At 40.9% G+C, this 64322-nt stretch overlaps 1 protein-coding gene across 3 annotated transcripts; it reads right to left on the reverse strand.

The window, feature by feature from the left end:
- Positions 1-5125: 5125 nt before the first annotated feature.
- On the reverse strand, positions 5126-59461 carry SCP2 (sterol carrier protein 2). Of its 3 annotated transcripts, none has more exons than XM_043520320.1 (16): positions 56763-59461; positions 49282-49339; positions 47869-47940; positions 45663-45794; positions 43550-43614; positions 42508-42634; positions 41453-41516; positions 41081-41167; positions 40301-40451; positions 38949-39096; positions 33116-33223; positions 23063-23216; positions 16667-16760; positions 12205-12334; positions 9241-9320; positions 5126-6030 (listed from the first exon to the last, which is right to left on the reverse strand). In XM_043520320.1, the coding sequence occupies exons 1-16, from the start codon at positions 56766-56768 to the stop codon at positions 5935-5937; spliced, it is 1572 nt and encodes a 523-aa protein (XP_043376255.1). In that variant the 5' UTR covers positions 56769-59461; the 3' UTR covers positions 5126-5934. The 3 variants fall into 3 exon arrangements, with proteins under 3 accessions (XP_043376255.1, XP_038268976.1, XP_038268978.1); XM_038413048.2 differs by having other exon boundaries at positions 59091-59414; XM_038413050.2 differs by having other exon boundaries at positions 58916-59048.
- Positions 59462-64322: the final 4861 nt, after the last annotated feature.

A 64322-nucleotide genomic window follows, 5' to 3' on the forward strand; every position in this document is an offset into this window, starting at 1 on the left:
AAAGAGAACGAGGAGTACTTGTGGCACCTTAGAGACTAACAAATTTATTTGGGCATAAGCTTTCGTGATCTAAAACCCATTTCATCAGATGCATGGAGTGGAAAATACAGAAGGAAGATATATATACACACAGAGAACATGAAAAGATGGGGGTTGCCATACCAACTCTAAGGAGACAAATCAATTAAGGTAGGCTATCATCATGAGGAAAAAAAACCTTTTGTAGTGATAATCAGGATGGCCCACTTCTAACAGTTGACAAGAAGGTGTGAGTAACAGTAGGGGGGAAATTAGCATGAGGAAATAGTTTTCAGTTTGTGTAATGACCCATCCACTCCCAGTCTTGATTCAACCCTAATTTGATAGAGGCTCTGACAGTGTTTCTTTATCAATATGATAAATGATCAACAACCTAATTTCAGTTGATAAGAATAGTGACATACTTCAAAAAGAAAAAGATTATTCACTGAAGCCCACAAACAAAGGGGAAAACTTGTAATAAAGGTTTAACTGCTGACGCTGAAATTTTTGCTCATATGAACTGGGATCCTGAAACTACTAAGCCTACTGCCTGAAGTAGAAGTGTTGTTTTTTTAAGGCCTTTGATACCAAAAAAAGTTATTTTCACTATATAGAAGAGGCTAGTAGTCAAACATTTCCTGTGCAATATTTCACTGCCTGCAAGGGAGAATCAGAGAGATGGGGGAAAAGGAATCAGGTTAACACAAAAAAATAAGGTACTTGAAATAGCAGCCTGCTAGAGTTCCACCACTTCACCCAGTTTGGAGCACTCTGTCAATATAGAGATGCATATATTCTGAAGGTCAGGAAAACAGATGATCTAAAGGTATGGAGGATCTTAGTTATGAGATAGTGAAGAGCTTAAGTCTATGTTACTTGGAGAAGTCAAGGTTATGAAGGCAAACAGGGAATCGTCTTGTATGTACAGGTTCTTAAAGAGGTGACAAAGGCTTCGGTAATGATCTATTTACTTTATGCAACATATGAGAAACACATGGCCAGTCTGGAAATGAAAGACACATGCAAACCAAGTTTAGGTTACATCAAAGAAGGACTTTGCCCCCATTCCCCATCACTAGTGGATGAAGCAAGTGATTCTTGTGCACAAGCAGAGCTTAAACCACCACCAAATTTGGGGTCATGAAGGAATTTCATTCTGCCACACATGGGCAGGGAACTTAGTGGTTTTCATCAATCACTAACTCTTGAACAGATTCTTCTCTATTAGGACAAGATGGGGCGTAAACATCCCATGTGATCAGCTTGTTGTGGCTATAAAAGGTAAGATTATACAATGGGGGAATCCTGATTGTGTTTGTCTGTTTCCAATATAGTACACAAAAACCACTGTTGAGAGAAAAAAGAAAAGGAGTACCGGTGGCACCTTAGAGACTAACAAATTTATTAGAGCATAAGCTTTCGTGAGCTACAGCTCACTTCAAAATGCATCCGATGAAGTGAGCTGTAGCTCACGAAAGCTTATGCTCTAATAAATTTGTTAGTCTCTAAGGTGCCACCGGTACTCCTTTTCTTTTTGCGAATACAGACTAACACGGCTGCTACTCTGAAAACTGTTGAGAGAGTGTTAAGGTTGCTCTATACACAACACACTTAACACAAAACCAAGAAAACAAAAAGTTAAATCATCCAGCACAATATGCCTTTTATTCCTCAACCCAAAGACACAAACCTCACTACTAGAATGACCTTTATAACAATGCCAAGATGGCATCCTAATGGGCAGAGTTAAGGTTGTGCCAGCTTGTCAATATCGCCTTCCCAAGACCACCACAAACATTAAGAGCCAAACTTCCCCCCAGCAGTCACTCCTACTCTCTGTTCTGGAAAAACTCTCATTCATATTTGGGGAAGAAGTTAACTGATTTTCTTGAAATTGTTCAGAAAATTCAAGCTATACTCAAGAGTTTATATGCCAAAAGTTTGGGGCAGATGCACTGTTTTTCATACAAAACAAGCCTGAACTTCCATTTTAACTGCAAAACACACAGCCTTAACTATGACTGTACAGTGGTGCTGGCATACGATGTCCTGCTAAGGGTATAGCTTGGTCTACTTAATTTCTCCACGCCTGAGGGTTTTTAGAAGCCCAATAAAAGAGACATTAAGAAAATGTGTATCTTGTATGCATTACATCCAGTAGTATAGTAGTGGAGAAAGAGTGAAGGATTTTCCTCCTTTAATACAAGTTCTGACAAGGAGATGAGGACAGGGAGAATAGCAGAAGGACTGAGACAGTAGTGTGAGATCTCTAAGGTATTTCTGCCCTTTGGCTACTGTTCTGAAGCACTGCAGAAAAATCAACACTCCAACTGAAAGACCAGGGCCTTGTGTAAAACCTGGGATTTCTCTGCAAATTCAGGTCTTAGATCTGGATGCTCTTCAACTTGGTGGCAAACATTTCTTCCCCTGCATCCTTTTCCAGCTTACTTGATAAAAGTGAGCCAAACTCCGTGCAAATTTGTTTTGCATGTCAAGCAGGCTTTCCTTTTATATTCATGTTATGCTATTTACAAGTTATGCTATTTACACTTACATTTGCAAGTGAGTGTTTCTGTCCCAATTCTTAATTGTTAACAATTGCTGTGATCCATATCAATTCATGACCTACCTTGTTTATACGAGGAAGTTTACCCACTGGTTGAAGGGGCAGCTGAACCAGCTCTGGAAACCAAGGTTAACTGCAAATGTAGCCAGGACCAAATCATTTTAATCGCTGTTTCAGAAACCATTACACTGAGCATACCGTAAAATGTAACTCTTTTTATTTATTGTATTCAGAAGTACAGTGGTGACATAAAGTACTATTATAACAGGACAATGCATACACCAATGGAAGAAACTGGCAGTATCACAACACATGGCAAGATCCCCAATGTTGTGATTTTATTTCACTGGATCATATTGTGGCTTCAGTTTTCAGCAGAGTAATGATTTAACTTTTTGTTTTCTTGGTTTTGTGTTAAGTGTGTTGTGTATAGAGCAACCTTAACTCTCTCACAACAGTGTTTTTGTGTACTATATTGGAAACAGAAACACAATCAGGACTCCCCCATTGTATAATCTTACCTTTTATAGCCACAACAAGCTGATCACATGGGATGTTTACTCTGAGGATTCTAGAGTGGAGTTCTGTTTACGTTTATGCAACAATATATCTGCATTATTTTAATTTAGGTACAATTAGAATGTCATTATTACAATTTACTATATCTTGTGTATATACCAATTACATCTATTTCCTTTATCATTCTAAAGGGTTCAGTAAATACTCTGTATGCAGTTCCTATATATCAGGAGCAAACATTATGTGGCAGATAGAGGCCTATATATGAAAACTGGAGTATCAAATTGAAATTTTAAAAGATTTTTTGCTCTGAAACAGTTGAAATCTAATCTTTCACTGAAACTTTGTGTAAAAAATGCTGTTCAGAGTTCATCTGCTGAGTACCAAAATGCAAAAGGAAAGTTTTGCAGAACGGGAACAGTCACTTAGCCTTAAGAATAAGTGCATGATTAAATGCAAGAGATTGCTTTCTCTGACTTCAGTTCCAGTTTTTGCTGATTTGGATTATTTTCAAGTAAGGACTGTTGTAGGATGATTGAGATATCGTCAGCTGATGGACCCATGACTGTCAAATGTGTCAAAATACCTATGAACCTGCTGACTGGATATGATTTTGATCTATAAACTTTCTGAGCTTGAAATTAGTAGCATTGGGCAGTTATTTGTTTGCATAAAGGAGATCTATCCAAACCCCATTGTATAATGGCAGTGTTTTCTGAAGGGAAGTCGCTCATTTGGATTTGCCAAGAAATTCTTGAGTAGCTCCAATGGGTAGGAACCAGTCAGACCACAATCTTCAAAAAATGAAGGTAAAGAAGAAACCATTGCTTCTGGCTTTCGCTGCTGGCCTCTTGCCATATGCTGCCACAATGACTGACAAAAAGGCCCAGGGGCAGGACGACAGCAATGTGCAATGTCTGAGATACAACAGCTACAATCAAGTGGCCTCTAGCCAGTCAACAATTCTGTTCACATTTAAAAGCTGAGCTAACCCACTGGCTAATCTTTTCAACCACATACTATCCTCATGAAGCTGAATGAAAACCACCCTGAGTATCAGCCTTTTGGGTTTTGTATTCTCTTCCAATTTTTTACTAGTAGAGGGATACCTCTATCTTAACATGCTTGTACTTGGGTGTTTTTTTTTTTTTTAAACTCCAGAAGATGGCTGGTAGTGGACATGTGGATAGAATCCACAGAATTTGAGAACTTGTCCATAGAATATTTCCTTAAACACCTAAAACTGCCCCAGGTTAGCGTTGCTATCTAAAGAATCACACATATTTCAGGGTTTCGGGGTCATATGCTTAAATCCTGAAACTTATTTTCATCTAAACTTTTGTAAGTGCAATAAGCTGTGTCATCTTGAATTATATTGGAATCTTTCATGTAACTCTGTTTTAGAGATGATGGGAAAGATTGTTGCCTAACCATCTGTAATTTGGGCAGGGGATGCCACACTGGGCATCAGAAAGCTTCAACCTGTGAGTGATCTGATCCTCCCTGTTGCTATGACAAATATATCAGTTATTTTGGAGCTGATAGCTAAGACTGTCTTCCAAATTATTAGGTAAAGCTTTTTAAGAATTATAGGTTCATTTGGTATGGTTTAATCAATCTGATACTTTGATGTTAATCCATTTTATTTTAAATTTCATAGAATCATAGCATCATAGAAGATTAGGGTTGGAAGAGACCTCAGGAGGTCATCTAGTCCTACCCCCTGCTCAAAGCAGAGCCAACCCCAATTAAATCATCCCAGCCAGGTCTTTGCTTCGTTTATATGGATTTTATGCTTTTTGATTGTTTAGTTTAGCCAACAAATATATAAAATCAGAACCTTATGTGAGATATTTCTTCCCGAGACACTGGGTTCTCTACAATGAATCCTGCAGTAGATAACAGACTACTCTGTCACCCACTTGGTGGTGGTCCATAAAAAAACTGGCCCCAATAGTCGTCACAATATGCACCGTGAAAATCAATTTGTATAATAAAATCTGACAAAAAAGCCACACAGAACAGGAAAAGCATATTTAATTTTCTATTAAACATTTGACCAGAATACATTATTTCTCCAAAACCAAATACAAAGGAATAAGAATTTTTTACAGTATTAGGTAAGAACTTAAAGAGAATTATCAACTCTAGGAAAGTATTTAAACAAAGCAGACTTTAATATGTTATCTGATTTTCCCCATTATCTTATTTCAAGGTGATGAGGCATTACAATTAATGCTGTGAATCTCAAAGCAAGTTTTGGTCTAACCACTAATTTTGAATGTTTTTTATTTACTTACAGAGGTCTTTTTTTTTTTTTTTTTTTTAATTTCCAAGGTAGTAGTATGGAAAATATTTTAAAAGCAGATTCCTAAGAGTTTAAAAAGAGTTATGTAGCTGTAGTGATCCCTCTCAAAAATAATTTTAGTTAAAGAAGCAATTTGTTAAAGTTCAATGACAGCAAAGTGACCTTTCTCATTAATAATATGGGAGGCTTTTAAAAATTTCAGACTGGTTAACACCAATTTTTGTTCATATAATTCCTTGCATTATACTGTTTATAACCATTATGAGTGCCTCAGTGTAATCTAAAGTCACAATTACTACATTCACTTTGCACTAGACAGATATATGGAGTTCAGCAAAACAGTACTGAAATTTCTATTAACACTATGACACTTAGGAAAGATGAATGCGATTACCCAAATTTAGAAAAACCTGTACTACTGTTACTTTCAATGTCTAGTTCCACTCTAAATTTTGACAAATATATATATATATATATATATGTATATATCAAGTCGTGTGTGAAGTGCAGTCAAATGAATTCAAAGTTTAGCTTTGCCTGGCTGAAGCTGTAGGCTCTGAAGCTTCATAGCCATGCCCATGTTCCCAGAAACCTTCAATTTACCTTGAAAGAAAGCCTGCAAAGATGAAATGAAGAATGTTATTTTGTCCTTTGGATGCTTCTAATCCTTTCAGGTGACAATGTCTTGTCCTTATTGCACCACTTCATCCAAGGTTTATACTAATATTCTGAGGCTTTAAAATAGTATGGCAACACAGAATATGAAAAGACTTTGTAGCATAGACTGTAATTTCTTTAAAGACCAAACACATCACCTTTGTGGCACTTACATGTAGACTCAGTTAAAGAATCAAGGAAAGAAAAAAAAAAAGAAATCATATGGCTGTTTCTCTACAGCTATTCCCCATATCAAAATACTGCATTATAAACTGCTTTACATTTTTTACCTTTTAAATACTGAATCCAAAATGGGATTATAAAGGAAACCGCCAACCCCAACCGTCTGTGAAGAAGGTGAGAAGAGAATATCTAGGGCATTTGAGATAGGTCCCAATCCTGCAGAGATTTATGCATGTGAGCAGTCCCAAAGAAGTCAATGAGATGATTTACATAAGTAAAGTTAAGCACATATGTAAATCTTTTCAGGACCAGGGCCTGATTGAACTACGTGAAGTTTATATATAGTGCTACGCAATTGTGGTATCTAAGCAGTGAAGTATATTAAATGTCAGAAGTCTCCTTCACTACTTCAGGAACGACTTGGACCCCACAAAAGCATGTCAGAACCCCTGAAATTTCAATCACAGACCACAAAACAGAGGTAATGGTTACTTCAGACAATTATATAAAAATATTGGAAAGCAAAAGTGTATTTGGAAAAATTAGGACTTCAGTATTCTATCTAAATATCTTACCAGGCTTGGCAAAAAAGTTTTGGGATTGGTTTTTTTGTTATATTCTCAGCTTTGCAAAGCAAGTGTACAATGCAAAGAGAGAAGTTAATTTTCATAAATTTCATTAAGCCACCATCATATATGTTGGAGGGGGCTGGTGATGAGGATAGCCAGACATTCCCAAATTGAATGGGATGGCTAACTACTTCTTTCTTTCACTTCAGATTGCTTCCTTTCTGTATGCCATGAAGCCTCCTCATAAAAGTGATTCATAGGCTACACACTGGAGTTCAGAGTGGAATATGCTTAACATCAGCTGAAAAGCATTCCAAGATTGAGCATTATTGGCACTACTGTCCCCAAACAACATTAACTGCTCTGTAGTGACACCATGCAGTAACTATACGATTCTGATAAAGGCACTTTAGGGTTTAGGGTTATGTGGATTAAATGGATTTTTAGAGAGAGATTTTTTGTTCTCATCCCCATATTGTGTCAGTACAGGACAGTTATGGTTGTTTGGATTTCCATACTTTCACGTATTTGGATATTTAAGTTTAAGGTTAAATCTGAATTCCTGGGTTTGCAACATTTGTTATTTGGGATAATTAGAAAATCCCTATAATTTATTTTACCCTAAATTAGTGGCGGGTAAATTCAACCTCAACTCCATTTTATCACACTGTTAGCCTGGGAATTTCCTTGAGTACTTTTAATAATAAAACTCAAGGGAATTCCCAGACAAAAAGCGTTATATATGAACCGCAAGCAAGAATACCAAAGAGAATGTTACCCCAAGATATTTCTGATGGTTTGAAAATATAAAGTAGCCACTTAAAATGAAAAATAATTTAAACTTTTAGTCCAGATTCACCTGTATGTTCTAATGGTTTTATGCCACTCTGAAGCAGAGCAAATCAGCAGGAGCATACTGGCCAATTCACCTGGGGGTTTTTTGGTTTGGTTTTTTTACAGCTGTTTTGCATCACCAGAGCAGCACAAAACAGCCACAGCATGTACCTCTGTTTCCTTCTTTCCCAAATTCTCCCTGCTGCTTGTGCCTGCCTATATCTCCCTGTAAACAACACCAGTTTCTCCCTCCTTTGTGAGCCCTACAATCCCCTGCATACGGATAGTAATTTCCCCCTCTTCCTCTCCTGCAACCTTCATACGTCAAATTTCCCCTCCTGGCCTACCTGGTGAGTACATCTAGTATAATATGTAGCTTTTCAAAACAAATTTTGAGAAATAAATTAGGATTAACGGTCTTTCTTGCCTTTATTTCAAAAATGAAAGTTTGTGTGTCACAGAAGCTAGTTAATAAAAATCAGAGAAACTCAAGAATCGCCCTCTCTCTCAATGGCCATCCTCTCCCATTGTTCTCAATGGGACAGAGCATTAGCTGCCACCCTCAGTCAAACTGACCACTGCCACCACTTGTTTCCAATAAATGAAGCCCCCTATACTATCAGAAAGCAGAGAGGAACACTATGAGAAACAATCCCTTATAAAAATGACCATCTGAGAACAGCCAGTGTCTTCAGTCCCATTGAGAATAACGGGAGATGACAGCCATTTTGAAAGAGACCAGTTCTATGTGAAATTCTATACAGAAGAACAAAATTTTTCATCTCCATACTAAAGGAGAAACTTTCACTTATGAAGAACAGGGAAAAAATGACCATTAATCCTAAAATTACCCAAAGGACTCATTTTAAAGTAATAAAATTTGCTTGTAAACTAATTAATATATTTGCTCGTAAAGTCTTACAAAATTGTAGTCTGTATTCAAAGAGTGAATGCTGTGATTTTGGTGAGGATATGCTGTATTCTTTGTACACAACAAACTGGTTGAATCTCTGGTTTAAGTGCAAAAATGCTCAATTAATCTTCAACTATGGAACTGTGAGTGGCACTTTCGTAATTTCTAAATGTCCCAGTAGTGCAGTTACAAAACAGCAGGAATTTAATAAACAGAGTTTCAAGAATGACAGAGTAACATTTCTAGAAGCAATATATGACTCATGTACCTACGGAATCTTAGAATTGTGGCATAGTAAACTGCCTTGTTTTAGACTGTTCAGTACTTGGGTGTTCTGTGACTAGTGTACTTTCTACTATTCATTTCTTCAGCATGTAGCCTTGTTATAATCAGGCTGAATCATGAAGCAACTCCAAACAGGAAATTTATTCATTGCACTTACTTATTGCCAGGTAAACATTCTGCCAAGTACACTGTAAGTACATTAGTATAAAAACCTATATTTGTTATCCTTTAGATCTAACAGGTGTTCAAAAATACTCTTGCATAAAAAAATATTGATCACTTAGCCAAAAAAATCTGGAAAAAATAAAGGTGTTGCTTCATAGCCTATGTAAAATAAAAACAATTACAGATATTCATCTTTTCATTTAATCTTCATTTTACTTACTGTCTGTGGATTTATTTTGCCAGTCATTAAAGCCAACAAGTCAGAATCAGCCATTGTAATTGTACAGTCAGCTTTCTTATCTGTAACACATAACAGAGACAGAGTTTCATTGTTTAACTTCAAGTTGAGAGAGACCGAGAACTCTCAGGCATGAGTCACATTAAAGCTCCTAAGAATGTAGGGTAGTGGAATGATTTGATCTATAGGGTCACATGCTGCTTATTAACAGAGCTCAGCAGAAGGTGGAAGGAAGGGATAAAATATAAGCAAGCCTCATCAGCAGGTATAGCAGCATAGGTACAGCATAATCACTAACAATTATTTGTCGGGTGTCAAAGGGAACTTGATTGATAAACCCTGTTACATAAGGATCAGCAAGAGTCTGACAGGGTTTTACAATATAGCCTATATAGTCAGACAGTACTTAGATTTAAGTATTACAGCATTTATTTATTGCAAAATAAATCCATTAATAATAAAAGGGCACTGGGGTTAGATGGGCTGGATATAGCAATAAGATTTAAAATCTTTCTCTAGACTGCTAGTTGAAATCAGAGCCAGGTCACTGGCAACTGGAAGTTGCTAATATCTGAGGACTGTTTGGGGCTTGTAAAGTGAGTCTGTGATCACAATCCAGTTCCAAAAGTATTAGAGTCCACAGCAATAATCCACCACAATTGTTAATCTCAACTGAGATGAGGGAGAGATCCTCAAACACACTTTAGCCCCTTTATGCTGGGGAAAGGATCAGACATAAATGGCCTCTAGAAGTCCTGGCTGGTTGGGATTTCCCTAATACTGGCACTGTAGAAAAACAACTGTAAAACTGTCTTACAAGGACCTCTTCACAAGCCCAACTGCAGGGGTTGTGCCAAGTGTAGGAGGGAAACATCAGATGTGGGATCCAGCACACAGTGTGACAATGATCTTAGGGGCCACCAGAGCCCCCAGAGCAGCTAGGATCAGGAGGAATCAGGGGCCTCTTAAAGCCTCCTCTTTTCCTGATTTGTGAGTTTTGTGTTTATACTTCTGAGGGTATGTCTACACTGGAATCAAAGACCTGCAGCTGGCTCAGGTCAGCTGACTTGGACTTACAGGGCATGGGCTGCAGGGCTATAAAATTGCAGTATAGACATTTGGGCTCTGGCTGGAGCCAGACTTTGGAACGCTGCAAGGGAGGAGGGTCCCAGAGCCCAGGCTCTAGCCAGAGTATCAACACAGCAGTTTTATAGTCCTGCAGCTCAAGCCCGAGTCAGCTGACCCGAGCCAGCTGTGGCAGTGCCACAGGTCTTTTATCACAGTGTAGATGTACCCTTGGAAATGCAGCACAGAACATCACCTTCAATGGGCATGACATTATCTACTCTACATAGTCCCCCCCAGAACCAGCTTGATGCTCATTTGCAGAGAAGGGAAATGTCACTTCCTATTCTGCTCCTGGGACTACGAAGGGGATTTTAATATTTGTGAAAGGTGCTGAAAATCAAGCAGTATTATTTCATATTAGGTTTGGGAAATGTATTTAATTCCCCCTTCACGGAGAAACAGATCCTTATGTGATTAGTTAAAAGTTAACTCCAGGAGTTAGATTCATATTTTTTCACCCTTTTGATATGTATTGCGAACTTAATTTCTAAGTAGAAATAAAAACTTGGATTAGATGTTTATTTTCTCCTGAGACAGTTCCTGGAGATATGTATCACTACACAAACTCCAAGTTCAGGCATTTCCTGCCCAGAGCTTTTCAAAAGGAGGCATGCATATTCTGTTTTCCTTTGTACATTTCTTAACAAAAAGCTCACAGCCACAGCTGCTGAATTAGTGCAACCCCAGGAGATTTCAAGATCTTCTTAACCATAAGCCAGCTGAAAATGTTATTGTCTATTTCATCTGTATCTGTAACCACAATGAGTTTTCACTGACTCTCTTGAATGGATTTTAATTATGACAAAAGATAGATCAGTATCTATATATAGCATTATTCTTTAATGCATTCATAACAGAAAGAATAATGACTGAAAACATCTTCTCCTTAAACTAACAATTCCTTACTTAAATTCTGCTACCTCAGTTGCAGATTTATGTCCAAGGACAAAATTATAAAAGACATGAACCATCCAATTCTCTGAAGTATATTCAGTGAATAAGTTTGAGGTATGTTTACTCCACAGCAGTGTAAAAGAGAACGTCAAATACCATTTTCCCCACCAAGTTTTGTACCCTTACCCATGCAGCCAATGATGATTTATCTTCCCTTAATCCTGGTGATTGTAAATGGGGCTTGAAATTAACATGGCTTTGTTAGCTGACTGCTAGCAGAGTATCCAGATAAATGGGATAAATCTGGCCTATATGGGTGTTCTTGGAGGGCGGGGGGAGGAGAAAAAAAAAAAAAAAAAAGAAGAATCCATGATTGGCAACACTGGCCTGTCAATATCACCAGCAGCCAATGACAAGGGTAAGTGAAAACAAGGGTAATCTGTGGGTGCAGCAATTCTGGACATGGGCCATGCACGCTCCAATTTTCAGCTGCAATTAAGCCTGCCCCCCAGATTTCAAGAACAATCTTCTATCTGTCCATTCAGGCATTTCTAGGATATCCATTGGTGTAGTAGCTACCCAATTTTGTTTATTCTGGCATTGGTCCCTCCAAGAGTCATACGTTTGTTATAATCTCCTCAAATACTGCTTATCTAACTGGGAAGTGTTAAAGTGTCCTAGGAAACATGAGGACAGAAGGAGAAGAAGAGGAACAGCACTTAATCTTAGCTATATCCAAACAATGAGGATTAAAACTTAACTTCATTTGTTAATGATGAAGTGGGGATTTTAAAAATAATGTAGTTCTTGTTTAATTAAAGAAGTTCGTATTTTGTACCTAACCTTCAAGGAACTGATGGTTCCCTTTCATTCTGATAGTATAGGTTATACCAAAAGACATACTGGAGAGAGAACATCACTGACCTGAATTAGTATCTACAGAGCCTTTACCATTTTTCACATCTACTATCCAAGTTGCTTCTTTACCACCAGGACCATCTTTTACTTTGAAGGCAAAGATACCACCAATTTTCTTGACAAATTGTTCTCCTTCCTGTAATGATTATGCACAAGTTACATTTGATGGACAAGTGAATCACTTCATTCCATTGGCTTTGGCACAATTAAAATAATTTGTTTTAATAGATGTTTACACCAAGTAGCAATAGATGAATCTTTCAACTTGTTACTAAAGATCTATTCAATTCATTTTGCTAAGCTTAATTTAACACACGCACACTATAGATATTGTACATAAATACATACTCTTTAGAAGTTGAATATCTGTTAATTTTTAGACCAATGGTAATACATAATTGCTTTAATTAAATGTAATCATTCCCCATTTTTCGGAGTTACCACATCCCACCATACTGATAAGTCTACTAAAAACAAAAAACAAATAATTCCAAGGTCTCAAATAACTATGACATTTACAAATACAAGTTTGAAAGTAAAGATGCAAATATAGTATTATAAAACAGGTAAATATTAATACTTGCTTGAAAATTACAGGCTTGCCCTATTATAATTTTTGCTTTAAGCTTGGAAGAAGGCCATGTTACCATTCTTTCATTATATCAAGATAGCAAGCAGCAAACACCAAATAAAAGCTGAAAATTCTTAACAGTAACTAGGGTGAGCACAATACACAAAGATCAACAACAGAAAAAGAGGAATATCAACGACTAATTAAGTAACGCATAAATGCAACAGATTAGGAAAATTTGAATGAGAAATACAAAGAAACTGAACAAGTGGATAAGGAGAACAAAGTGAGATGTATCAAAAAGATAAAAAACTTTAATTAAACAAAAGCGATCAATACAAAAATGGACAATATCTCAATATCTAAAAGACAAGAATGAGTTATGGCAAAAAACATATCAAGGAACTATATATGATGACAAGCCTGAAAAACCTCAACTAGAGGTCAGGGAAGCCCATCAATAACTGATGAAGAAATCATGGCAGCAATAAAAACACTTCTGAATGGAAAGCACTAGGATGTGATGAAATACCAGCTGAATTGTTAAAGAACATAGGGGATGAAGGGTTGAGAGCCCTGGAAGAGGTAATGAAGAGTATGAATGATTTTACAACTTCACTGTGTATCCAAAAAAGAATAACGCTATGGATTGTAAAGACTATAGAACAATCAGACTAGTATCGCATGCCTCTAAGATACTTTTGTGAGTTGTTCAAGACCAAATACAACAAAAAATTGAGAAGGAAGAAAGTGAACAACAATATGGAATCAAACATGGATAGGGTACCATAAACAGCATTATGAACACGAAGCTCATCTTAGAAAGATCAATAGAAATGGGGAAACAGCATACTTGTGTTTCATTGACTTCTACAAAGCCTTTGAGAGAACCACTACAAATTTCTCAATATAGTAAGATCTGTAGGGACTGATGGGTACAACCTCCCAGTAATGAAGCAATTAGTGTATACTGGAATTAGAAGGCAATTATATAGAGAGATGAAAATGTAAAACCTAATAGAGGTTAAGAAAGGTGTGAGACAAGGTTGAATAAAGTCACTGACATTATAAAACATTTATGGCAAGTATATGATGAAATTAATTGAAGAAATGGAAGGTTTTAACATGAATGGAAAATGAGTGAACAACATTTGCTATGCAAATGACAGTGTTGTTGGCTGATTCAGAAGAAGGTCTGATGAAGTTAGTGACAATTATATATAAATATGGCAAAGAATATGGCCCAGAGTTGAATATGGACAAGACAAAAATTATGGGTGTATCAAGGATCCTAGGAGAACATGCAAGATTCTAGTGAACAGCACAACTATACAGCAAGTGAGAAATTATTGCTACTTAGGAATCATCATTACAGAAGATGGAAGATCGGATACTGAAGTCAGCACCAGAACAGCTAGAGCAAAAGACATTCTGGAAGAACAAACATCTGATGAGAATGGACATGAATCTGAAGATTAAATTCCAACTCATAAAAACTTGTATTTGGTCTGTGTTAAATCACAACTGTGAATCATGGACAGTCAATAAATTAAATAACAAAAATTCAATCCTTCAAATTATGGTGTTATAGAAGAATTCAGAAAATATCATATATAACCAACTAAAAAGTACTGGAAATGATTGGCATTCAGCAAAAGTTAGATTTTATGACAAGAAAGTTTTTATTTCAGGCCACATTTTAAGAGGTCGAGAGTGAGATGTATGTTTACAGGCACTGGAAGGGAAAGTTGATGACAGAAGAATGTGAGGCAGAAAAAGATCTTAGATGGATGATATGATATCTTGGGTGGATCAAAAGAACGATTCACCACAAAGAGATTAGCAGAGGACCATACAGAATGGGCTACCAAAGTTGCAAACCTCCAGTAATGGAGAGGCCATATTAGAAAACAAATTTATTTGAGCATAAGCTTTCATGAGCTACAGCTCACTTCATCGGATGCATTCGGTGGAAAATACAGTGGGGAGATTTATATACACACACAGAGAACATGAAACAATGGGTTTTATCATACACATTGTAAGGAGAGGTTTCAGAGTAGCAGCCGTGTTAGTCTGTATTCGCAAAAAGAAAAGGAGTACTTGTGGCACCTTAGAGACTAACAAATTTATTAGAGCATAAGCTTTCGTGAGCTACAGCTCATTTCATCGGATGTGAGCTGTAGCTCACAAAAGCTTATGCTCTAATAAATTTGTTAGTCTCTAAGGTGCCATAAGTACTCCTTTTCTTATTGTAAGGAGAGTGATCACTTGAGATGAGCTATTACCAGTAGGAAGGAGGGGGGGAAAGGAGGAAAACCTTTTGTGGTGACTACTAGCACCTACCAGCAACTGGGAGCAAACGGTTTTAAGAACAAAGATCAGTTTGGTATTCTTAGAGAAATCAAAGTGTTTTTGTAACTCACTTCACCTTCTGTGTACCAGAAGCATAGCCTAGCAAATTCACAACAAATCACATCAGTTTCAAACTTTATATTACTAATGAAGATAAGTGGACTACTTATACGCTTAAAGTTAAGCACATGCTCAAGTGCTTTGTTAGACTGGGCCAGTGTGCTCATCATCTTGCAGGATCGAGCCTATAATTAGTAGCTCCTCTCCCAGCAACCTGTCAGAGGTGGAGGGAGGATGGGTTGAAATTTTGCAGCCATAGTAGCAGCAGCCTCTCTCAGCCCCAAAATCCTCTGTAGAGGTGGCAGAAACGCCCCACACTCACTCCATCCAAATTAGTATTGGCAGGCTTCCCACCCTGCACACAGAGCCCTTTACTGGTGTGGTTATTGTCAGTTTCAGGGTAAGTGCATCTGCATTCCCTCCCTGTGGTCCACTCCAGGAATACTTGCCCAGTGAGGTCTCAGATCTCTAGCCATCACCTGTCTCTGGGCAGGGACCCTTGTCCCACTCCCTTCCACATGTGGGTTTTAAAACTGCCCAGCCCCATGGCACACTGTAATATCCCCAGAAAGCCATCTGTCTATAGGCCAGCATCTGGGCTGTGCTTTCTCTCTGAAAAGAATGACAGGGTTTTTACCAGTGACCACGCAGATCTTTCTCAGCAGAGAATATTTACTTTAGGACCAAAAAAAAGCATTAAAAAACCATGTAAAAAAAACAATAAGAGTTCCTACACGAATGCTAAAACCTTACCAGAAGTCACCCATCAGTCTTATGGGGCCCTAATAAGCAAAAGTCTTTCCAACCTTTCCACAAGGGTTGGTGCCCCCTTGGACAGAAGGTCCTGTCCATTTGCTGGATCAGTAAGAAGGACCTGTATCAGTTCAGCTTTTTGTACCAAAAGAGTCTCTGGAAAACCCAGTTTGAACAAGTATAAGCAAACACCCCAGAAGGTGGTGCTTTGGAATTGTTTACATATCCCAGGTTATTACCTCCCACGGTTTTTAGTTCCAGGAAGAACTGTGATAATCCACCCCCAGAGAGCAGAACACAATCATACATAATCCATCCATAAATTTAGTACAATGGTCCCCAAAAATACTGCATAGGATTGCAATATCTGTCACAGTCACACCTACACCCCACTCCAAATCGCTCACTCACACAGACACCAACACTCGATTGTCAACAGCAACAACCAATTTTCTCCCTCAACACACATAGTGATCCTCTTAGCAGACTTAAGAAGGGGTCACACCTTTCATTTTAAAACACGCATGGATTCTGCAAAAGTTTATACAGCTTACATTGAACAGCTCTTGCTCTGGACAAGTACATTTTTCAAGCCTTTACATGCAGTGAGGCACTTGAGGTGTGAATTAAAGCTAGATGATCAACCTTATCTCTGAAGCCAAAGCATAACAAATAAAAAGTTAAGTCTCCCATTATAAAGACTTTTAAAAAAGAATGAAAGTGATTTACCTCTTCAAGTTTCTTTTCAATCTCTTTGAAGACAAGATGGGCCTTAAATCCATCAACAGTTGCGCTGGTGGGAATAGCCTGGATGCGCTGGGTGCTGAAATGAAAGGAAACCACTCATTTAAATCACTTAGGCTGTCTGTCACTGCAAAGTAAACTCAAGTTATCTACATTCAAATTAGCCTGGCTCAAATGAGAGCAGCCACACTACAAAGTAACACTCAAACTGCACAGAGTGATTATGTTAGCAGCTGATCAGTTATACAAACTCAAGATGTAGCCTATACCCTGATAGGCCAGACAACTACAGTTAAAAGCACCATCACACTCAAGTTAATGGTGTGTGTGTGTGGGGATGGGATTCAAGCTATAATGCAAGTTAACTAGGAAAACACAAGATCTTAGAATGATGCGAAGAACCTAACAAATAACCCTCTATTACATATAAATCCATCTCATCTAGAGCTACATATAAAGGCACCAAGTTCTGCTCTCATTTACCTGGATGTATACCCAGAGTAACTTTTAATTACTGGAGCCACCGAATACAGTACATCTAGCTCTGATGACTTAAACCAACATTGCACCAGTATGAAATACAATTTATTAAGATCTTTATGACCATGAAATGCAATAGCTTTCCCTTTGTTACTCAATGTTAGCAAACAACACTAAAATTGCATAGCTAAATGATGTGAACAGAGGAGCTTAACTTTTTTAATGCTAACATCTTACATTGTATATGTGCAATTCTTCTATTAGAGGTCTTTTACAGGCAAAGCCTTTTGGAAAAACAACATTAATAAGAAGGCAGCAATTGATAGCTGTCTAGATTTTAATTTCTATACTTTGAAAGTTATCTTCAGGAAAAAAGAAAAAAAACATCTCACAACCAGTTCCCCCAACCAAATTTTTGTAAGATGATAATTATGTCAAAGAAAAAAGTCAAATAAATGGGTTGTAGTAATAATTTCTATTTGCAGTTATTTAGGAGGAACACAACCAGCTGAGTATGCAAAACCTTTCCTCACACCCAAAGGAGAGCACTATTGTCAGTAACTCAGGATATGCTAGCAATGTAGAGACAATGCAAAGACTGCCCTTGCTCCAAAAAGCTTACAATTTAGAAAGACAAAAAAAAAGGGGGCTCAGGAAAGTAAATAATTGTGGCAGATATGGCAATTTCCTGCAATATACGTGAAAAAAACTAACTGAATTAAGTTTAAGTGTCTTTGGAGTCCATTATATTAAATGCAAAGGTTATGTATTATTGTGGGCCAGGATTGTATGTAACCTCTTTAGGAGGAAGAGGTGATGTGAACCCTGGAAAGGGTTATGAACCTCAAAGGGCTATATTGAAAGTGGGCCAGACAAAAATGGACTTTTGGGACAAACAGTCAAGCAGTTTGCCTGCAAATTCCCCATCTCTGATTATGCAAAAATCCAGTCTTTTGAAGCAACAAGGAGTCCGCTGGTACCAGTCTTTTGAAGCTACCTCTGAGCAGAAGACCATTGTCTGCTGATTACCTATTCCCAGAGTCTCAACATTAAAGTACAAGCTATATAAAAGAAAGACCGAACTATTCATGGTGGTTCTGGTTCTGAATCTGAGACAGTTATTAACTTGTAACCATGGGGAAAGCTCCGCTGTGGATTTTGAAGAACTAATACATGCCAGAGCCTGAGGCTGGAGTTGGGGTCACCTCTGATAAGTTTTTTAGCATGCATTTAGGTTCTTCTACTGTTTTTAATATGTTTTCTCCAGAATACTGTCACCTTAAAAATAAATGTGCTTGCTTGTAAAGAGCTGTGTGGTAACTTGTGACTGCTGGCAATTACAGCCGTTCATAACCTTCAGAGAGAAAGTAAAAGCACAGATGCTGGCCTATTTAGGGGATGAAACAGGATAGGCGGAGAGCTGTGCAGCCTGGAAAAAACATGGTTAGGCGGGAAAGAAATGTGGATCTCTACCAAAGAGATGCAACTGCTGAGAAGCCAGGAGCCTAAAAGTGGGTGCCTTTGGTGGACCATGAGGGAGAAATACAGGTGCTGTTGCCCTGAACTGTTACAATAATATACAACACTTCCTGAGTTAGTGTGTTTAGAAATCTATATTGATATCTATTGCAAAGTCTCCTGAACTAAACAATTGTAAAAAACAATTAAATATAACACCACCCTGGGCTTTTTTTTTTTTTTTTTAAATAAAAATCCTCATTTCCTATTAAAAACGACAAATAAAAGCCTGGCCAAAAAGACAGACAGAGTCTTACAATGTAGCCTAAAGGCTGTTAAACTCTGGCACACTGACAAAAGGATCCGATTCCAGAGGCCTGGGTCTCCCACCAAGAACACTATATCACAACAGCTGTGAAAAAGAGTAACCTCATGACATCTTTTGCTTTTATTTTCAACCTTTCAATCTCAACATCATTAAGGAAAAATCCAACTCTTTGCTGTTTCATTCACCACTCCCTGGAGTACATTAGTACAGTTGGCATGCATGGGAACTAGACTGTGAAATCAAACTAGAAATGAGTTGAAGAAAAACATTTCTCTGTCTTTGAAATTTTAAGAGATAATTTTGTTGTTCATGTTTTGAAGGCAAAAGATATTAAATACTGGAATGGAGATGTCAAAAAGCTGTATAAACCAACATTAGAGAGATATGGTGAATGAGATAATACAGTGAGAGAGAAGCTTTCGAGAGAAGAGAGCTCTCTTCTTCAAGCCTGGGACCAACACAACTACAACACTCCACATGTATAAACCAAAATGTCAATTTTTCTAAACAAGGCTGAAAGTGAAAACAAGGGACAATATACTCATAGACCCATAGATATTAAAGTCAGAAGGGACCATTATGATCATCTAGGTCTGACCTCCTGCACAATGCAGGCCACAGAATCTCACCCACCCACTCCTGCAATAAACCTCTCACCTATGTCTGAGCTATTGAAGTCCTCAAATCATGGTTTAAAGACTTCAAGGTGCAGAGAATCCTCCAGCAAGTGACCCATGCCCCATAGGAAGGCGAAAAACCCCCAGGGCCTCTTCCAATCTGCCCTGAAGAAAAATTCCTCCCCAACCCCAAATATGGCGATCAGCTGAACCCTGAGCATGTGGGCAAGATTCACTAGCCAGATACGCAGGAAAGAATTCTCTGTAGTAACTAAGATCCCACCCCATCTAACATCCCATCACAGGCCATTGGGCCTAATTACCATGAATAGTTAAAGATCAATTAATTGCCAAAATCATGTTATCCCATCATACCATCTCCTCCATAAACTTATCGAGTTTAATCTTGAAGCCAGATAGGTCTTTTGCCCACACTGCTTCCCTTGGAAGGCTATTCCAGAACTTCACTCCTCTGATGGTTAGAAACATTAGTCTAATTTCAAGTCTAAACTTTCTGATGGCCAGTTTATATCCATTTGTTCTTGGGTCCACATTGGTACTGATCTTAAATAATTCCTCTCCCTCTCCAGTATTTATCCCTCTGATATATTTATAGAGAGCAATCGTATCTCCCCTCAGCCTTCTTTTGGTTAGGCTAAACAAGCCAAGCTCCTTGAGTCTCCTTTCATAAGACAGGTTTTCCATTCCTCGGATCATCCTAGTAGCCCTTCTCTCCACCTGTTCCAGTTTGAATTCAACCTTCTTAAACCTGGGAGACCAGAACTGCACACAGTATTCCAGATGAGGTCTCACCAGTGCCTTGTATAACGGTATTAAAACCTCCTTATCTCTACTGGAAATACCTCGCCTGATGCATCCCAAGACTGCGTTAGCTTTTTTCACGGCCATATCACATTGGCGGCTCATAGTCATCCTGTGGTCAACCAATACTCCAAGGTCCTTCTCCTCCTCCATTACTTCTGATTGATGCGTCCCCACTTATAACTAAAATTCTTGTTATTAATCTCTAAATGCATGACCTTACACTTCTCACTATTAAATTTCATCCTATTACTATTACTCCAGTTTACAAGGTCATCTAGATCCTCCTGTATTCCCGGTCCTTCTCTAAATTGGCAATACCTCCCAGCTTTATATCATCTACAAACGTTATTAGCACACTCCCACTTTTTGTGCCAAGGTCAGTAATAAAAAGATTAAATAAGATTGGTCCCAACACCTATCCCTGAGGAACTCCACTCGTAACCTCCCTCCAGTCTGACAGTGCCTTTCAGTATGACCCGCTGTAGTCTCTTTTTTAAACAATTCCTTATCCACCTTTCAATTTTCATATTGATCCCCATCTTTTCCAATTTAACTAATAATTCCCCATGTGGCACCGTATCAAATGCCTTACTGAAATCTAGGTAAATTAGATCCACTGCATTTCCTTTGTCTAAAGAATCTGTTACTTTCTCAAAGAAGATCAGGTTGGTTTGGCAGGATCTATCCATTTGTTCTTGAACTCTAGCAAGTTCCCTCCCAAATCCTTTTATTTTTATGGACTGTCCTATTTTGGCACAACCCCTGTTCATATTAATAATTTAAAACTACTAAATATATAAAGTTTTTTAAATAAAAACAGTTTGGAATTGCTTTATGGATGGACCAATTATACATTTACAATATTAGGCATTCTACAACCCTGGTCAAAACTGGATGATCCATAGGAAGGTATAAAACTTCTACAATGCCACTTAAATATGTCAGGTTTCAGAGTAGCAACTGTGTTAGTCTGTATTCGCAAAAAGAAAAGGAGTACTTGTGGCACCTTAGAGACTAACAAATAATAAATTTGTTAGTCTCTAAGGTGCCACAAGTACTCCTTTTCTTTTTACTTAAATGTGTATTATACAATGGGGGAATTTCTCTATGACCACACCTGATAGTTCACCAATGAAAACCTGATGACCCTTACAGCTATTCATATAGATTTACCATTTTTAATCTTACTAAATTCTTGTCCTAGATAATCCCATGACAGAGTTCCTCAGATTAATTACATGTTTAATTTTTTAAAAATTCATTTTCTTTGTTGTCTTTTAATGTTTACCACCCCCCTTATCCTTTTACTAGGAGACCAGAAAAATACGAAAACTCAAATGGACTTCCGTATACTTTTCTTTAATTCATATACCTGTAGCGTATCTTCTCTTACTCTTGCTTGTCTGAATTAAAAAATTCTGTATCTATAATCTCCCTTTGTATGGAAACTCCTTCATATGCCTATAATCCCAATTATCTCTCTGCTGTAAGAACAAATATATACATACAATTGTTCCTAAACTAGAGTTTTTTTATGCCTATAATACTCTTTTTAAACAAATATTATTGCAAAAACATTTGTACAAGCAGGAACACCAACCCCAATTCCTATGCAAATATTCCACCTCTGTCACCACCAAAGCCATCAAATATCCACATCGCTATCAAAATCTCTTATGGGAATTATTAAACCCTTCCCAATAGTAAACAAACTTCCAATAAGTAATAACCTTACACTGCTCAGATTTTGAAACAGGCATCTCTGTTGTCAGTAGGAAGGAAATCCTGGCCCCACTGAAGACAATGGCAAAACTCCATTAAATAAGAACCCCAAAGAAAAATATCAGGTGCTTGCTAGTTTAAAAAACAAAATCCCACTCACATGTTCTCTGTGAAACTAAGATTTTTCTACTACAAAAAATAACTACTCTTGAACAGAAAAGGCATGAAGCTACTCTGTTTTATTTCGTATTTCTTATCCAAATGACTTATTTGTATATCTATCTAAACAAATAAAAAGGAAGCTATGGCTACTGACTACAGTAGCTAGGAATGGTCAGTGACCTGTGCACTCAGCCTGGAGCATTTTGAAGTACTAAAGGTATGAAGGTTGTAGCTTTCATGCTGTTTTATGGCAACTGAATTGCAGTCTTAAAATGTCTGGAGTTTTACAAGAATCATATAATAAAGTATCAGTGCCAGTTTCTCATATCCCTTTTCCTTAAATTTACTTAGAATTCTGGACATGAAGACAGATCTTAATTGTGTTCTCATAAGCGAGGGGGGAAAAAAGCAGCCATCGTGACCAACACCAAAACCATTATGAAAGTTGAAACAGACTGCAGAAAAAATAGCTGCACATAAGCATTGAGAAAGAGTTGTGCATTCAGAAACTGCATTTTTCCCTGCTGTGAGGGAACAAACATAATCCAAGCAGTCTATTTAATAGGGTACTGAGAAAACTGTATAATATGTGCAAAATAAACCAATTATATGCACATTTTCATTTCAGCATTACCAAACTGGATCTACTACACTATTTAAACATTACATCCTACTTTTTGCTGCACTCAAACAGGAAATCTCTGTCTTCCAAAGCAACATATAATGCTACCTCTTCTCTGATGACGTTTATCTACAGATTTATAGAAACACAAATAGATAAAAGCTCACCGTACAGCTTCAGGAAAACCCATCCTGTATAATGTTACAACTACAGCACCACCAAGGCCTATGTTATGTTGCAGAGCAACCTTTGCACCAGGAACTTGTCTCTTCCCAGCTTCCCCTCTTAGCTGCCAGCAGAGCTCAGCACACTGAGCCAGACCTAAAAAATCAAACACAGAGGAGGCAGATCTTAAAACACTCCAACTATTTCAAGAGCAAGCACCAAATACAATAATGTTTTATATCATGCTACCACTTCAGCAAACTAAAATTTAAAGAACTCCATTACCAAAATCCTAAGAAAAAAGCCTCTCAAGGATTTTTTTTTTTTAAACAGAAGCTTAAAAGGATGAGGCAATATCTTTTATTGGACCAACTTCTGTTGGAGAGAGAAGTTTTCAAACCACACAGAGCTCTTTTTCAGGTCTGTGTGGCTTGAAAGCTTGTCTTTCTCACCAATGGTAGCTGTTCCAATAAAAGATTAATATCCTGGGATCGACACAACTACAACTACACTGCATACAACAACTGAAACGAATACAAAAACTAGGCGTACTTAGGGCTAGAAAGTTATACTGATTTAAAAATGAACAATCTTAAAAATGCTTTTTTCTTTTATGGCAAATTCACTACTGACCATGACTTAGGTAATAATAGTATTTAGCTCTTATATAGCTAAAATATGGGATAATATGACAAAGTATTTCAATTTATTTTGAAAATATTAGTTTTATGAAGTTTTAGTACACATCAAAATGTAATACTGTAATAAGACTGCTTGACAAACATTTCTCATCATTGATATAACACTTAATAGAGAAGTATTTTTCCACAATACAAACGTTACCATTTGAGAATTCTGACTGCAGTTTTAAAAAGAACAAGCAAACAAGGAGGACACTATGAACCTGGGCAAGACTAAAAATTGACCAATACTCAGAGAGTGGTGCTTTTGGAAAGCTTTAACTTAAAGCACCCTTTCAATTGTACTATAGGCATGAACTTTTTTTAAATTCCTTTAAAAATATTTAATAATTTTTGCCTCCCTCTTGAAATTTGGAAGATCTTTTCAGCAATTAAAAAACTAACTATACAAGTAAAACAGTGAAGCTGAATATGGCCTTGGTCTAAGGTCCATTAAAATCAATGGGAATTCTTCCATTGATTTCAATGGGCCTTGGATTGGGCCCTATTTGTTGATACGTCGGGGTACCTAAACTTTTTGACTAATTTGCATACGTTTATTTAAAAAAATCCCACAATCATTGTATTTGTCTGTACTTTCATTTTCCTTGAAAGATAGGACAGAAATTGTACAATTTCTCCAGTGAAATAAACACCCCGCAGAGTTAGCTTTATCCTGACTTCGGAGCTGCAATACTGGCATATTTTAGTATTCTTACACCTGACTTTGGGCTTCAGGGTGTCTCTCAAGCAATCTTTGGTTTTAGAAAACCAATATTTTCCCAGGTTTCAGAGTAGCAGCCGTGTTAGTCTGTATTCGCAAAAAGAAAAGGAGTACTTGTGGCACCTTAGAGACTAACAAATTTATTAGAGCATAAGCTTTCGTGAGCTACAGCTCACTTCATCCGATGAAGTGAGCTGTAGCTCACGAAAGCTTATGCTCTAATAAATTTGTTAGCCTCTAAGGTGCCACAAGTACTCCTTTTCTTTTTGCGAATATTTTCCCAGTTTTAGGAAAAAGAAAAACAGCATTTACATTAGTGCACGCGTACTCTATAAACATACAAGTTTGTGACTCAAAGTAATGCATTTTTCACTTTCATCCCCTTCAAATGTCCACTGTATTGAAGATTAGTTTCCTTATTCTTTAACCATTTTATGGTAATACCTTCCAGATGAAGCCATTACTCAGAATGTCAAATTCTGGCTTACCAACATGAGGGTCCCTTCAAGAAAATTCCAATTAATTAATGAAGGCTTTATTACAAAAACAGCTGCTTGACAGTGAAATTTTAGTCTTTAAAAAGAGACTACATTCTGAAAATCATATAGAGCATATTTTTATAGTTCCATTTTTCACACCTTGATGGCAGTATAAATCCTTCTGCCAAAAGTCTGTCCAAAGATTGCATTAGCACAGCATTCGTGACACCTTTAGGAATTACAGGAGAGAAGTACTTCTTTCAATTCTGCTGTAGTAATAAATAAATAATAGTAACAATGAAGTACTTCAAAGGTTGGAAGTAACCAGTTGAATTCAAAACCATTTGCTAAGTATTTCTTACAGAAATAAAAACCTGATCACAAAGACTCCTGAACATGTTAGGGTTGTGGGTTTTTTTAAACTAAAAAAAAAAAAAAAAGCCTACTGCTCAAGTAGTGCTTTGTTTTTACGTTATACAGGAAAGTATGCTGGCATACAGGACCACGGCGTATTTGGATTTCGGTAATAGGTAGCAGATTTAAAACAAACAAAAGGAAGTATTTTTTCACACAATGCACAGTTGGTCAACCTGTGGAACTCCTTGCCAGAGGACGTTTTGAAGACCAAGGACTATAACAGGGTTCAAAAAAGAAAGATAAATTCATGGAGGATAGGTCCATCAATGGCTATTAGCCAGGATGGGCAGGAATGCTGTCCCTAGCCTCTGTTTGTCAGAAGTTGGAAATGGAAGCCAGGAAATGGATCACCTGATGATTACCTGTTCTGTTCATTCCCTCTGGGGCACCTGGCATTGGCTACTGTTGGAAGACAGGATACTGGGCTGGATGGATCTTTGGTCTGACCCACTATGGCCATTGTTATGTTCTTAACAGCTGAACATGCTGTGAATGGAGGAAGGGCAGGAAGACTCGGCAGGTGAGGCACATGGCGCAGAGCTCCAGGATGTTGATGTGCATCTGTGCCTCCTTGTGGGACCAGAGGCCCTGAGCCACATGGCCGTCCAGATGAGCTCCCCAGCCAACAAGTGAGTCATCCGTGGTGAGAATGGTATGGGGTGTGGGGGACATGAAAGGGATGCTGGCTAAGACTCTGGACAGGTTGCACCACCACATGAGGGAGGTGAGGACAGAGGGAGGAAGCAAGATCAGTTTGCCTAGGCTGTCTGAGGATCACAGACGGAGTGGAGCCACAGCTGGAGGCAACGCATATGGAGGCAGGCATGCAGCATGACAGAGGTGCAGGCAGACATTTGGTCCAGGAGAGAGAGGCACTGATGGACTCGTGTGCATGGACGACGGTGGAGCTGCGTGATGAGAGCAGTGAGGGTGGTGAAGCGGTCAGAGGGAAAAAAGGTGTGGGATGCAACTGAGTACTGATGGGTCCCTATGAAAATGAGCATGCTGGCAGGGGTAAGGACCGATTTCTCCTCATTAATGCAAATCCCCAAGGTGTCTAGGAGGATGTGTAGGGTCCGGATAGTGATAAGGAGGCAGGCCCAGAACGGAGCCACAAGGAGTCAATCATCCAGGTAGGGAAACACGGAGTGACCCAGGCGATGCATGTGGGCCAACACAACAGCGAAAACCTTCATAAAGATGAGGGGGCAGTGCAATCCCACATAGAAGGACTTGGAATTGGTAGTGTGAATGCCCCACCGTGAAGTGGAGGAATTTGCAAGGAACGGGGGGATGTCTGTATGGAAATATGCGTCCTTCATATCAAGAGTCATGAACCAAGCCACCGGGGGAAGGGACAGAATGATGACGGGGAGCATGACTATCTGGAAATGGAATCTGCGGATAAATTTGTTCAGCAACCGGAGGTCCAAAATGAGATGGACACCCCCTTCTTCAGTACGAGGCAATAAGGGGAGTAGAAACCACGGCCATGGTAGTGTTATTGAACAGATTTTATGGCGCCCTTCGAAGCCACCTCTCAGAGAAGATGGTACTGAGAGAGATCCTCAAGAGGTCCCCAGAGTGAGTGATGAGGCAGGAAGGAAAAGAATTCTATGAGGTACCCCTGGTGACCAATGTCCAACACCCAACCATCAGTGGTAATCTCGCCCAGTTGTGACCAAAAAGGGCAAGAGGACCCACAAAAACAACTGGGGGGGGTGTGACTGGAGGGAGGTTAGCGGGTCTCCAGGAAGGACGCAAAAGGGCTGCTTGAAGGAACATGCAGGAAAGCAGAAGTGGCAGGAGCAGAGGCAGTGGAATAGTAAGGCGGTAGTGAGTGCAGATGATGCTGAAACACTTCCACTGGAAATTGAGGATAGGGCTCGTAGGTGGCATGAGGGTGAGGTCCGAAGGACAGAGCCATTCCTTACGGTGCGGTGAATTGGGGCGACCATTCTGGGCCCCGCGCTTTGGGTGGCCCCGTGAGCCAGCGCGATTGGCCAGCATGCATGGATGGCGCGTGAACCGCTGGCTGGGGGAGGCTAGCCCCCAGCTCCACCCCAGGGAGAGCGCACGGTGGCGGCGCTGCAGCCTCCCCAGCCCTGGAGCACCAGGAGGGAGAGTGTGCGGCTCTGCCGCAGCCTCCGCAGCCCCCTGGAGCCCAGCGTCACTGCCCTGGGGATGCAGAGTGTGCGCAGGGCCACGCTTGGCTGTTTGGGGAGGCACCGCCTCCCCTACCCACCGCCCGGGGTGGTCAGTCCCAGAAGTCACGGAGTCATCACTTCCACCCCGGGTCCCGCACCCCTCTAGGGAAGGTCCTGCTGAAGGACCACCTCTGTTGCCTGCAGGTTGTGGTCAGGGTGTATAGGCCAAGTGACCAGAGGGTGGTACGAGAGTCCTTAAGGGAATGCAGGGACTCACTGGTTTTGTCGCTAAACATTTTGTTATTGTCAAAGGGGAGGTCCTCAAGTGTAGTCTGGACCTCCTTTAGAAACCTGCTAGATTATAGCCAGCAATCACGGCAGAGGACAACCCCTGAGGCCAGAGAGTGGGATGCAGTATCAGCAGCATCAACTGCTCCCTGGAGGAACGTTGTGACCAACTTGCCTTCATCCAGAAGGTGTTGAAGTCCTGCTACTTCTCTGGATGGAGGAAAGCTTGAAAGTCCACCAGTTTGGAGTATGAAAGGAAGTTGTACTTGGCCAGGATGGCCTGGTAGTTAGCAATGCAGAACTGTCCCCGCAGAGGAGTTAGGGTGACCAGATGTCCTGTTTTTATAGGGACAGTCCTGTTTTTGGGGACTTTTTCTTATTATCTCCCACCTCCTGTCCCATCTTTTCACAGTTGCTATCTGGTCACCCTAAGAGGAGTTGACCTTGCAGCCAGCAAGTCCAGCTTCTTGGCATTGTGATTGGCACGGGGGGAGTGGAGGGTTTAGATTTAAAGTGCAGTTGCCAGGCATGCTCAGTTACTGCATGGACTACAAGAGAATTTCATGGCAGGTGACTATATAGAAAGTCTGTGCCTTTGGTGGGCACGAAGTAGAGATGCTCCACCCGCTTGGGAGTAGGCGCACAAGAAACTGGGCTGTGCCAGACTATTTGGGACAGTTGTAAAATGGCCTCGTGAATAGGCAGGGCAGTAGGGGAAGGCCCAGGCGGATTGCAATATGTCCAGGAACTGATTCTGGGGGTCTTGTACGTCATCTACAGGCAGGTTGAGGGCTGTAGCAGATCCTGGTATTGAAGGTGGTCATTGGGGAGAGAGAGAGAGAAAGAGAGAGAGAGAGAGAGGGGCAGAATAAAGGCATCGTCTGGGGAGGAAGAGGTGCAAATAGGGACCAGAGGGTCCAATGGTGCCGCCGGTGCCAGAAAGTCCTGGGGCTTCTCAGACAGAGGGAGGGACAGTACATTGGGAACAGCTGGTGATGCAGGCTGGTTGTCCCCTGCAATTCATCTAGGGGTCCCAAGCAGCCTAGTGGGGCCAGGCATAGGGTCGCCTGGCATTAGCATGGAACCGTGGGTCAACCAGCGGGGCATACATGACGTGGGTGATGCCAGGGGTCTAGGCTATACGACTGGGCGGGCAAGAAGGCAAAGTCCGGCTCAGAAGACCACTCAGAGGCCGGACAGGTCCAATAGAGGCAGAGTCGTCAGAATTGTCAGTGAGGGATGAAATGAAGCCAGATGGTCCAAGTTAAAATCTAAACACTAAGTACATTGTTATAAATCTAATATCTATTTTGATAATGCTAACACACAGGTAAACAAGACTGCTTTCAAGCTATACATTTGTAAGTGTTCAATGAGGCCTAGGCATGAGCTGGCACCTGGTCTGCCAGTGTAACGCTTGTGTCATGTAAAGGGGTAAATATCACTTCCCTATTCACTTTCTCCACACCATTCATGATTGTATAGACCTCTATCATATGCCCCTTAGTGGCCTCTTTTCTAAAATGAGCAATCCCAGTCTTTTTAATCTCTCCTCATATGGAAGCTGTGCTATACCGCAATCATTTTTGTTGTCCTTTTCTGTAAATTTTCCAATTCTAATACATCTTTTTGAGATGGGGTGACCAGAACTGCAGATAGCATTCAAGGTGTGGGCATACCACAGATATATATAGTAGCATTTTGATAATTTCTGTCTTATTTTCTATTTTTTCCCTAAGTTTTCTTCCTATTAGCTTTTTTGATTGCAGCTGCACACTGAGCCGATGTTTTCAGAGAACTATCATTGTGGACTCCAAGATCTCTTTCTTGAGTGTAAACAGCTAATTTAGAACCCATCATTTTGTATGTATAGTTTGGATTATGTTTTCTGATGTTCATTACTTTGCATTTAGCAACACTGAACTTCATCTGCCATTTTGTTGCCTAGTCACCCAGTTCAGTGAGATCCCTTTGTAACCCTTCACAGTCTGCTTTGGACTTAACTATCTTAAGTAGTTTTGTATCATCTGCAAACTTTGTCACCTCACTGTTTACCTCTTTTTACAGATCACTTATGAATATGTTGAACAGTACTAGTTACAATATAAATCTTTGGGGAGACTCTGCTATTTACCCCTCTCCACTGTGAAAACTGACCATTTATTCATACCCTTTGTTTCCTGTCTTTTAACCAGTTATTGACCCAATGAGGATCTTCCCCCTCTTCTGCTGTGATTGCCTACTTTGCTTAAGCCCCTGTGTTTGGGACCTTTTCAAAGGCTTCTGGATGTATTGTATTTGGAATCAAGAAAAAAAAAATCATATCTGAGACTGAGTCCCTCTTTTATTCTTTGTGAATACTTCTGAAACAATTGATCAGCAAAACTATCTTTTATGTGGCTTTATTTGAAATTTACTTTGCTGTAGGATTGGTTTAAATCTATATTCAGTGCAAAAGAGGTTCCTCTGTGGAAGGGCCTGGCGGAGAGAAGCTGAGTGGAGCAGGATGCTGAAGGAGAAGGGGATCATCCGCGGGAGACGGCATTCTGGGAGTGACGAGAGGCTGGGAGCATGGACGGGAGCTGGTATATGGCAACATCAGTTCAGCCATTGGCATGAGAGGGGACAAGTGCCCCAGTGTATGTAGGATTGGGCATGCAAGTCCAGACGTCCCCATGGAGTGGATGGAGCAGGAGGAGACAGCAGCAGGCCACTCACTGTGGCCAGTGGCTGGGCCGACGGAGCGCGGTGCTTGGACTTATGCGCTGATTGGGACTTTTTGTCGCTGGAACATCCAGGTTGATGTGTGACTTCTCACCCGACCTAGCACAGCTTGGGGAAGCAATGATGTATTTAGAGGCAGTCCCCATCGGGGAGCCACCCTTATGTCCATGCTGTGCCTCTTATGAGTATGGTGGGTCTTGGGCAGTAGCGGTGGTGCCTCTGGTGCCGGCTGGGAAGGGACCGGGGAGGAGCTCACTGCCAGTATGAAGCACCACTCTGATGGATCTGTCGGTCCTGGATCCAGTTGTGTACATGGTCACATTACCTCCTCCATACGACTCTTGCAGAGGTGAAGTTCTCTGGCCTCTCGAGGCCAAGCCGGGAGAGTGCCAGATGGAGCAGCGGGTGGCAACGTGAGCTTCGCCCAAACAATACAGACAACGTTGGTGCTAGTCACTCACAGAGAAGGACCAGGGGCACAAAGCACTGTATTTAAAACTGGCTTGTTGGGGCACAGTCCCTGGGCTGGGGAGGAGCCCCACAAGGGGAGAAGTCAAACTAGCTAACTAACGGACAACCATATACAACTAGTAAAAACTATCTACAGACAACGATCAAAGAACAGCTCTCTTGGTAAGCTAAGAGCACTGAGGAACAGGGGTTCTGACTCTGGCCATGCAGCAGGAAGAAGGAACTGGAGCAGTGTCAACCCACATAGTCTCTTAAAGCCTCATATGCGCCACGTGGTCAATGTACGATGCACGTGTGGGTTAACGGATACTACTATGAACTGTTCTGGCTCCAGCGTACGTGGACCCATGTTTGGAATCCACATAGGGATCATCACTTGAAGAAAAACCTAACACCTAATCATCTAAGTTGGCACATCCAAAATCAATATTAGAAAAGTTCTCAGTTAACAATATTGCTGAAAGTTAAAACATACTAATATTAAATAGCAAATCAGCAGAGATACACATGTAATTTCTAAAAAGCCTTTAGAGTTTTTTCCAGAAATGACCAACTGGCTCAGTGAGAAGCAAAATTACCCATATAGAATTTCAAGGCTCTATCAAAAATCTCATGGGTTTTCTATACTATTACCAGTGGTGGTGGAGGATTTCTTTTTAAAATCATAATTCTTTTTAAATTGAATTGAAACAATACTTCAAGTACACCATGAAGTGTTAACTAGTGTTTAAGGTAAGGATTGTCCCAAATAGATCCAAAATATGCAGGTCAAAAAAAAATGAAGTTCAAAGTTCATAGTCAGTAAAAAGTTAAGTACAAAGTTCAATGCCAGCCTGACCCTTCATCATATAACACCACAGCCATTGGTTAAAGATTTACATTTTAAGCATCTTGCATTTAGATTATAACTGAATAGCTCTTCAAAGAAGTGTTACAGCATTATGAATAAACGTATATTATGGGAAACACATGGGTACGATATAATCACATCTTATTATGTTATGTGCAGTACACTTTCCTATATACATATGGAAAACATCTAATGAAACCCATTAAATTGTGGCAATACAGAGAGAAATTACAGATCGTCTTAAACTGAAATTATTTTTAAAAAAAGAAGTTGGAATATGTCTTGCTAAAATGGCACTTCTAAAACCACAGGTATTTAGCTTCTGAGAAAGATTGCTAAAGTACAAAACTGGAAGGAATGCATGAGAAAGTTGGTTGAAGGTTGAGATTTAAATTACTGCATAAACATATATGTCTTCAGCGGACACATTATATAATGCAGAAGATAATATTCACCTCAACTACTTTGAATCCCTTTCTCTGAACAGGCAGCTGGACACAGATTTTGTATATAAAATAAAACTAACATTTTAAAAACTAATAGCTTGATTTTGATTGGAATAGTCTCTAAAACAGAAATATGTTTATGTCAATGTAAACTGTATATTCAAGTACTCTGCAAAGTACAAAAATGTATTCTTAGTGTAATCTATTGAAACTTAAAGAAAAAATAATAAGTACTCAGGTCTTGAAAGAAAAAAATTATATCTTAACTCCATATGCTTTGTCAACAATATGACCTTTCTCTTGAACATGTTTGCTCTCTCCAGACAGATAATTAGGTCTGTGCAAAATACCCCTGTACGCCTAGCTACTTATATTTTAAGTCAAGTGAAAATGGATTTTATTTTATCTAACCCACTCCTTTTTTTAAAAATTCACTTTTAATTTAAGCAGAAGTTATGTCACCTAGTATCCTCTGTTATTTGAGCTATTCATTTAGTTAACTAATGAAATTAATATGACAAATACAAAATTCATATTCGTAGCTCAAAGATGCAAACATTAAGAGTAAACTGCATGCTGCATAAAACATTTAAAGTCAAGAGAGTATTTTAATCTTTGCAAGTGAAAAACACAACCAATAGCAAGATAACTTCTTACATACCGGAAGTCATTAGACAGACACATTATATTCTCAGACCCCGACACTCCTTCTGCACAATTATTTCACCATTCATAATCATGGATATCTTCAGAACCTGATGGAGAAACTGCCAGTTTCCACATGCAGACCTCAAAATCATTAGAAATACAAATTTTATATTTGCCTTACCTGTGGCACCCAATGGATGTCCTTTTGAAATCAAACCACCACTGGGGTTTATCACCCATTTTCCACCATAAGTATTGTCTCCTCTATCAATCAGCTCCCCAGCTCTTCCTATAAAATAGTAATTGAAAAAGGGAAAATAGCTGAAAAAAAGTCACCTTCTGGTACATTTTTAAACCTTACTGTTACTTCTGGATATTATTGCATATGTTTTGAGTCAGCCAAAACCAGAAAATTGTAGTGCATAAAACCTTTGGAACACACATGTGAAATAACCAAATGATATGAACATTACTGCTTACACTATTTGGACAATAGGTGTTAATTTGCTTCCATTGCCCACCAAATATATATTTTAGTGCACTATATAAGCTTTTCAGCTTATACAATAATTAAATTAATAATTGGTAAAATTATAATGAAAAGAGCAAATGTTCCTGAAAAGGAGCAGTCAGTCATTACAGATACTATTATGTTTTTCACTTGAAATCACAACTTGCAGTAATATTAATGAGACATAAGGTGGGTGAGGGAATATCTTTTATTAGACCAATTTCTGTTAGTGAATGAAATACTCCTGGGGGAATTTTGCACCACTTCACAATGAAGTATTTTGCAGAAATTAATGTTGGGCATGCAGAATTTCCTTTTTCCCCTCCACAGAAATGGGTTGCAGAGATGTTGGGTGCCACTAGGGCTGCTGGACCCAGCAGAGCCCACCTCGTAAATAGAAAACAAGGCCCAGAGGGAGCAGAGGGAAGGGAACTGGAGGGTTCCCAGCAGCTGCAGTTCCCAGCACGCCTGGAAGAAAAGAAGTGGTGACACGCAGGAAACTGCAAGCCTGAGACCCAACATTAGGCTGTTTCTTGCTCTGGATCCCTGGGTTCTAGAAGGGTAGGGTCTACGAGTCTCTGGGCTAGGGGTGGGGGCGCAGCTGGGCTCTGAGGGCAAGGGGGTGTGAATGTCTGGGTCAGGGAGGGCCCCACGGCTGGGATCTGGAGGGGAGGAAGGTATGAGTGTATGGGCCGGGGGTAGGGTTACCAACCCTCCAGGATTGTCCTGAAGTCTCCAAGAATTAAAGATTAATCTTTAATTAAATATTATGTCATGTGATGAAACCTCCAGGAATATGTCCAACCAAAATTGGCAACCCTAGCTGGGGAGGGGCATAGTTGGGCTCTTGGAGAAAGGGGGTATGAGTGTCTGGGTTGGGGGGCCCATGGTTGGGCTCTGGGGGGAAGGGGGCGTGAATCCCTTGCCCCCTGGCTGGGTTCTGTGCAAGAGGGGGCAGAGAAGCAGGCACTGAGTTGTCGTAGGGGTTTCTTTAACTCTCTACTCTTGGGGGAATTTGTGTGGGTGTCTATTGTTACAGACATACTTGCTGACAGATATTTTGAAACAAATTACCAAAATAATTGAAACTGGTGGGATTATACAGTGTTATTTTGACAAATAAAATCTGCAGAATTTTTCATTTTTTGGCACAAAATTCCCCGAAGAGTGAAGAGACCAGCTTTTGAGCTACACAACCTGAAGAAGAGGTGTGCATAGCTCAACAGCTTGTCTCTTTCACCAACAGAAGTTGATCCAATAAAAGATACTATCTCCTCCACTGTATCTCTCATATCTTGGGACCAATATGGCTACAACTCTGAAAGCAGTAATATTAATGGCAGTTATTGGCATGCTGCAGACTCAATACTTTTAAATACATACATTCTTACTTAGTTTCAGTATTCAACAAAATACAAACCGCATGAAGTACCAGATTTCGATTCATAGGGGTGAACAAATAATTTTGTGCATTTGAATTAAGCTATTTTCCCACTGAAGAGCTCTCAGGGTGTAAGAAGGTAAAGAAACATTCTCATGATACTGACAGAAGAGTGAAATTGATTAGAACACAAGGAAAAAATGCATACAAGATATGCTACTGAGTTATAAGTTAATAATTGACCAAATGGGAGTCACAGGAGCAGTGTGTTGCATTTTCTAGGTGCACCATGACAGATGTAGAACAAAGAGCGGGTGCTTCTTTTTACTAATGAGTGTACATATCTAAATAAATAGAAAATGACTGCAACCATTTTTGCTGCTACTGGTGCCACAGAGACCCAGCAAATAATAATGTGATATAGAGGAACAGGTCAAAGAAAGGGAAGGGGTAGTAAGAAGAAAAGGACAGAGGAAGAGATCTTTTTAAAGTTTCGTTCAGTTAAAAATTTTGAGTTTAAACTCTTGCAGGCCTTTTTATTGAATCCCCAATCTCAGCTTGACTGTTCATAAATAAGACTATACACCACCTAGTGGTGTGTAAGTAAAATCATGCTATTTTTCAGGAAATGATTCACAGAGGATGGTCTCAACTTTTTAATTCAATGTTTGAAAAACCAATAATATGTTTAAAAGCTGAACTTTTTAAAATCTAAAATGTAATAGTTCAACATATTTGAACATAAGAACATTAGAAAAGCTATACTGGGTTAGACCAACAGTCCATCAAGCCCAGTATCCTGTCTTCCAACAGTGGCCAGTGCCAACTACTTCAGAGAACGAACAGAACAGAGCAATCATCGAGTGATCCATCCCCTATTGTCCAGTCACAGCTTCTAGCAGTCAGAGGTTTAGGAACATCCAGAGCATGGGGTTGTGACCCTGACTATCTTGGCTAATAGCCAGCGATGGAAGTATCCTCCATGAACTTATCTTATTCTTTTTTTAAAACAATGTTATATTTTGGCCTTCACAACATCCTATGGCAATGAGTTCCACAGGTTGACTGCGTGATGCATGAAGAAGTACTTCCTTACACTTGTTTTAAAGCTGTTGCCTATTAATTTCATTGTGTGACTCCTGATCGTTGTTGTCACGCTGTCTGAAATGGCTCAAGACTGAGTACCAAACTCAGGACAGACTGTCAAAAGCAGAGCAGAAATCCCAAATTAGCTGTATGTTATATAATTAGATTTCACCAATCCAGTAACAAGTGTGAACTCCTAAAAGACTGTAACAGTCTTACCATGGAATCACCAGCAGTCCCCTTGGGCATTTCAGTTTATCTTGCCATCCAGGCAAGCTGAACTATGTGATAGATGGTCACTTTACACCAAAAATGTAAAAAGTGACCATCTTTACATGTTCAGGTTACTCCCAGTCCCAAAGATCCAGTCACTTACCCGAGGTCAATTGTACTCAGATCTCAAACTAAGGACAACACCTGTAGTCAATCCTATAATAAACTAACTAAAGATTTATTAACTAAGAAAAGAAAACAGAATTATTTACAAGATTAAAGCAGGTAAGCATACATACACAAATGTGGTACAATCTTAAATTCAAAAGGTAATAGAAGTTTCTATAATAAGCAAGCTTTTATATCCTTTGGGGCTAACCCAAGCCAAGCAGCTTGGGGATCTCTTGCTTATGTCTAGGAATCTTTTCCCCTCAGAGTTCAAACAGCATAAAGAGACACAGTTTCTCCTTGTCAGAGATTTTATCCACACTCACCCCAGAATCCAAGCCGATTCTGCATATAGGTGAGTGGGGGGGAACAATCAACAAAGTCTTTGTTCAACAATGGCTCATTTCAATGCACTAGTCCTTCCTGATGGGCAGGAGATCATACTTCTTGAGGTAAACTAATATTTCACACTTGGCAATGCTTCTCCCATAACTGTGGGGAATTTACAGTCAAACATTTTTATAGTTTAAATGTTTGCTCTGTAACATTACCTTATGACATAGGATACTGATATATATGTAGCATCCTATAAGCATTCCATAAAATCTAAACACTAAGTACATTGTTATAAATCTAATATCTATTTTGATAATGCTAACACACAGGTAAACAAGACTGCTTTCAAGCTATACATTTGTAAGTGTTCAATGAGGCCTAGGCATGAGCTGGCACCTGGTCTGCCAGTGTAACGCTTGTGTCATGTAAAGGGGTAAATATCACTTCCCTATTCACTTTCTCCACACCATTCATGATTGTATAGACCTCTATCATATGCCCCTTAGTGGCCTCTTTTCTAAAATGAGCAATCCCAGTCTTTTTAATCTCTCCTCATATGGAAGCTGTGCTATACCGCAATCATTTTTGTTGCCCTTTACTGTAAATTTTCCAATTCTAATACATCTTTTTGAGATGGGGTGACCAGAACTGCAGATAGCATTCAAGGTGTGGGCATACCACAGATATATATAGTAGCATTTTGATAATTTCTGTCTTATTTTCTATTTTTTCCCTAAGTTTTCTTCCTATTAGCTTTTTTGATTGCAGCTGCACACTGAGCCGATGTTTTCAGAGAACTATCATTGTGGACTCCAAGATCTCTTTCTTGAGTGTAAACAGCTAATTTAGAACCCATCATTTTGTATGTATAGTTTGGATTATGTTTTCTGATGTTCATTACTTTGCATTTAGCAACACTGAACTTCATCTGCCATTTTGTTGCCTAGTCACCCAGTTCAGTGAGATCCCTTTGTAACCCTTCACAGTCTGCTTTGGACTTAACTATCTTAAGTAGTTTTGTATCATCTGCAAACTTTGTCACCTCACTGTTTACCTCTTTTTACAGATCACTTATGAATATGTTGAACAGTACTAGTTACAATATAAATCTTTGGGGAGACTCTGCTATTTACCCCTCTCCACTGTGAAAACTGACCATTTATTCATACCCTTTGTTTCCTGTCTTTTAACCAGTTATTGACCCAATGAGAGGATCTTCCCCCTCTTCTGCTGTGATTGCCTACTTTGCTTAAGCCCCTGTGTTTGGGACCTTTTCAAAGGCTTCTGGATGTATTGTATTTGGAATCAAGAAAAAAAAATCATATCTGAGACTGAGTCCCTCTTTTATTCTTTGTGAATACTTCTGAAACAATTGATCAGCAAAACTATCTTTTATGTGGCTTTATTTGAAATTTACTTTGCTGTAGGATTGGTTTAAATCTATATTCAGTGCTTCTTGTTCAAATCCCTTAAGTAAAAAAAACACTAGAACATAAAATTTAAGGTTTTACATTAAATACAAAATATTAATGCACTCAGAAAACTTTTGGAAAACTAAGATGTTAAAATAGGAGACACCTTTTAGGAGATTTCTAATTTTGTAGCCCCAAAATTTTCCAATTCAATAAACGTTTCTAAGTGTTGGTAGATTTTTTTAAACTATAAATGTTGACTAAGTGCATCTGGGAATTAAGTGTGAAAGAAAAATTGAAAAAAAACCCCCATGTTTACTCGCACTAGCCAGAAAATTAGTTTTTAGCAACCTAACATTGCCACTGGAAGCAGCAGGGAAGCACCAATGGTGTTAAGAAGGTTGAGAAGCAGCAAGATCAACTGGCCACAGCAGAAGCTGGAAGGAAGCAGACCAAAATCTAGGATAAATGAATAAAAGTCTAGGAACAGGGAACAAGAGCTTGAGCAGCTGAAAAGAAGGGGACCTGAAGCTGAGACACAAATAAGAGGGAGGAAAGTTAGTCAACTCTCCGCCCCCCACTTCCTTTTAAAAGAAGTCTCCCCCTGCAACTTGCTAACCACATGATATTTTGCACCATGTATCTGGGATGCGTTAATTTGCCTTCTGATATTCATGTGGTAGTCTAAATGGAGTCATTTGTCCAATTACAGTTTTTACCATACATTTATGACTTATTAATATTTTGCTTTTCTTCAACCTTATGAAGTTATAGAATAATGCTCTTCCCATACAGAACAGATTCATGCAATGAAGCAGTAATAACATTTGTAACAAACACTAAAGTTACAAGACATGTTTAATGTTGTCCATTTTAATAAACTAAAATTCTTCATTAATGTTATTACCTTCAGGACAAAGTCCTAAAGCTTCATAAGTAATGAGCTCATTAGATGAGAAACAATCATGGAGCTCAATCACATCCACATCAGTAGGTTTCAGACCTGCTTTGGAAAAACATCTTTTCGCAGCTTCTTTACTCATATCATAGCCAACCTACAACAACAAATCGGGAGTTACACAGCTCAAGACTTTAGACTACACGCATCTGCTAGTTGTGACCGGAACGAATGCTATAAGTGAGCTGGCCTATAAGTGATAGAAATCTAAGACTGCAGTACGAGGCACATTAATATTAGAATAGATTACCATTATGTGGCATAATTTTGCAGCAAGAAATCTGAGATTCTAAACTTCATTGCAGGAACATTTTAAGTGATGGCTCCTCTCTGTTCTTCCTCCACTCCTTCTCCCCACATGTAAAAGTATACTCAGTCAGAATTTTATTTCGTCATTAAGGGCAAGATATGCTGCTGGTATAATTGGGCGCAATTCCATAGATATCAGAAGAATTGCAAATGCTTATGCCAGTTGAAAGTTTGGCCTCAAATCTCTATTTAGCTAGTAATCTGTACCTCTGCTGCCAGCCATCTTTGACTTTAATGCTAATATTCAATATTTTCTAAATCAGACTGTCCGGAATGCATTCATTTCATTTGCACCTACTGGGCCGAATTTGGCCCTCAGTTACCCCTGTGCAACCCCACTGACATCAATGAGGTTGAATATTATGTGGTAAATTCCCAGAGGGTGAAAACTGTCACAGCTCCATTGACCTATGCAACAAAGGACAGAATTTGGTCCTTAATAACAATAGTCAAACTCATACTAGAACTATAGATGCAAATAACCCAAAACTTTTGAGAAAACTTGGCTCTGCAGTTTAGGCCTATCTCTGGGTTTAAGTTAATCAATCTAGCAATTATACCTATGAATGACATAACCACCACACATTGATGGTTATGTGGTTTTCAGGTTCATAACCCTTCTGTAGAAGAGAAGGAAAACTAGATACATGGATTCAAGTCAAAAACAGATTATTCAATGATTGCTGCATCTGAGTCACAATTTGTATGTTCTAATCATTTGAAAAAGTGCAGCGTAACACTAAACTTTTTACAATCCTACACTTAATACCTATACGTACATAAACACATATAAAAACTGTTTTCTTAGCATTATTCCACAGATGTATCTTTTGTCCTAGAAGATTTTTTTTTAAGTGTACAGTACATAGTTTATTTTTACTTCATAGTGAAGTGCAATGCACTTGCTATCTGGATATTTTTATCATGGAAACATCCGTAATGGTATTAGGATCAAAGTGGGGAGCAGAGGAAAAGCAAAATTTTAAACCTACCACTTTAATACAACTATTCTCCTCAAATGTACTTGAAAGATCAGTGACCATTTCTTGGGCCACAATTTCCACCGCTTTTGACTCCAATCCATGTTTTCTCACAAATTTCTCATTCGCTAAAACCACAGCTGCAGCTCCATCAGAGGTTGGGCTAATTGAACATAAAAGAATTATTTACTCATTGCACACAATTAACAATGGTCTTCCAGAAAAAGAGCGCTATTCGTGGCAGTAGTCATTGATATGTAACCAAATTAGATCCATAAACTATTCCAAAGGGGTTTGCTGACATCAGCTTGACCTTTCCATCAAAAAGTTGGCTGATCTCTTCTAGCAAAATCTTTTATTGAATCAGATTTCTTCAATTAAAATAGCATATTGCTCAAATTTCTATTAGAAACAGTGCTGACTTTGGAAAACCTCTTTCATGGATGGACAGGAAAGGCAGCAGTGAGGGAAAAACCTTGTTAAACAGTAGAAGCACGAATGCAGCCAGAGTGTAAATGACATGAAAACGGCTACAATTAGGTATACGTTTTTGTTCTTTTTGAGTAATGTTTTGCGGAGTTTATATCTAGTTAAAGTTAGATCAAAATGGGCTGAATTTTGTTTTATTTATTTAAATTTTAATTTATAAAATGCATCTAATACTCTGAAGACAGATGGTACAGCATTTTAAAAAAGTCTACAGTTTATAATCCAGTGACAAATTAAAGTTTGTTTTTTAATATAAAGTGCTTCAGCATTTATTTTTACATAGTATCAAAGTCCTGTTCTTACCAACACTGTAAAACAGTCAAAAAATCATAAATTTTGCGAGACTGCAACACTTGATCTAAACTGTACTTCTTTTGGAACTGGGAAAACCTAGGAAAAACCACACATATCTTATTTTAGCATAACCTTAGGAAGAAGACATATTAATCATAGCTATACCCACAGTAATGCTTTCATACTGTAATTTTACAAAGTGTAAGGCACTGAGCAGAGAAGTTATATTGGAGTATTGTTCTCATTGTATATAATGGAAAGTGTCTTGTCTATTTTATGCTTTTTTAAAGTTTTGAATTTTACTGTTGTGCAATACAGGATTTCTTTCAAATTTGGTTTTCTTGCTATATTTTCATTACCAAAGTACAATATTGCACTCACGGGTTGTTAGTTGAATGGCTATGATTCTTCCATGCAATTTTTGCAAAGTGTTCTGGTTTTGTCCCTGAAAGAAAAAAGTTAAGCTATACTGAGAGGCTGTAATATTTTCTCACAGACTTATTAACAAGTGATAGGGATGCTGTATTCAGTTCAAATTCTTATGGCACTAGCTCTAAAATCTCTGTTATAACAGATCCATTATATTAAGGATTCTTTGCAATACAACTGGGTTTGGGTCAGTAAATGTTTCAATTACTAGATGAGAGATTATTTAAACTGGCTCAATTCCAGCTGATAAAATGTCCAACTTGGATATCTAACGCATGGTGTTTCATTAACAGACACATAGAAAATACAAGAGAGGCTAACAGCAATCAATTTTTAGCCAAATTTGAACAAAGATATGTTCATGTATTACTATTTGTCCACTGCACAGTAATTTAATTACACTGAAACATTGGTCTTCTAAATTATTTCCATAAATCGTCTGAAATAAATTTTAAATACGAGATTTCCAATAGTTCATCTGGCAGGAATATGTGCTGCCAAATAAGAGACTAAGTTTTAGAAGCAATTACGGGACTGCTATTCCTTTGGTTGGTGAGAGCTGAAGGAATTGCAACGGTGGTACTCTGAGAATGTAAGCTGAGAAATGACTAATGCAAAAAAGTTGTCATAAAACTGTTAAAGTTGCTACACACATCCATACCAAGCGCAAAACCACAAAACCAAATAAATTAAAAATTAAGCCTCTTTACATTACATACCCTATACAGGCACAAACCTTACCACTACCACAACTACTGTACAGCATAGAGTATACACCACAAGCTTAACTCCACCCCATGAATCTATTTTTCTGAAAATATCCCTTGACCAAGATTCCCCTTTCCCAACACTATTAGTTGTGGATGTTGGGTATGGTAAGTTACTGTACCTGGTGAAAAGGAAGTCATGGAATAACGTTTTATAACTAAGCTCCCAAATAAATTTTTCATTTTTCTTCTAATACTTTATTCTGCAATAGGATTTTTCCCCACAAGTTTGAACAGTACCATATTTCTCCATATGTTCTTTTCCAGCATTTCCAAAGAACTGTGCAGTTACTGGAGCAGCAGAAAAGCCATGTTTGTTTATCATCACTTCTGTGTGTTTATCTAGTGGATTAGTCCGGTTCGTGAACTAAAAATAAAAAGTTGTAAATTAAACAACTGGCAAGTTTAAGGTAAATTATCCCTTTCCTTTATAAACTAAACTATAGTATTGCTGCAAAAATATAATGGACTTTGAGAAAAAGAGAACATCTCTTGTAACAGGACAGCACTCTGCCTGAGTAGGATATTTTGAAATTTCAATAACTTGCCTACTTGTAAGAAAGGACAGATAAGCAGCAGATAGTCAGCAACTGTGTTACAGGGAGGTGGAGAGGGAAAAGGACTTATTGAAGCCCTTAAAAAATGCCCTGGGGGCATTTGGGGTCTATTGCATTCAGCATGGGACTAGGAATCAGAAGACTTGGCTTCTCTTCCTCCTCTCCCCCCGCCCCGCCCAACTGAAATGTGAGTACAAGATTTATGTTCCAATTGACTCATTTTATAATTATATGGTAAAAATGAGAAAGTAAGCAATTTTTCAGTAATACTGTGCTGTGACACTTTTTGTATTTTTAGGTCTGATTTTGTAAGCAAGTAGTTTTTAAGTGAGGTAAAACTTGAGGGTTCGCAAGACAAATCAGACTCCTGAAAAGGGAACAGTAGTCTGGAAAGGTTGAGAGCCACTGGTCTAGGTCACATAACGCAAGTGTTAGGGACTACTGAACTTTAGTCTTCCAACAGTGATAAATTTACTGGGAAATTAATCTCTTATCTGTGGATACAAGATTTCACTCTGTACATTTATATTTCCCAATAAATGGTTGTGAAAGGTACCTTAACTATTTTGATGGAAATGTAGATAATTTACTTTAAGCAATCTGTCCGATGATATCTTGAACTAATCCATGTGTACATAGGAATTTGGAACTCTTTTATACATTTTAAACATTTATACTCCTAGATTGCATTCACAAAAAGGTGCAAATATTTTAAAGACACTTACTTTAACTTCAAGGGACCCCCTTTCCATCTTCTCAAAGCCAAGAGCCAAAGCACAATTTGCCAAACCTTAAAATAAAGCTTTCGTTATTTGAAACGTGACTAAATGTCTAAAGATCATGTACTATAAATTGCATTTTGCTAAAAATATTATACAAAAATTGGTACATTTTCCTTCCTCTTTTTCTTCACTTCTGAATTTGAGTCAAGTTTGAATGAAAATGGCATTGAGGTTACACAAATTACTGATGTCAAATAAGAAATGTACCTTAGAAGATCAGATTTCTTTATTTCAAACCATATAACTATTTTAATGCTGAAAGATCAATTTTTTAGCATTGCCAAGTGTTCTCACCTCAGCCACAAATACTGAAATACAATTATTGAGAGGAACTTGTGGTTAATATTTTTAATTATAGAAATAACAGGAATATCATGTGTCCTCCTCTCCCCTTTTTTTGTTCTATAGAACTCCCTGAAGAACTAGAGAAATGGAGTGTAAACTCCCTCACCCTTCAGTTGAAAAAGAGTAGATATACAATCTTTCACAAAGAGTTTTTCCCGAAAGTGTTAGTCAAGAGTTTGAGTTATTTAAGTTAACACAATACAGAACAAAACAAAATTTAAGCAGTCTGATTGAACTCCCTTTTGCTCTCAGTGGTTCAAGGTTTCAGTCTCTCATGATGCCGTAATCCCACAAGTTTCAATTCTCCAAAAAGTCATTCCAGTAAAACTGAAAATCAAAACCTGATATTTCTAGTATAAAATACAAGGAGAAAAAAAAAAACCCTTGAAAAAAATTATTATATACCAAAAAAGGGTAAAAAAGGTGCTCTCCTTTCCAAGATCACCTTTTAACTAAGGGCTTGTCTACACTTACATTTTATAGAGCTCTAATTTGCTGACTCAGGGGGGTGAAAAATCACCCCCCTGAGCACAGCAAGTCTGAGCGCTTTAAAGCGCTAGTGTAGACAGGCTCTGAGCGCTGGGAGCCACGTTCCCAGCGCTCGGAGCTAATCCCCTCGTGGAGGTGGATTACCAGGAGTGCTGGGAAAGCTCTTTCCACACTTGCACTTCAAAGCGCTGCCGCGGGAGCGTTCCCATGACAGCGCTTTGAAGTTTCCAGTGTAGCCATGCCCCAAGAGAATTTTCAGTGTAGTATTACTTACAGTGTGGGAAGGAAGTATAGTTCAAAAGGTAACTAATAAAATAAAGAGCTGCAATAGACAAAAAAAAACTGTCTTAAAAGAAATAAGAATACACCTTCTCACTATTCTGCTGGTAAGCAAGGCAGGGGGAGGAGATAAGAAAGGAAGGCCTTGGAGGGAGAAAACCAGCAAGGATAAACTGCTTCAAACTGTGTTTTGCTAAAGCTAGTAAGTTAACTGAAGGATATAAAGAGAGCCAGGAATTGAAGATTCTTTGTCAGACCCTAACTGATTATGCTGAAGCATGACAGGATGAGATGATTTGCCCTGAGTCTGGCCTATTTGTAAATATACTGCTCACATGCTTATGAATACTTTGTTCCTGTATTGGGTGTACTGACTGCTTATTTTTAGGCTGTTAGGCATGTTTAGAGCAATTGTATAAAATACCATTTGGCCTCTGGATTTAATAAAAGAATTTATGGTTAAATTCGGATCTGGTGGTCTCCCATATGAATAATTTCAAATATTAGTAATTCCAACAGAAATTGTCAATATTTTGTAAAGACAGTGCGGAATAACAAAAAGATGAATGCTGGCACTTCCATTAAGTTTTACTCTTAAAAATGAAAGTACATTCATAAACAATTTTAGATTACTTAAACCAACGTTGCTTACTGTATTAGGCTCCTATCCTGCAATCTACTCCATATGGAAAAATCCCTACACCCACACAGGGCATGACAAAATTGATCAATCTAGGCAATACCCATCACCCTTCCCAGTCTGAGGAGATAGGCAGAGAATGTATGTAGCTCTGCTTATGGAAACTGAACAAATGTAATTTATAAAATTTGGAGAACATACTATTCCTTTTCACCCCCATTTATTTCAGAGTGTGATTGACAAAATTAGTTAATGAATATACATATCACATCACTGCTAATTAATTCTAAACAAACAGCTTACCTCCCTGGATCACTTGCCGGGCCATGAACAAAGCAGTGGATCCAGTGGAACAGTTGTTGTTAACATTAATGATAGGAATGCCAGTTAATCCCAAACTGTGATAGATAGCCCGTTGACCACATGTTGAGTCACCTTTATACAAAGATGAAACATTTAAAAGAAAGTGGAGAGTAGTCATATAGTAGCAAAAATTCCAGCAACGTAAATGTAATGCCATATTTTGATTCTAGAAAAGACTTCTAAAATCTTTGAAGAGCACAATTTTCCAACTCAACCAATAGCAACAGGTAAGATAAGATAGCACTTAATCTTGTTATAAAGCGGTTCAGTCATTATTGCCAGGCTGTACAAATAAACAGTATACAATATAATATCTGTTCCAGATACATACACTCATCACACTAGGGGAGTTAGTTTCCCTAGACATATACTAAGCATCATGAGGGGTTAAGAGTCAACCTGAGCTGTGTTCAAAGGGCATGGCCTCCATTTCCCTAAATATCCCAGCAGCTTTTCTTCTGCTCATATCTGGTCAATCACAAACACATTTACTGAAAGACAGGTGGTTAAAGTGGTGTGCCAGGTTGAATTTTCTGTAAAGAGTATTGTATTAAAATAAAATGAAATCTGAAATTAGTTGCTATTAAAATAAGCTAGAAGGACTATGTGCTTGCCTATTACATGCTTAGGCACATACCAAGATGGTAGTATTTATTACCAAATGTCTTTCTAGACAGTTAATACAGTTCTCTCCTTCACCCTAAGAAATTAACTCCTCAGATTCAAGCTTACCTTTGCCTTTTCCTGGCTGGTTAAAATTCTGAAAAGTGATTACCTAGGGAGTATATTTCCTTTTCTTCAATTCCAGCTGCAAATGTGTGTTAATATTCACTTGACCCCAAAATGCCCATTTTGCTCTTAAGTGGCAAAACAAACTACTTAGTTTCTAAGCATTTGTAGCAAAGCTCTTTGTTAATTTATATGATTAATAATTTTTCACTGTAGGAGGTTGAGCAGTATTTCTATTTAAATCTTTATCTACTTGTTTTAAGAAAGTTCCTGGCTACTTTCTAATGATTACAAAAATATAACATAAATCCTCAAAGAAACTTAATCACCTTAGTTTTATTTCTTCTTCATTTGATCAACAAAATGCCACTTATTTACAGGACTACAAAAAAAGTCACAGAAATGCTCTTCACTGACCTGTATCCTTCTCTTTGAAATGACTCTGAAAGACTGTATTTTGACATTCACTCTTCTTGGTCTAACTTGTTTTAAAGAGAGCTTTGCCATGTTGTTTGGCTTCTTAGTGGTAAGTGTTACCAATAAAAGTAGTTTAATTCCATAGTTACATCATTGTCTGTTGCGCTGTCTACTCAGAATTGGGTGATTTAAGAAAAGAATTCTCAGAATTTTAACCTTCCTGTTGAACTTCCCTGTTATACCATTTCCTTTCCATAATGTACTTGAAGGAGGACTGACTTTGCCCAAAAGATAATTAATCTTTTTCTACAACTAGCTTAGGATGAATTGGGCAAATGTGCTCTGCAAAAAAGAAAACGTATAAATGTATCTAAGTATTGTGAAGACAAGTACAGAAAAGATAAGGAAGAAAGAACAACAGAAATGCTTCCTGAGAAAACAACTTGATATCTAAGGTAATGTTTTAGCTTTGCAGGGTAGGTTAGCATAACTTCTCAGCTTTCAGTCGTTGCACCAGCTGGCAAAACTATACTGTCATTTAAACTACTGCAATGAATGACAATACTATAACAATTATAAGAACGTATGGATTGTGTATAACTCACATAAGGTGCTGGAGATGATCAAACACAAAAGATAACACTGTAGCGGCCTGATCCTGTAATGGGAGCTACTTAGCATACTCACACATGTACCACGTTTCCTTGAAATCTATATCTACCAATGATTAAAATAACTGGACACTGTACAGGTCTCTTAGGCTTGAATCTGTGTTCATTAAAAATCTGAGGCCCTAGTCTTGCAAAAACTTATACAGGTGCATAGTTTTAAGCAGGGCTCTGTGTTAAGGCGGATCCAGGAATGGGGAAGGAGGAGCGGATGTAAGGCTTTGTATAGGAAGGGACAAATTTCATTCTCACTGACGGGACTCCTGATATGCATAAAGTTAAGCAAGCGAGTGTTTGCAAACTCACACCTTAAACAGGTAACATTAACTTACCGTAAACATAGCCCACACATGCCTGCTCCACTGCTGAATAAGGAACACCTGCATCAGCTAAAGCCTTCTGACCTAGAGAGAGTTTTTTTAAATCCAGCAGTCAAAACTTTTTAAAAGTGAATAAAGTATTTTTTGAGAAACTGATCCAAACAAAACTTATAGAGAGGCAATTAAAGAAATTAAATCAAGGGCAAATACATTATTTATTCTCACAGGGACAGACTTATATACTCTTACAGATTTCTGCAGTCTGGAGGAACACACAAAACTTAGCTTTTCATCCTCTACCACAGAAGCCTAATTAATATTTTACTGAATGTAGCTCTGATTTCTGCAAAAATTTAGAAGCTAATCTAGTAAAATAGTATCTTTATCCCTCTGAATAAAAAGGCACATTATAGTATGCATTTATGTAAACAATATACAAAAATAGTATTATACATGCACTATTGAAACAAACTTCAAGGCCCACTATGTTTGAAAGAGGAAACAACATATCTTAACTGACTTGTTATATTAGGAATCTGTAGAAGACTTTAATACAGGGATCGGCAAACTTTGGCATGCGGCCTGCCAGGGTAAGCCCCATGGCAGGCCGGGCCGGTTTGTTGACCTGCTGCGTCCGCAGGTTCAGCCAATTGCATCTCCCACTGGCCGCAGTTCACCTTTCCAGGCCAATGGGTGCTGCGAGAAGCGGCGCGGGCTGAGGGATGTGCTGGCTGCCCTTCCCGCAGCCCCCATTGGCCTGGAACGGCGAACCATGGCCAGTGGGAGCTGCGATCGGCCAAACCTGTGGACGCAGCAGATAAACAAACCGGCCTGGCTGCCAGGGGCCTTACCTTGGCAGGCTGCATGCCAAAGTTTGCCGATTCCTGATCTAGTATAACTAAGACAAGAAAATCTTGTCTAATAACTAAATTATTTCAATGAAAGTGGCAAAATGGCTGCATAAGGTCTAAAGATAAGATGATAATGCTGGAATATAATAAATATTTGAGCCCTGTGATGTATGCCCAACATTTTCTCGGGCCACATAGTTCAAATTTCATTAGTACATAGTTCTAACAACAGAAGTTTCTTCCTCCTGGCTGTTAAGTGATCAGCTGGTAGGCCTATGCATGAAAGTTATCACTTATACACATTAATTTTAGCAAGTGCAACTACATAGGATATTGTTTATTTAAATATCTAATTAATTTTTGAATCCCATGTTCTTGGCTTCGATTCTGTGTGGCAGTGAGTTCAACAGGTCAATTATGCACTATGTAAAAAAGTATTTCATTTCATCGGTTTTAAATTTGCTGTCTTGAAAGTTCGTTGGTTGCTTCCCTGTTCTTGTGTATTTTATCCTTTCTCATAATACAATTCAGAAAAAAAATGTTAAAACTAAAAGTCATCTTGGCCGTTAATTACCTGCTTCCTTAGCCATGTCAGGGTAATCCCAATCTTCCTGCACACCAGGCTTTTCAAACTGGCAGGAAGAAAAACAAGATTTAAACTTAATATAGATATTTTGCTCAAATTGCTACACTCAGGTGTCATATAAGTAAATTATTTTTTTGATATCTGAACACCCAGGGTGAAATCCCTCTTGCAGAGGGCCCATGCAGAGTCATTGTTCCACAGAAACTACACAGTATATAGCACAGTATTCCCCAAACTGTGGGGCATGCCCTCTATGGGGCTGCAGAGGAACATGTGGGGGGGAGGGGCATGCAGTGGGGCCCAGGCCAGCCCCCACGGAGGGGGGCAGGGAGGGAGCACCATGCTTCTAGCCCAGCTCCGCCCCCAGCCCAGCTCTGCCCTCATTCCCTCTCCATCCCCAGCCCAGCTCTGCCTCTAGCCTCAGCTCCTCCCCATCCCCAATTCCTCCTCCAGCTCTGCCTTCAGTCCAAGCTCTGCTGCTGAGGAAGCCTCAGATGTGCATTAATGGGGGCCGGGGCAGTGCAGACAAATTCCAATAACGGTAAAGGGCGGGGGGCATGACTGGAAAAGTTTGCACACCACTGGTACAGCATGAACAAAGACTATGCAGGCGAGGCTCATCTCCTCCCGAGAACCAAGGCTGTGCTCTGTGCTGGCCCTGAACTGGCCAGAAAGGAGAGACTGGACAGGGAGTTCTTGGCTCTGTGTTAAGACAGATCTGTGAACAGGAGAGAGGCGCAGAGAGGATGAATTTCATTCTCACTGATTAATACAGTACTTATAACCATCACTAAGTTTTGACAAAGGTTTTGTCCTTTTACACAATTTTATGGCTATGTACCTTTCAAAAGCAAGCAAGTTCAATGTTATTTTGTATAAGCCTCCCTTCCCATGCCTAATGTCATCTCACTATGCATCATAACCTAGGTGTCAAGTCATGTCTAGCCTTCAGTCTTGCATCAGGGACAGTACTTTTAGTCTCTCTATAAAGAGACAAACATGAATGTGCTACATACAAATGTTTAATAAATAGTGATAAAATAGGTCAGCAAAAGATTTTATGTATGACTTATGAATTCTAGTTGATATTATGAAGTTATTATAAGAATGGCCTTACTGAGTCAGACCAATGGTCCACCTAGCCCAGTATCCTGTCTTTTGACAGTGGCCAGTGCCAGATGCTTCAGAAGAAATGCACAGAACAGGGCAATTATCAAGCGATCCATCCAATTGACCAGTCCCTGCTTCTGGCAATGAGGGGTTTAGGGACACCCAGAGCATGGGGTTGCAACCCTAACCATCTTGGCTAATAGCCAATGATGGATCTATCTTCCATGAAATTTTCCAATTATTTTTTGAGCCTAATTATATTTTTGGCCTTCAAAACATCCTCTCGCAACAAGTTCCATAGGTTGACTGTGTGGAAAGAAGTACTTCCTTATGTTTGTTTTAAACCTGCTGCCTATTAATTTCTGTTATGCTGTATGGAGTGGCTCATGACTGTGAGTGCCTACCTCAGGGTAGGCTGTCAAAAACAGGGCAGACATCCCAAACAGGCGGTATGTTCTATAATTAGGTTCCGCCAATCAAGTAACAAATGTGAACTCCTGGATCACTATAACAGTCTTACCATGGAGTCACAGACAGTCCTCTTAGCCTCTCCAGTCTATCTTGCCACCCAGGCAAGCTAGACTTTGTGATAAATGATCACTTACACCCCAAACAAAAACAAAATCATAAAATATTCAGATTGCTTCCAGTCCCAAGAGACTGTTCACTTACCCCAGATCAACTGGTATTCTAGATCTCACACCAATGACACACTTAATGATGCAGTTAATAAATGAATGCAGTTAAAGTCTTTGATCCTTGATCTCACACAATGGCTCATTTGCATTTAATGAACAAGATTTAACAAAATATATGGGAATCACAGAGTAGGTCACACTAGGGGGGAGTAGCACTACGTGTGAAAGAAATCAAACTTAATTGTAGAATCTCTATGGATAGAAATTCCATGCTTGAATAATAAGAGTATAGCAGTAAGAATAGATTACTAAACATGTGACCAGGATGGTGACTGTTACTGTGAAAAGCTCAGGGAGATTAGAGAGGCTACAAAAACAGAAACCCAATAATGGGGATTTCAGTTATCCCTATATTGGCTGGGTATGTCATCTCAGGACAGACTACAGATATATAATTTCTAGACACCACTAATGACTGTTTCTTGGAGCAGCTAATTCTAGAAGTTACAAGGGAAGAGGCAATTTCTGATTTAGTCCTGAGTGGAACACAGAATCTAGTCAAAGACATGAATATAGCTGAACCACTCGGTAGCAGGGACCATAATGTTATTAAATTTAAAACATCCTTGTTGGGGGGAAATACCAAAGAAACCTACCACAGTAGCATTTAACTTCAAAAAGGGGAACAACAAAAAAAATGAGGAAGCTAGTTTCAGGGAAATTAAAAGGAACAGTCACAAGAGTGAAATGCTTGCAAACAGTATGGAGAGTATTTAAAAACACCATAATACAGACTCAAACTAAATGTGTACTCCAAATAAAAAAATAAAAAGTAAGAGGAACAAAACAATACCATGGCTAAACAGTACAGTAAACGAGTGGATTGGGGCAAATAGGTATCCTTTACAAATTGGAAGTCACATCCTACTAAGGAAAATAGAAAGGAGCATAAATTCTGGCAATCAAGTATAATTAGGAAGGCCAAAAAAGAATTTGAAAAGCAACGAGCAAAAGACACTAAAACTAACAGCAAATTTTAAATATGTTAGGAGCAGGAAGATTGCCAAGCAATCAGTGGGGCCACTGAATAATGGAGGTGCTAAAACAGGGGTAGGCAAACTATGGCGCATCCGGCCCTTCAGACGTTTTAAGCCGGCCCTCAAACTCCTCCCAGGGAGCGGGGTCTGGGACTTGCCCCGGTCTGTGCGGCTCCCGGAAGAAGCAGCATGTCCCCGCTCCAGCTCCTATGCATAGGGACAGCTAGGGGTCTCTGCACGCTGCCCCAGCCCCCAGTGCCACTCCCACAGCTCCCACTGGTTGGGAACCATGGCCAATGGGAGCTGCAGGGGAAGGGCCTATGGGATGGGACAGCACCTCCATGTAGGAGCCGGAGGGGGGGACATGCCACTGCTTCTGGGAGCTGCAAGAGGCAAGTGTCACCTGGAGCCTGGACCCCTGACTCCCTCCCATGCCCCAACCCCCTGCCCCAGCCCTGATCCCCCTCCCGCCCTCTAAACCCCTTGGTCCCTGCCAGAGCACCCTCCTACACCCCCAACCCCTCATCCCCAGCCCCACCCCAGAGCCTGTACCCCCAGCCGGAGCCCTCCCCCCCGCACCCAATCCTCTGCCCCAGCCTGGAGCCCCCTCCCGCACCCTGAACTCCTCATTTCTGGCCCCACGCCAGAGCCCTCACACCCCTCACACCCCAACCCCCAATTTTGTGAGCATTCATGGCCCACCATACAATTTCCATACCCAGATGTGGCCCTCGGGCCAAAACGCTTGCCCATCCCTGTGCTAAAAGAAGACAAGGCCATTGCAGAGAAGGTAGATGAATTCTTTGCATTGGTCTTCACTGCAGAGGATGTGAGGGAGATTCCCACATCTGAGGCATTCTTTTTAGGTAACTGATATGACTAACTGTCCCAGACTGAGGCGTCAATAGAGGAGGTCTTTGAACAAATTAATAAATTAAACAGAAATAAGTCATCAGGACCAGATGGTATTCACCGAGAAGTTCTGAAGGAACTCAAATATGAAATTGCAGAACCACTATTTGGTATGCAACCTCTCTCTTAATTCAGCTTCTGCACCAGATGATAGCTAATGTGATGCTGATTTTAAAAAAATGCTCCCGAGGCAATCCTGCAATTACAGACCAGTAAACCTAACTTTAGTACCAGCCAAATTGGTTGAAACTATGTTGGGGAAGAGTGAACATGGCTTTTCTAAAGGGAAATCATGTTTCACCAACCTATCAGAATTCTTGGAGGGTGTCAACAAATATGTGGACAAGGCTGATCCAATGGATGAAAGTATACTTGGACTTTCAGAAAGTGTTTGACAAGGTCCCTCATCAAAGGCTCTTAAAGTAAAAACAGAGGGTAGAAATAAATGGTCAGCTTTCACAATGGAAAGCGGTAAATAGTGGGCTCCCCCAAGGATTTGTACTGGGACCAATGGTGTTCAACATATTCATAAATGAGCAGGAAAAAAGGGGCAAACAGTGAGGTGGCAATATTTGCAGATGATACAAAACTACTCAAGATAATTAAGTCCAAAACAAACTGAAGAGTTAAGGGATCTCATAAAACTGAGTGACTAGGCAACAAAATGGCAGATGAAATTCAGTGTTAAATGCAAATTAATGCATATTGGAAAAAATAATCCCAATTCTACATACAAAAGGATAGGTTCTAAATTAGCTGTTACCACTCAAGAAAGATCTTGTGTCATTGTGGATAGTTCCCTGAAAACATCTGCTCTGTGTGCAACGGCAGACAAAAAGCTAACAGAAGTTTAAGAACCATTAGGAAAGGAATAGAAAATAAGACAGAAAATATCATAATGCCACTATATAAATCCATGGCACACCCACACCTTGAATACTGCATGTGGTTCTGGTCGCCCCATCTCAAAAAAAGATATACAGTATTTGAAATGGAAAAAAATCTACAGAGAAGGGCAACAAAAATTATTAGGGGTTTGGCACAACTTCCACATGAGGAAAGATTAAAAAGACTGGGACTGTTCATTTTAGATATGAGACGACTGAGGGGGGATATAATAGAGGTCTGTAAAATCATGGCTGGTGTGGAGAAAGTGAATCGAGAACTGTTATTTACCCTTTCAAATAAAACAAGAACCAGGAATCACCCAATGAAATTATGACTAAGGCTATGATTTAGTCACAGGTATTTTTAATAAAAGTCATGGACAGGTCATGGGCAATAAACAAAAAGGCACGGCCCATAACCTGTCCATGACTTTTACTAAAAATACCCCAAACTAAATCTTAGCTGTTGGTGGGCGGGGTGAGGGGGCAGGGGACGCTCCCGCAGCTGCTGCTGCTCCTGGGGGAGGGGGGATGCTCTGGGGTCCCACTGATGCTGTTGCTTCTAGGGGGCAGGGGTAGGGAGGGCACCCCGATGCTGCTGCTGGGCGAGGGAGGGAGACCATCATTTACATTACACAAGGCTTTTTCCCTGTTTGATGATATACACAGTCACAGAGGTTTCAATGCAAATGCTTGCTACCAATTTATAACATGGGGTATAGCTGAGTGAGAACAATATATGTAACATCCTACAAGCATTTTAAAAACACTAAACACATGCTTAACAATTTAACATCTAACATTTATTTTGATAATGCTAACACAGGTAAGCAAGACTGGTTTCTAGCTATGTATTTGTAAGTGTTCAGTGAGGCCTGAGGTCTTGGCATGAGCTGGCACCTCATCTGCCAGTGTCATAATTAAGGCTGCAAGTCTTTCAGATCAACTTGCAACTGGTAAGAGCAAAAGGGACAAATGCCCAGTTTTGCCAAAAAAGTCAGGCTATCCAGGACACGGCTTAAAAAAGGGACTGTCCCAGCCAGAAAGGATGTATGGTCAGTCACTCTACCCCTAGGAAGGGATGCAGTAGTCCGCTAAAGCAGAGAAGACTCTGAGATACCAGGGGAGTTTAGGAGCTCTGCCCAGCTTAAAGATGAAGGGAAGACTTTTGTGTTTCTTTCTGAATTTTAAGTTAATAAACCAGACCCTGAGGAGGGATGTTGCTATTGAACTCATAAAATACTAGTTTGGTTTATTTAGGGGGGGAAAAAAAAAAAAAAAAAAAGAGGAAAACTGAGGTGAAGGGCTGGATGACTCATGGGAGGGACACAAAGGGGGGCACCAGCTAATGGGGGAGAACATTACCCCCCCATGACTCCACTCTGCCCCCAGCCTGGCGGGCCCACGCTCTCCCTGTCCCCATCGCACTAGGGGACAGGCTCTGTCCTCCTGCTGCTGGGAGCTGCAGCAGCGAAAGGAGCAAAATGTGTGGCTGCTGGGTGACCCCACACCAGCATCTCCAGCGCGGCTGTACCGCCCCCAGCGCAGTCTCCAGTTCCGTCCTCAGGCAGGGCTGTACAGACCCCAGACAGGAGACGCAGCTGCATGGAAGGGTTGGGGGTGATACAGCCGCGCCGGAGGAGCTGCTGGTGTGGAACACCCAGCGGCCCAACATTCTGCTCCTTTTGCCGCTGCAGTTCCCTGCTGAATGTGCCCCCGCAGGCTCTGGGGAGGGGCATGTGACCCTTTGTGCCCCTCCCAGGCATCGCCAAATGCTACAGCAGGAGGATAAAGGGCACTGATTCCAGGAACTGGGAAAGGAGCTGCGTGGCCTAAGCTCTCAGGAGGTGCCAGATCTTCACCCTCAGGAGCGTATCTAGGGGCCCTAAGGCATGAACAATGCCTGGGATCCAGTCAGACTTGGGAGGCTTAAAACACATGGAATCCAGCGGTGGTATACAATGGGAACGTACATCAGCATAGCTACGTCTGTTGGGGTGAGACACAGGCCGACCTAACCTGATAGTGGAGGGGGGCACAATGGCATGCCCCCCCTTGCCACCACAGCCATGGTCAACTTCCTGATGACTGCCAAGGCACCCTCTAGCAACATCTCTTGACCACAGAGCCCCCCGACCATGGCACCCTGGGAGGTCGCCCATGGCACTTACCCTTAAGGCCGACCCTGCCAGAGTCAGCCTTATGGAAAATGGCACCCTGGCACCGCCACTGCCTTATCCGGCCCCCCCACCCCTCCCTATCACTGCCTCCTCTGGCCCCCCACCCATCATCCTGCCACTGTCTTCCCTACCCCTCCCCATTGCCCCTAGCCCCACTATTGCCTTTCCCAGCCCCTCCCCATCACCCTTGGCAAATTATCTCCGCTCATGGGCAGTGCCTACACTGAAGCGTTACAGCAGTGCCGCTGTAGAGGTTTAAGTGTAGACAAAAGTCCAAACCTCTGGAGGTCTGCAATTATGTTTTTTCCAATAGCCCCATGGGTTTTACGTTCAATTAGAATAGATACAGAAAATATTTCACTGGTGCACTATGGAGTTCCACATCTCTACACTGCCACAAGCAGTAGCTTAATTGGAAAAGATTATATATTTTATTAAGATGGTGTTTAAAAAACGTGAATGGTATAGACTTTACGTGTAGAAATTTCTGGTTATTCGGGAATAACGTACAGATTATCACAGGTGCGAAGTTTGGTTTAAGATCGGATGGCATGAGGAATACCTAGTCTGCAATACCCCCGATTGGGGGTAAAAGGTTAATGGGTCAAAAGTACAGACCTTGAGATTGAAGGTATGTTGTTCATATGATGGCTATGTTCAGGTGTGGAGTATAATGAGTGGATACAATGATGAGGATGGATTTACCCTCATTTGGTGAGATTTATCGTTCAGTGAGTTTATAGTTCCAGTTCATATGGTCCAATGGAAAAAGTCTCTCAGTCGATGCATGATGTCACTCTGGCTCACACCTCCTGGTACTGTTGGTGACCAGTGATGTGTTCAGTGTAGATGTCCCTGGACCATCAGATGGTGTCTGAGACCACGAGGCACCGCTTGAGCCGTGCATAGCGTCGACTGATCCTGCTGGTCTGCAGCACACACTCGTTGCAGGGTCCCAGGCGCCCAGGGCTCCAACAAGCAGGGCGTCCATCTGCACCTCATAACCCTTCGCTCTCAGGTTGTCGACCAGGAGACCAACTTTTACAAGCTCGGGCTTCGCGAAAGGCTGGGGTCCTGTTCTCAAAGGAGACTGACTCGATGAGGATGATCTGGGCCTCATCGGTGACGACATCATCAGGTTGCAGCTGGCTGTCGGTACCAGGGATGGCGCAGTTCACGGCGACCTCCCGCAGGCACGGTGAGATGGCTTTCACCAGGTGGTTATGGATGGCGTTGAGGTTCAGCTGCCAGGCTCTGAAGTAGGGCTTGCAGCTGCACAGGATGTGGGGCAGGGTCTCATTGGAGTAGCCGCACTTCCAGCAATGCTTGTCTCAGTTCACGTGGCAGATGGCTCCATTGAGAGGGACGCAGTTGAGACAGGCACAGTGGATGAACCGCCAGTTGGCGAAAAGGGTGAAGCTGCCCTCAGCAAGGAAGTGGTTGCTGGTGTCCCACTTGCTGGTCAACTCGAAGGCTTTACCCACTTACTGATCAACTCGAAGGTTCGGTTTACACTTCAGGGTTTCCACGTACAGCGAGTGGACAGCGGCCTTCAGTGTCCTCTCCAGCATGCCCCTGGAGCTCGGGGTGACAATGGTGTTGACGTCGGACCAGATCTGTGGCACCAGGGCTCCCAGCGGCAGCCGACACGCTTCCACAGGCGACGCGCGTCATTGTGAGCGTGGAATCACAGTGAAGTGATGTCGCTCCTGTCCTGTCCGAATTCGCCATCTAGGGAGCTGCTCAGGAAGGTGGCGATGTCTTGGTTGGAGGGGGCTCTGCCAATCTGCTTCTTTGTCACGTCACTCCACGCAGGGTGTTCGCCGCAATGTTCCTTACCGTGGACGGGCTATGTCAACAAGTGGAAGACGTGGGTGACCATCGCGACGTCACACAGGTTGCCCATGCAGGGGACATTGGCACCACTGTGCCTGTGAGTGAGGTAGACCAGTTTGTTGCAGGCTTTCTGGGGAAGGAACAGCCATTCTTCACCAGCTGCCAGACGATCTTGTCCGTCTTATTGAGGGACACTTTGCCACAGTGGATCCCCTTAGGACGAACAAGATGTGCGGATCTCTACTTACTTCCGGGAACTTCAGCAACGAAAGGAGCAGAACATGGGGCCATCAGGCAGCCCCACTTCAGCATTTCCAGCAGGGCTGTACAGACCCCAGACAGGAGGCGCGCTTCGTCCAAAAATGCATTGGGTGGTCTATTCCTGAGGACTAGCCACTTGTGAATGGATCTCTAACAAGGGCAACTGGAGCCATTTCAGTTATCCACTCACCAAAAAAAGTCTTCTGATTTGTCAAATCCAGAAAAATACATTCCTCTCCTACGTGTTCCCCTAACTCAGAAAGGGATGAATAGGCTTGGCTCCAACGTTGGTGGGGGGAGAAGACCTATTAACCAGAACAGTTTGGAGGCAGGGGGCAGAAGAGTCATGCCTCAAACCATTCTGGGAGACAGGCGTGAGAGTTAAAGCATGAGACGAGTCGAAGCCCTTTGCTGCACGGGGAGCTGGCCCCAAGTCTCGTCCCCTCAGAGCATTCAGGAACGGGGGCAGGGAAACATCCTGGGCCCAGATTATCGGACCGTGCGGAGCTGTGTCTTATATATGCAACCCTACACACACCCACACACCCCCACCCCCACACCCCAGGTGTCTCGATTTTCCACACTCGCTAGCTGGTAGCCCCAGCCCAGACGCTACGGTGATGGGCAGTAGTTAAAACCTCAAGGCAGAAGGAGCGCAGCTACGTAATTAGGGGCCTAGGGACACGCTGTGAAGCGGGGGCGGGGGCTGCGTCCCTAAGGGGAAGGCGCTGGGGGCGCAGGGTGACAGCGGCGCCACTCACCCCACAATCTCCGCTGTCCCGCCCCAGATCCGGCCGAGCGCTGGGGCAGACGCGCCTCCGCCGAGCCCCTCAGAGGAGGGGGCAGAGACGCACGCGCTAGGCGCCCGGGGGAGGCGCAGGGTGCCGGGGGTCGGAGGGTGAGGGCGAAGCCGGGGCCGCCCGGCGCCCCGAGTACCTTGGTCATCCCGACTCCCACCACAAACGCTCTCTGGCCGAGCGAGGCCATCCCGCGGCTGGGAGAGGAGCGCGCGCTCGAGCCGCCCCTGGGCGAAAAGGAGGCGGGCGCCCGCGCGCGCGCGCGCGCGCCGGATGCCAGGGCGGACGGGGCGCGCAATCCCGCGGCCACGCCTCCGACGGCCAGGCTAGAAGAGCCAGAGGTCGAGGGGGCGGGGCAGCGCGGGGGGGGATAGGTTCCCTCCACCCCTTCTCTTAAAGGGGCAGCGCCCTTGTTACAAACCCCTTGCTGTCCGTGCCGCCCCTTGTCCCTTTCCTCGGCTTCACGTTAGGGAGGAGGGTCGCCTCAGTCTCCGTGGTAGAAAGGGCCGTGGGAGCGGCAGCCGTACTAGCTGCTGGGGATAGGAGGAGGCGGCGGGCAGCGTATGGCTGCTGGTGCCCGGCCGCCTCGCCCCTTTCCCGGGACCGGCCCCTGGCTCGCACCCGTGGCGGCCGCGTGGCCCTCTGAGGAGCGTTAACCGCCGGCCGTGGCGCGTGCCGCCTCCCCCAAAGGGGGCAGGATCGGGGCCTTGGATCGTGAACACTTGAGGGCGGCGGCGCCCGGCGGCGGCGGGGGGCGGGAGGGTCTGTGCCGCCCAGAGCCCGCTGTTAAATGTTTAGCCGCCGCCAACGGAGGTGGCTGGCCGGGGTCAGTGGCTCAGTGTCGCCGTTGCAGCGAGGCGAGAGCTCGGCCCCCTGCGGCTTTCCGCGCCAGGGTCGTTGGCTGGGGGAGGGCGCCCCACCCGGGGCGCCAGAGGGAGTTTTGTGTAACTAGTGAGCTGGGCCTGAGGCGGGGGAATCAGCCCGGGGTCATGCCGCGAAGAGGCGCTTTCTCTTCACTGGAACGGAAAGTTCTTTCCCTTCTTTAACACCCGCCCACGTTAATCAATCGGTCTGTTCCCGACGACAAGGGGTTAAAGTCCTGTGACCTTTGCACCCATGGGCCTGCCTTAGGGTGCCCAGATGTCCCGATTTTCGGGCTCCTATGATCCCCCACCCCCTGCCCCGATTGTTCACATTTGCTGGCCCCTCACCCTAGCCTGCACATTGCAACCAAGTGCTCGTGGACAGACCTCTGTTGAGTTCCCTGGCTCCTCCTGGGAGCTGGGGTGACCCATTCAGAATCCGTTGCAGGATCTAGCCTGGAGAGAGAGAGGAAGGTAGCAGACAGAGCCATTGGGAGAGCCCTTGAGGGTAGGAGTCTAATGAGGGAGATGAAAATTACCAGTGGGGGGGGGGAGTGGGAGTATTTGGCAACTGAAAGGAGGTCAAGGTGGGTATAGGGTGATCAAAATGGGAATATTGTGGCAGATAGGAGGAGGCTCTGAGCAAGTCAACAGAGAGGAGGTGCACTTAATAGTGCTGCAGAGGTGCTCCAACATGTATACATTTTCAATTCTCAAATTCCCCCCGGGGGTTAGAGCGTGGACACTGTCACCAGTCAGTTTCATTAAATCATCTGGTATGTTCTCTAAAAACAGGATATTTAATACAAACTAGATCAGGTGCTCAGTTAAGTTATATGGTGAATATGCAACAACAGAGTTATTCAGAACTCGGGGGTAAATATTTTAACTTTCAATTTCCCTTTTTGCTATACTTATTAAACTAACAACTTAATTTTTAACAAATTTATTAGAGCATAAGTTTTCGTGAGCTACAGCTCATGAGCTGTAGCTCACAAAAGCTTATGCTCTAATAAATTTCTTAGTCTCTAAGGTGCCACAAGTACTCCTTTTCTTTTTGCGAATACAGACTAACACGGCTGCTACTCTGAAACTTAATTTTTAAGAGTGTTCCCTTTTCATTCCAAGCCCTGGAGCAATTTGCAAAGCATCATAACTGTGAATAAAAAAACCTCCATAAACTATTAACAAAAGTCAGGATTAGAACTTAAGAGTCCTGATTTGCAGACTCCTGCACTAATCACTAGATAACACTCCCTAAAAACAGGTACATGTGTGAAAAATATATATAAAATCAATCTGACAAATGGAGAGTGAGAACTCACCTGTCTCACACCTGTCAATTTTTCTTCAATTCCTTAATAACTCTCATAGGTCTTTTTCATCTCTAGCTTCTATGATTCTTTAAAGAGATCTTCTCACCTTGTTTACTGAGTACGTCTTGTGGGGACTGTACACTAAGGAGTGGCCTGGGGAGGTATCATATATACCACTATAGTTCCTATAGTGATGGGAGCATTACAAATACAATAGATAGATAGATATAGATATAATTTGTTTATAATTAGATCATAAATACTGTATAAAATATTGTTAAATGGCAGCACTCTATCCTTCAGGTTTTTTTAAGTCACTATATTAGTGTGATATACCTGAAAATAATGTATAAAATTCCCCCTATGCTGGTCTGATGAAACCAGCACTTAACTAACCAACACTATTTCCAGGGCTGTGCTAATAACTGGAAATAAGCAAAAAAGTTAACCAAACAAGAACCTAACCAATATATAAAGATACACATTCATGCTGCAAAAGCCCTGAAGCTGCAAACTGTTTTGTGTGGGCAGACCCTGGCACCCATGCAGAACCATACTGAGTTCAGTGGGTCTCCATGTGACTGCACGGGTCTGCTTATGCAGGTCTCATTGCAGCATTGAAGCCTAATACAGTATTATTGACAATTTTTTTTTAACATCTGATAAATTAATTTGGGACTTCTACAAGGCATAATCTGAGTTTTAGAATTAAAGGATAAAGGGTGGGCCACTCTGTTCTACAAAAAATAATGCAGTTGCTTGCTAAGTAGTTAACATATAAGGTCAAAAGCTCTCATAGAACTGTTGTCTTTGATTTTACATGCAGATGTAAGTACATTACCTAGTCATATGTAATAATATTTAGTTGAACTTCATGCTGAGTATCTCCTCAGTATAGTAAATCCTTCCTTTTATAAGGAAGACAGGTATGGTGCAGTTGAGTAGGAAAAATGTACGTGTATTTGTATACATTTTTGCAGCTGTTACTTTTTCCATATTTTGCTGGGCTTTTTGATTTGAGACTTTTTTTTTATTAGTTACCTTTAATTATCTGGTATGGTTTGTTTTCCAAATGAGGTCTGCAAAATAGCTCTAATTCAAATCAGCGGCACTGCGATGGGTACCCGCATGGCCCCACAGTATGCCAACATTTTTATGGCTGACTTAGAACAACACTTCTTCAGCTCTCGTCCCCTAATGCCCCTACTCTACTTGCGCTACATTGATGACATCTTCATCATCTGGACCCATGGAAAAGAAGCCCTTGAGGAATTCCACCATGATTTCAACAATTTCCATCCCACCATCAACCTCAGCCTGGACCAGTCCACACAAGAGATCCACTTCCTGGACACTACGGTGTTAATAAGCGATGGTCACATAAACACCACCCTATATCGGAAACCTACTGACCGCTATTCCTACCTACATGCCTCTAGCTTTCATCCAGATCATACCACTCGATCCATTGTCTACAGCCAAGCTCTACGCATTTGCTCCAACCCCTCAGACAGAGACAAACACCTACAAGATCTCTATCATGCATTCCTACAACTACAATACCCACCTGCTGAAGTGAAGAAACAGATTGACAGAGCCAGAAGAGTACCGAGAAGTCACCTACTACAGGACAGGCCCAACAAAGAAAATAACAGAACGCCACTAGCCATCACCTTCAGCCCCCAACTAAAACCTCTCCAACGCATCATCAAGGATCTACAACCTATCCTGAAGGACGACCCATCACTCTCACAGATCTTGGGAGACAGGCCAGTCCTTGCTTACAGACAGCCCCCCAACCTGAAGCAAATACTCACCAGCAACCACACACCACACAACAGAACCACTAAGCCAGGAACCTATCCTTGCAACAAAGCCCGTTGCCAACTCTGTCCACATATCTATTCAGGGGATACCATCATAGGGCCTAATCACATCAGCCACACTATCAGAGGCTCGTTCACCTGCGCATCTACCAATGTGATATATGTCATCATGTGCCAGCAATGCCCCTCTGCCATGTACATTGGCCAAACTGGACAGTCTCTACGTAAAAGAATGAATGGACACAAATCAGACGTCAAGAATTATAACATTCAAAAACCAGTTGGAGAACACTTCAATCTCTCTGGTCACTCGATTACAGACCTAAGAGTGGCTATCCTTCAATAAAAAAGCTTCAAAAACAGACTCCAACGAGAGACTGCTGAATTGGAATTAATTTGCAAACTGGATACAATTAACTTAGGCTTGAATAGAGACTGGGAATGGATGAGTCATTACACAAAGTAAAACTATTTCCCCATGGTATTTCTCCCCCCCCCACCCCACCCCCCACTGTTCCTCTGATATTCTTGTTAACTGCTGGAATTAGCCTACCTTGCTTGTCACCATGAAAGGTTTTCCTCCTTCCCACCCCCCCCTGCTGTTGGTGATGGCTTATCTTAAGTGATCACTCTCCTTACAGTGTGTATGATAAACCTATTGTTTCATGTTCTCTGTGTGTGTATATAAATCTCTCCTCTGTTTTTTCCACCAAATGCATCCGATGAAGTGAGCTGTAGCTCACGAAAGCTTATGCTCTAATAAATTTGTTAGTCTCTAAGGTGCCACAAGTACTGCTTTTCTTTTTAAGGAAATTTAAAGAGCCTTTTGCAATCTGCAACTATTGTCAAATTCAAATAGCAAGTTTGGCAGAAACGTCCCTAGAAAAAAATGGATAGCCAGATTACCAAATTATTAAATTTTCAAATATTAATTGTACAGCTCTGTAAAGTTGTCTTATTGGGTTGTACAATTGGTACATTCCTCAATAATAATAATAATTAATATCATACTTAGCACCGTACAGATATTTGTTAATTAATCCTCACAAACCTGTGTTGGTAGATAAATATGAATATCCCTACTTTATAAGTAAACTCAGGCAGAGAGGGTAAGTGAATTATTCAAGCCCACAAAAGAAGTCAGATGCAGGATTAGAACTCAGGGCAGTATTGTCCCCTATAAACTATGAGGAGCAAGTCATATCCTCTGACAGAAAGGCAGTTCCTGGCTTTTAGTCCTGTGCTCTATACATCTATGGAGTTGTATAGTTTCCATCATTGTAGCATCTGAGCACCTCACAAATGCTAATGAATCTGCACAACACCTCTGAAGTTTTATCGTTACTATTTTGCAGATGGGGGACTA

The sequence above is a fragment of the Dermochelys coriacea genome, chromosome 8, assembly GCF_009764565.3.
Source record: "Dermochelys coriacea isolate rDerCor1 chromosome 8, rDerCor1.pri.v4, whole genome shotgun sequence".
NCBI classification, from domain to species: domain Eukaryota; kingdom Metazoa; phylum Chordata; order Testudines; family Dermochelyidae; genus Dermochelys; species Dermochelys coriacea.

Coding starts and splice junctions, on each gene's coding strand:
- SCP2 (XM_038413048.2), bottom strand. CDS start 59,141: ATGGCCTCGCTCGGCCAGAGAGCGTTTGTGGTGGGAGTCGGGATGACC. Junction 47,941..49,281: donor TGACATGGCTAAGGAAGCAG/GTAATTAACGGC, acceptor AACTCTCTCTAG/GTCAGAAGGCTTTAGCTGAT. Junction 43,615..45,662: donor CCGGCAAGTGATCCAGGGAG/GTAAGCTGTTTG, acceptor CTTTATTTTAAG/GTTTGGCAAATTGTGCTTTG.